Source organism: Arvicanthis niloticus, chromosome 10, assembly GCF_011762505.2.
Source record: "Arvicanthis niloticus isolate mArvNil1 chromosome 10, mArvNil1.pat.X, whole genome shotgun sequence".
NCBI classification, from domain to species: domain Eukaryota; kingdom Metazoa; phylum Chordata; class Mammalia; order Rodentia; family Muridae; genus Arvicanthis; species Arvicanthis niloticus.
Genome location: NC_047667.1, coordinates 62,263,419 through 62,334,709, shown reverse-complemented (window position 1 = coordinate 62,334,709; position 71,291 = coordinate 62,263,419). Strand labels below are relative to the sequence as shown.

At 43.9% G+C, this 71,291-nt stretch overlaps 2 protein-coding genes and 1 long non-coding RNA gene across 6 annotated transcripts in view; 1 reads left to right on the top strand and 2 right to left on the bottom strand.

The window, feature by feature from the left end:
- The window catches only part of LOC143443818 (uncharacterized), a 10,884-nt gene extending 5,537 nt beyond the window's left edge, over positions 1 to 5,347 (bottom strand). The window contains exon 1 of the long non-coding RNA XR_013113111.1: positions 5,193 to 5,347. This is a non-coding gene — a long non-coding RNA (uncharacterized LOC143443818). The remainder of the gene's footprint in view (positions 1 to 5,192) is intronic.
- A 9,008-nt stretch (positions 5,348 to 14,355) lies between these two features.
- Kctd3 (potassium channel tetramerization domain containing 3) lies at positions 14,356 to 53,501 on the top strand. 4 transcript variants are annotated; one of them, XM_034513066.1, is made up of 18 exons: positions 14,356 to 14,709; positions 20,007 to 20,060; positions 20,655 to 20,700; positions 21,758 to 21,831; positions 24,469 to 24,527; positions 24,768 to 24,848; positions 25,260 to 25,400; positions 25,992 to 26,082; positions 30,503 to 30,693; positions 35,552 to 35,667; positions 39,937 to 40,024; positions 40,107 to 40,223; positions 41,796 to 41,966; positions 44,361 to 44,516; positions 47,719 to 47,815; positions 50,258 to 50,442; positions 50,522 to 50,660; positions 51,870 to 53,501. In XM_034513066.1, exons 1-18 carry the CDS (start codon positions 14,627 to 14,629, stop codon positions 52,426 to 52,428), a joined length of 2,448 nt encoding a protein of 815 aa, XP_034368957.1. In that variant the 5' UTR covers positions 14,356 to 14,626; the 3' UTR covers positions 52,429 to 53,501. The 4 variants fall into 4 exon arrangements, with proteins under 4 accessions (XP_034368957.1, XP_076797707.1, XP_034368959.1 ...); XM_076941592.1 differs by having other exon boundaries at positions 14,485 to 14,709; positions 50,528 to 50,660; positions 51,870 to 52,579; XM_034513068.2 differs by lacking the exons at positions 30,503 to 30,693; positions 39,937 to 40,024 and having other exon boundaries at positions 14,485 to 14,709; positions 51,870 to 53,435.
- Positions 53,502 to 57,436: 3,935 nt separating this feature from the next.
- Positions 57,437 to 71,291, bottom strand: part of Ush2a (usherin) — a 681,657-nt gene continuing 667,802 nt past the window's right edge. The window contains exons 70-72 of the mRNA XM_034512972.2: positions 68,288 to 68,532; positions 61,655 to 61,876; positions 57,437 to 59,725 (exon numbers count right to left, since the gene is read on the bottom strand). Of these exons, the coding sequence (XP_034368863.1) occupies positions 59,636 to 59,725; positions 61,655 to 61,876; positions 68,288 to 68,532 (557 nt within the window). The 3' untranslated portion in view covers positions 57,437 to 59,635. The remainder of the gene's footprint in view (positions 59,726 to 61,654; positions 61,877 to 68,287; positions 68,533 to 71,291) is intronic.

The following is a 71,291-nucleotide window of genomic DNA, read 5'->3' as shown; positions in this document are numbered from 1 at the left end:
TTTTTCCAGTATGTTATGTTCTGAAAGTATTACAGATGGTGTTCTGAATCTCACTGAAGTCTACATAACAATTCCCCTTTGTGTATTATTTTATTTATTTGGGTTCTTTCATCTGTCTGTCTGTCTGTCAGTCTGTCTGTCTGTCTGTCTGTCTGCTTTGTGTTCTGTTGCTCTGAAAAGACACCATGACCATGGCGACTCTTCTAGAAGGAGGTGTTTAGTCCATTGTCATCATGTCAGGAGCACAGTAGCGTTCAGACAACATGGTGCTGGAGCAGTAGTTGAGAGTTCTACATCCAGATTCACAGGCATCAGGAAGAGAAGTAGCCACGAGGCTTGGAATAGGCTTTTGGAAACCTCAGAGCCCAAAACCAGTGACACGCATCCTCCAACAAGGCCACGCCTCCTAATCCTTTCAAATAGTACCACTCCCTGGTGACCAAGTCTTCAAATCTATAAGCCTGTTGGGGGTCATTGCTATATAGACTACCGCACCATCCATCTATCTATCTATCTATCTATCTATCTATCTATCTATCTATCTATCTTTCTACCAATCATCTATTTATACACATATAGGTATATATTGTTTTAAATCAATCTCTCTCTGTCTCTCTGTCTCTCTCTCTCTCTCTGTCTGTCTCTCTGTCTCTCTCTCTGTCTCTCTCTCTCTCTCTCTCTCTCTCTCTCTCTCTCTCTCTCTCTCTCTTTCTCTGTGCCTACCATCCACCTCCTCAGTTAGGGAGTTGGAAATCCTTTTAATCGTTCAAAAATCCAACTTCTCATACGGTTAGGTCTACAAGATCTACTTTTTCTTTCTGTTTTGTTTGGTCTTTATCACGTCTTGCTGTTTGCTGGGCTTGGGGTTGGCTTCTTGTTTTTCTGAAGCTTCTGGTTCTTATTTGAGATCACTGGTTTGTTTACATTCAAGCTCTCTGATATTTGAGCGAAATGGTTATAGTTGCAAACTTGGTTCTCGACTGCCTTGGCTGTTTCCCAGAGGTTCTTGTAGGCAGCAACCTTGTTCCCACTTGATTCTAGGAATGTTTAAATGGTCTCCTTAAGTTCTTCAATGACTTGCCCACTGTTAATTCAAAAGTACAATGTCAGTCTCCAAGTTCGTACGTATGAGTGCATATGTGTGTTGGGGGTTGGTATCCTTGCTAGTTTTATTCCATGTGGTTTAAAAAGTATATGCATGAGGCAACTTTGGCTCAGAGAGACAAAACTACATATTTCTTTCTCATATGTGGGCCCTAGTGTCTAAACTGGAAAGCGGAAAAGGAACCGGTGTGATGTAACAGTGAGAGGGAAGAGTCCTGGAATGGGTGGGGCACACACGTGGCACAGGTGCAGGAGATAGCCACCGGGGGTGGGAGGTGGGTGGAGGAATGGAAATGCCATCAAACCCTGCCCCTCTGTGGTAATTAAAAATCCGATTTAAAAAGTTAAAGCTGGATAATAAAACAATTTTTGAAAGAATGTTGCCATCTAGTGGTCAAGATGAGAAATTCACTTAGACACTATCATATTTTCTAAAAATGTGGCTTCCTATTCACTAAAAGTTATACTTGCTTCTTGCACTCAGTTTTCAGGCTTCAAAAATTTATTTTCATATTGTCCTAATTCCCAAAGAAGCAATTTCTCCAGGGAAAAACAAGATGTGTATCTGTTAAACATTTGGTATGTCTTATTTCAGTCGACACTAATACTCAAGACATGGCTGTCTTCCTAGGATGTATACTTGTGTGCACCTGAAAAGTCTGATGTTGTCACAGACCCTTGAAGACTGAGTAGCCAGCATGAACAACAGACAGTGCCTTACGGCTGGGTGTGTTCTTTCCAGGGGCCGCCTGTTTCCATGCTGCACGCTTTCCCTTGCTCTCCCTTTCAGGGGGCTTGGTTTGATTCTCCTCTTAGAGAATCATTTATATTTCAGCTCTTTACTTTAATGTTATATTCAAGGAACTCATAGGGCCACGTGTCCTTGTAGCTCGCCTCTCCGGTGCCACGCCTTAGTCTTCCTCTGTTGACATTGGGCTTCAGTCTCCACTCTTTGGGGATTGTTGCTTAACCCCACCACCCCCACCTTCACTTTTGCTCTTCTAACCAACACTGGGCATTTTCCCATGGATCATCTCCCAATAATGTGTTCTTGCTGGTTGTGCATGCAACCTTGTTGATGTCTTAAAATACCATCCTGTTCCCTGACCCTGTGCCTTGGTCACCCCATTCTCTATCAGGGCCTTCTATTCACCCAAGGTAGGGACCCATGAGAGAACAAGGAAATATTAAGTCCAGCTTGGTGAACCCGTGACTTTTTTTTCTTACAAACAGGAACATGTGTGAGAGGTTGCTTATAGAAGACAGAAGTTCAAGTTTGCTTACACTAGCTCAGACGATTCTAAAACAGGCGCATCACCAAAGAGTCCCATGGCTCATGGTCCCCCAGAAGCTGTATAAATAGATTCTTTCATCCGGTCAGTACCTCCATGCTAAGTGCCGAGAACACCTTATAATTCTGGTTTTTGCCATGGCTTTGCATGGCCTGGGTCCCAGAATCCTGACAAAAGGGATGCAATAGAATGAAGAAAACACAGTATGGAGAAGCTGGGATCAAGTGGTTTGGACTTTCTGATGAAGAAGCCACACCATCCGCTTTATTGCACGCAATGGAAAAGAAAGGTGGAGCTATCATATACAGCTAAACAAAGAGGCAGGGTTATTATATATGACTGAGAACAAGGAGGTAGGCTTAGGTAATCTGGATAGAAGCTGTCTCTGTAGGGGAGCAGGCTTCAGGCTGTAACATCTGGGGTGAGAAAGCTGTAGTGGAGATTTTCTGCACACACTGTCAACACTCACGCTCAAATCTGAGGAAGACTCTGCCACCCCATGGGTCTAAGGCACCTATCCCTTGACATGGCCATGCTCATGGGTCTGAGGTACCTGTCTCTTGACATGGCCATGCTTGTGGGTCTGAGGTACTGGTTCCTCGACATGGCCATGCTTATGGGTCTGAGGCACCTGTCCCTTGACGTGGCCATGCTCATGGGTCTGAGGTGCCTGCCCCTCGACATGGCAATACATTTGCTCACTGCTTCATCTACACCCTGTAGTTTTAAAATCACATTATACAATTGAAATATATTTTTCTGTAATTTGCAAATGATTAGTTTTTCTATATGCCCTCACCACAAAGTTGTAAATTCACAGGCTCAAGACTTTATCTTAACATCACAAAGTTGTAAATTCAGGGGCTCAAGACTTTACCTTAACCGTGACTTTGTCCAAAATGATATAGCTGGTCCATTCATGGTGCTTTATAAATAGGTGTACAAGAAAAAGATTAACAATCCAGGAGACAGATGCTGAGGGAAACACGTGCTTTCCCAGAAGGCTAAGGATCACAGGAATGCAGAATTTTTATGGCAGAGGTGTGTACCCCTCAAGTATTTAACAAAGGAAATGTGTGTAGTAAGTTCACAATGGTGAGCCAGGAAAGTCTGGGAGGGCACAGGGTTCAGAAGAAGACAGAGTCAGAGAGTAGATGCAGACAGGTAAAGATGACCAGACAAAAACAGGGACGGTGAACACAGGGTAGTTTTCAAAATGACTTAGATAGAATTTCGTATACTGAAGATTAGCGCTAGGCTTGAAGAAAGACTCAGACTCAGGGATCTGCAGAGAGAAGCCTCCAGGAAGTGCTGAGAGCTGAGGGATTATGGATTAGAACATGGCACACAGGAGATATATATATATTTCTTTTTGTTTGTTTTTTAATATTTTTATTCTGATGCATTTTATGAATTTTATGTGATGTATTTGCTTACCTCCCCTTCCCCAGCTCTTCCCATCATTCTCCCCCACTTTTCCCTCCCACCCCACACAACTTTGAGATTTCTTCTCCCCACAACACCCATCAAGGCCAGTTTCTGTTGCCCAGCTGGTCTCAGGGGTGAGAGGAGCCATGGGATGTGACTGGCCCACTAGGACTTAGTTCATTAGAGAAAACTGACTCTCCTGGTCCTAGAATAATCTTGTCAAGTAACTCTTTAGCTAATCATGGGGTTTTGCCCATCTTCTTCCCATTCCACGCTAGGATTTTGTCTGACTGGGGTTTGCAGAAGTCTTGCATGCTGTCACTATTGCTGTAAGTTCATATGTTCAACTCTCCTGTTGTATTTGGGAAACACTGTTTCTCTGATGCTATCCAACACCTCTCAGACCTACGATATTTCCATTCCCTCTTTCTCTGATGGGGGGAATGTGACAAATATGTCCCATTTGGGATTAAGCACTCCACAGTTCCTTATTGTCTGCACAATGACCACTTGGGAGTCTTCGTGTTAACTACCATCTCCTGTGAGCAGCTTCTCTGATGGATTGAGGGATGCTGTGATTTATGGGCATAACAATAAATCAGGAGTTGTTTTCAACAAGATATGCCCACTGGTCCAACAGTGGCACAAATGCCTTGGGAATAACCAACCACTCTCTGTTTGGATCAGGAAAGGCCTGTTTAGACAGAACCCATATCTGGCACTGTAAAAGGGGGCAGTAACCTGTAGCTAGATAGGCCTTAAGGGAAAAGCCAATATTGCTAGAAGGATCCACAGATCACAAAGGAGTCCTGACCTAGAGTGGCAATAGGGAAATAGAAGAAGAACTATAAGCGTCATAATACCGGAATAAACTATACAAAACACAACAACGTGGACATCTTGTGTTTTACAACAGGCAATAGTGCTGGAATCTTCCCCCTTGTGCCTTGAACTACTCCAAGTCTTCTAAGCACTTTTGGAATATTAATCGGGTAGCATGACCATGGTTGGATCTGGGGCTTAATAAAGGCAAACAAGAACAAAAGAACCAGAGTAAATTTCTCTCAATAGACTCCATCACTTTCACATATCAAAAGCCACCTAACAGCTCCGCAGACATGCACTGCCCTCAGCTGTTCCTTGTCATCTCTCTGTTCTGTTGTGGGAAATATTTAAAAAAGAACTGCAAGTTCCCACACTTCCCGGCACTGGTGGGCCACAGAGCATCGGCGGGGTGTTCTCATCTCAGCAGACTCTCTCCACCCAGCTCAATTCCACTGGTAGGTCGCTACCATGCCAACCCCATGCTTCAAGTCCTCCACGACCTCTGTGGTGCACATCAGGCAAACCCACACTTTACCACCGTACCTTTCTCTCTGGAACCCAGTCCAGTCGCTGCGAGAAGAAAAACACCACACAAACGTAGTTCAGAAACAGTGGTAACTCAGTCCGTGGGCGCAACAACTAGAATGTTAATCTTATAAACCATATTAAATCATATAAGCCGGGAAACACTTGCTACATCTTGCCCTATCGATATCCTGTCTGTAAAGGGCCCTATCTCTCCTCTGCCTCCCTTCCTGTATCCAACCCAAAAGTCCCTCCTACTCGCCCAGTGATTGGCTCCTTTATTCATTAGGGGGAATTGGTTCACAAGAAGTCACGTGAGTATGTGACTCACTTCTTGTCCACAGCCTTTCCCTGGAGAGCGGAAATTCATATTAAAATGCAGGCAGAACAGAGCCATCCGCAACACGGTTCCTAATGAATTCCCAACATCTTGTTATCATCTGTCTGTCCCCTGTCTGCCCAGTCCAACCTCTATCCCTTCCACCCTCTTTTTACTTATGTGGTCCAAATCCCATGTTCTAGAGAGCAGTGACTGACTCTCATAACTGCTTTTAGGAGGCACAGGGATCCTTATGCTCACATATACGCACTAGGGGAACCAGGAATGTTAAACATGCCGAGTTGTCTCTTCAAAGAGAGAGATGTGTAACACGTTTTCAGAAGACTTGTAGTACAGGTGGCTAATAGCCTGGTGACATTTGTGCTGTGTGGCAGAGACCACATCAGATCCTACCTCACGCTCTTACCATGAGTCTCTTTTTCTTAGCCAACCTATGGAACCCATCTTTGTGGAAGACGCCACAGGTAGTTTACAAAACGTTTCCATGTAGACATAGCTTACGTTTTAATGTTCACACAGGATTGAGTTGATTTTCACCGGGAAATGTTTCACCAAGCTGTGTTATGCTTCTATATTCCTAAAATAATCTACTTGGCATCCAGACTCTCGAAGTTGGAACCAGCAGCAGCTACTGTGTTGTGCTGAACTGAACTTTCTTCTTGCCTCTTGCAGATGAACATTCTGCTGGCCATGGCATTTCCAGAGATAGTCGTAACTGCCCCTTTCATATATAACCTAAGCTTCAGGATAGTTCTTAAACTACTATTGAAGTCACCTCCCCAAACTCAAAACTAAAGTTCTCTGTTGGAGCCTCCAATCTGTTTCCTTCTGCCTTCTTGCTTTGGCTCTCTTGTTTCTGTGCTTCTCTCAGCTTTGGATTCAGAATTTTTGAACATTTCTTTTTCCTGGTTAGTTCTTCTGAATGTCCTTCCATTTGCTCACTGCTTCACTATTGCACTACCCTCTGATTCCCGTGAGTGGCATGCACTGTGTGGGACATAGATGGGCAGGGTGAGTGGTTTTCTGACCAGTGCAGATGGACTTCTTTCACCTCAGGACACATAAGCTGATGGGAGGAAATGGTTTCCTTCATCAATTCCAGTCTCATAGAGTGATCTAGAGAAATTACAAGAAAAAAACGTAAATAGAAGAATGGAGGGTTCTACACTTTTTCTGCTCCTGGATGTCATGGTCACCTCAGAAGCTTATCTCAGTAGAAGAGAGGAAGCCTGCCTTTCTGTGCCCCCACCGAGAAAGAAAACAACTCGGCTGCAGTCATCACTGTCAACCATGTGGCATAGGAAAGACACAGTGGGAGAAAGACGGAGGTGACGTGGAGAGCCTGACCCTGTGCGACCTCCTTTTGGTCTAAATCAGGAAAGGCTGTTTCCCAGTTCTGCCCTGACCTTTCAAGGAAAAAACGTCTCCACTGCAGAACTCGGAACAATGTGGACACTGTGAGGGTGTTGTTTGTGTATCCAGTGGAACACAGAGAGACTTTGTTGGGTGTTCTGCCTCTTAGACTTCTGAATCAATACTCACTGTCTCGTTACTAGGACTGATTTGATCAATGTTAGGAGAACATTCTTCTCTTTGAACAGAAAATTTTCATATTGACACCTTGATTTTTTTTTTCCCCATATGAAAGTAAAACTTTAACTTTGACACTAACCTAGCATTTCCCTAGATTGCCCAGAGTGGGCCACATCACCTTCCATAGACCTGACACCCTGAAGATGATGCTTAATGAAGAAAGAAACTAAAGAACAGGAAGATGCCCAGGAGATACAGGAGACACCCCGGGAAACATAACCCAAATCACATTTTAGCTCTGCTTTCACAGAAGAGGTAAGGACCCTAAGATAGTAATGCTTCCATCCTAATGAGAAAAAGACAAAGAGTTATTTTATTTTTGACAAAGGTTTATTTTTAAAATTATGCGTATGTGTCTGAATCTGGGTATATGTGCTCATGGAAACCAGAAAAGGGCGTTGGATGCCCTGGGACTGGAGTTACAGGTGGCAGTGAGCTACGTGGTGTAAGTGCTGGCCACTTGACCAGGGTCCTCTGTAAGAACAGTGAGCAGTGAGCCATGTCTCCAGCCCCTAACGGTTTTACCCATGAGTCCACAAGAGCCAAGGCTATGGAGAAACCAGGAGAGCTGACTGCAGCTCCTTTGCAGGAAGACTGACCCATGCATGGTTTCACCTTTGGTAGCCCAAAGGGCAGACCCTCAAAAAGCAGCCACGAAGAAAGCAGTTGAGGTGAAAAGCCAAGGCTGAGCACGGGCAAAGAGGACAATTCATAGTTACAGGGAAATTTCAAAGGGTGAGAGTTCTCCCGGCCACAAGTCCTTTCCCATGAGCCTCTAAGGAATGGTTGTAATACATATGAGGTCAGCTTGACTGGCCTGTCAGCTTGCCTGGACCTGGAATCAACTGAAATGCAAGGCACTGTAAACGGATTTTAATAAGCTCTATTAGTTATTAATAAGACACACCAGATCCCCAATAATCGAGGCAGGGTCCTATAGATTTTTAATATCAGCTTTAGCACAACTACTGGGTGAAACACTCCTAATCTATTTTTCTATACACTAGACTATTAATTCCCCAGCTGCGTTCCTCACGTACTGGCTGTATGAGCCTCGCCCAGGTTATTTTTGCTACATCAGCCTGTCCTCGGGGACCACTTCTGGCCACGTGCTCTTGGGTCATCTCCTTTCATGGTGGTTTCCTTCCTCTGTCTCCTCTCTCCTCCTCCCACTCTCTCTTCTCATGACCCCAGCCTGATAACTGAAGCCCTGCCTACCTCTAGGTCCCCCAATAATTGGCTGTAGTCACCTTTATTTAACCAATAGTTTTAAATTTGGGAGCAAGGTTTACACAACAAAGACTGGTATATGTGGGAATTTGCTCCTCTGGGGGTAACCAGATCTTGGGGGCCTGTATTTAGCATTTGAATATACAGCAGCACCAGACCAACCCTCAGTAAGGCAGTGGACACTGCTGTAAAGAGCTTTCTGGATTAAATCATTTGAGGTAGGAAGGCCCATCCTGTTTGTCAGCCCAGGTAAAAAGATGTAGCAAACAGAGTCTTTGTTTGTTCTCCTGCCTGTTCCTCTGCACTGCTGTGGAGCTCAGAGATCCTGCTGCTGTTGCTGAGTTCCCTGCAGGGACACAACACAGACTGAGACTCCAGGAATCCTCTAGGCCTCCAAGTCAAGAGTCTGATGAGACATCCAGCTTTGTAGGTTAAGCAACTACCGGATACTGGACCTCTACAGTGTAAGGCAGCCACTGATGGACTATCTAGATCATACTGTGTAAGCTAAAATAAATCTTTTGCTAGTCTAAGCTGCTTTTGGTCGTTGTAAGGAGCAGGCCCTTACCAGGACCAACTCCATTTTGTAATAGGAGAACAAGTCTTGACATGTTTTAAAGCACTCTGATAACCAAACCAAATTCATGAGGTTGTTCTGAAACCTTATGAATCAAAATATGTAAAAAATAAGCTGTTTTAAATAAGTAAGATAACCACCTGCAATGAAGTCATAGCCTGGCGACAACCAGATGCGTCTGGCTATCTGCCGTGAATGTCAGCAGTAACCCCAAATTCAGCATAAAAGAGGAACCCAACCAGAACATGATATCACACTGATAGTCATGACTGCCTAAGTGATCCTTCCCCGACCTAAAGACCTACAGTATCGACCATGTCCCCTGCTTCGTCTGCAAGCACTCTGCAGCATCTACCATCAAAGCAGCAGCCAAGAGACCGATACCTCCAACTTCATGGTCAAACCCCCTGTGAGGTCAAATTATCAATTCAATCAGCTGGAAGCCACAACCCGGAACTCTCATAAGGACTATCATAAGGACTCTATCATAAGGAACTATCATAAGGACTCAGATGGTATAACTCAGATGGAATGAATGATGTACTTATTGCTATGCTTATTTCTTTGGTAATTAGGAATTTGTTATTTGTGTTTACTGTGCTGATATTGATAGAGGCAAGGCATAGGAAATGTGGCAATACCTCATTGTGGCAATAGCTTTGGCATTGGTAATAATATATTGTTTGCTGTGCATTATTAAAGAGCAATTGAATTTCAAACGCTGCATCTCTGGCGTACTCTCTCTTCCGTCTTGTGGAACTGACAGCCTCACAGTCAGTCCAGTATATGACCCCTGAGAGGAGAAGGATCTGTGGCTCCTCTCCCCGAGGGGATACTAAAGCCTTATCACAACCTGCTGGGTACAGATAAGATCCAGGGCTCTCGACAGCCGTGGTATTTTATCTCAGCACCAGAAAAATATAACTAATACGTGGGGCAAAATAGAAGACAGAGCATCCTCTTGACTAGTATTCTCTGGAAAGGAACCAGAACTTGCCCTTCTTGCTTCCAGTGCGCCCCCCCCCATGTGTGACAAAAGACTATAGATTCCAGAGGAGGCAATGGCTTTTGCCCTTCTGAGGGCAGAGACTGTAGGAGGGAGGCTTAGGAGGCTGTCCTGCCTGAAGATTTTCATGGTGCGTTTGTTTTTATCTACACATTCTGTTTTCCCTCTGCAATTCCAGGGTTATAAGTTGCTCCTGAAGGCAAGCCATAGGAAACAGCATTTCTCTTCCCCCAAAAGAGATCACAGAATCCTCCCTGCCGCCTGCTCCCTGACCTGCTTATCTAAGTAAGACTCTCCCTATTGCAGAAAGATCCCGCTCCACACCCTGGAGGAAAGAATGCTCTTTATAGAGACTAAGAGGAATCTGAAACACCCCTCCTGTTAGCCTCACATGGCACCTTTTAATTCAGTCTCATTCAAACATTGTGGGTCAAGCTTGACCAGTGCAAATGCAATAAAATCCTCCTAACAACCAATGGACCATGTTCAGAGAACTTCCCAATAGTCGAGCACATGGAGACTCTTGGGAGGCATTAGAAGTCCTCTTGGAGCGCATAAGGGTGCCACACCTCTTCCTGTGCCTGATGTACCATTTCCTTGGCACCCATGGCAGCCAGTGAGCGCATATTACCCTAAACTGGGAGCCACTTGTGTCAATCAGCTTTCTGTTGCTGTAACAAATACATGTGATGGCTGACTTGTAAAGAGAGAGGTTTATTTTCTCTTAGAGTCTGCAAGGTTTCATTTCCTGTCAGAAACTACTCATCTCATAGCCAGGAATTTTAAAAAAAAAAGTGGGGGGAGGGGTGTTAGGGTCCACCAATCCTCTTTGAGGATATCCTGCCAATGATTTTAAATACTTACCATTGCTGGGGGGGTGGGGTGGGGGGGTCTACCTTTTAAAATTTACACCACCTAACCACCTTGTGAAGCTTGAAACCAAGCCTTTAATCTATGGGGCTAAGAGAGACATTGAAGAGCAAACCCGTAGCTCCATAGTCAAAACAATCAAATCCAAGGAAGCAGCATTTGTGGGAACCCCACTCGTAGCTCGTTAGTCAGTATGTTAATTAGCTTTTGCACCATTGTAACCTAGATAGTTGACAGAAACAACTGAAGGGAGACAGGGCTTGTTTGGGCTCATACTTTAAGGGGATTTTAGTCCCTCATGGTGGAGAAAGCATGTTGAAACATTTCCATCCATAGTGACAGGAGTATAGGGTGGAGGCCCTTCACCTAGTGACCTACTTTTGCTATTTAGGCCAGAACTTCCCAGATAGCACCATCAGCTGGGGACAGAGCATCAGCAAAGGAGCTTGAGAGAGACTTGTCACATTCATGCAGAATGACGTCTGTGAGTTGATGTTTGTCCACCCTTTACCACTGAATGTGGAATGTGGTTCTGTCTGCAAGCCAGGAGTATTTTAGACCGCACCAACCACAGTGGCTTTTAGTTACCACTCAAGTGACTAAGCTGCTTGATAGAAGAAAGGTCGTCTTTATTGAAAAGGGATAGAATGTGTGTCATTTAAACTGGTGCACCAATCATTGCTGTAATCCCTGTCACAACTAAGTGCTAAAGGATGAGTTCTTATTTCACTGGGAAGAAAATACCATGCAGATTAAAACCACTACGATTCTGCCCTCAAAGTATGTTTGGGGCGAGTTTTTATTGTAAGTTTTCTGCTAAGTAAATTTTCACTTTTAGAAATATCAAACGGAAAAGAAAAGGGAATAGCTGGAGAGATGATTCAGCATTCAAGAATGCTCATTGATCCTGCTTGAGGACCCAGGTTCAATTCCAGGGGCCACACGATGACTCACAACCAACTGTAACTCGAGTTCCAGTGAATATGGTGCCCTCTCCTGGCTTCTGTAGTTCAGTGCACTAGCACTGCACACATAGTGCACACACACACACACACACACACACACACGTAGGCAATTCACCCATACACATAAGATACTGCCCACATATAGTGCACATGTATATGTAGGCAATACATCTATACATATAAGATAATGCACACATATATGGACATATACGCACATGTAGGCAATGTGCTAACTTGTGCTGATTTGACTAAGGCCTGGCTGTTCCTGCTAGGTTGTGCCACCGATGCTGCTATCATGACACTTCTAAACTGGATGGCTGATGTATCTGTGAAGTGTTTGTGAGCAGATGGAGCTGCTGCTGCTGACCTGTGAACTGAACTGCTGATTTCCAGACAATGCAAATGGAATTTGCTCCAAAGAACCATTTCTAAGCAGGTCCACTTCCCCCGTTTCCTAATAACCTTTCTTTCCCACTATCTCTGGTGAGTGGTGGGCTAGAAGGGAGGTTAAAGCACTTAAGAACAATCATTAAAAATGGGCTTTGAAAAATTAAAGCTTATAGACTATTTATTTTCAGTAGGAGATTAAACCACAATATGTCAATGCTCTCGTCTGCCCCTTCCTTTCTGACTATTTCTGGTTCTGAATAATAAAAGCTATTTTTCATATGTACATTCCTTCCCGTATTTCTTTTTCCACTGAAGGCTCTGTCCAGGCTGGCTTTATGTCAGCTTGACACTAGCTACAATCATCTGCAAGGAGGAACTTTTAGCTGAAAAAAAAAAAAAAAAGTCTCCATAAGGTCAAGCTCTAGGTAGGCCTACAGAGCATTTTTTAAATTAGTGATTGATGGGGTGAGGGACAGCCCATTGTGTGTAGTACCATCCCCAAGCTGGTGGTCCTGAGCTCTGTGAGAAAGCAGGATGAGCCAGCCAGGAAGCAGAACTCTTCTGTGGCCTTTGCATCAGCTCCTGCCTCCAGGTTCCTGTCCTGATTTAATTCAGCAGTGAATTGTGCCATGGAAGTATAATCCAAACAAACCCTTTCCTCCCCAACTTGCTTTTGGTCATTGTGTTTCATCACAGCAATAGTTACCCTGACTAAGACAGGCAGCTTTCCTTCCCACGTGCCTTCTACCATGGGAAGGTTGATAAGCTACTTATATTTTAATATATAATATATAATACATAATAATATATAATACAATTAATATATAATATATAATAAATATATAATATATGATATATAATTAATATATTCTATATTATATATATATTATTATTATATATATCTGCCTACTAGCTTATCCTGCCCTTCCACATCTAGTCTAGAGGACTGTTGCTCTTCGGCATCACAGCATTCATTTTGCTCTTTATGAATTTCACACAAGGACACAGTGAAACATGGTCAGCTTTTCTCTAGCCAGCTTTGTGTAATTTTGAACAAGTTTTGGGGTGATTATAACCCTCAACCTTCTATATTTTAAAGAGTGTGGTAGAGTGTTCTGCATGGGTGAAGTTCTGGGTTCAATCCCCAGTACCAGTAAAATAGTAAAAATATAAGCCACTCACATGATAAGCTCACAATGTACCAGAGTTTAGTTATTTTTCAATCTTTTTACCAGTAGCTAGGGGAAATAATCTGTCTCTCTCTGTCTTTCTTACCCCTCCTTTCCTCCCTCACCCTCTCTCTCCCTCTCTTTCCTCCTGCCTACCTTCTTTCCCTCTCTCTTCTCTTTTTGAGGCAGGGTCTTTGTATCTCAGGCTGACCTCAAATTCTCTGTAGTTGAGGAGGACTCCAGTCCCTTCCTGATTCTCTTTCCTTGGTTCACTCGACCCCCAAATGCTGGGATTACAGGATAACACATCTGGTGCAGCTATCCTTTTAAAAATCAAATCTGGAGAAAGTATATCATTTCAGTGGCATATCTGGCAGCAAAATTAAGCAATGTTTAATGAGAGTAAAATGTTTTTTATCCTCTTATAGTCCATCGGTTTTAAATTTTATGAGAAAACAATTAGACATTTAATGCTTACAATTTAGCTTGATGAATTAAATACCTTTGAAATATAGTGTGCTGTCTTCGTTAGCTGACCTACAATCGAATTGCCATAGTACTCTTTAAAAAAGTATGGTTTAGAGGTTGGACATTTAGGTCAGTGATGCCTGGCAAGCACAAGGCCTCATATTCTATCCCCTGGAGGACACACACACACACACACACACACACACGGACACGAAATCGCTAAGGTTTGGTGCTCCAATGCATAATGCTCAGAGAAAAAAAAAGACAATCAGTAAACAAGATAAAAGTGTGTGTATGTACTAACTAGAAACACGTTGCTGGATATTGCACACCCTAGCAGTGTTTTTTGCTTTCTCCTGAGCTGAATAGTGGTGGCATGGAAACTATGCAGTTTGCAGGTTAATTGAAGACTTTGTAAGGTCTTCAATTTTTCTTTTTCTTTTTTTTCCCTGAATCTGTGTGCTGTTGAGGAGGCAAGAGGCAAATCTTTCCTAGGGAATCAGTGGCGGAAATCCTCCGTCAAGCCACGCCCATCACAGGAGCTCCTCCCTCTCGCCAGCCCCGCCCACTCCTACTCCGTAAGCGTGAAGCGACAGCGCTGTTGCTTTTTGTCCCTCGCAGCGACCCGTCTTCCAGACGGTTGTGGCGGCCGCCATGGAAGCGAGTGGACCCTGAGCAGGGGCCGGGCTGGGCCGGCGGCCTGCAGCCACGAGAGGCGGAGGCCGTGAGCACGTAGCTGGGAAGGCAGGCGCGAACCGGGAGGCTGCGGGAGGCTCGGCGTTCCGAGTGTGCTCCGGCCGCCGAGCTGCCGCTCCTGGCTCCGGCCCCGGCCCCGGCCGCAGACATGGCGGGCGGGCACTGCGGCAGCTTCGCCGCGGCGGCGGCAAGCAGTGGGGAGATCGTGCAGCTGAATGTGGGGGGGACCAGGTGAGCCCTTGACCGCGCGGGGTCAGTGGGTGGGACGCCGGCTGCTGCAGGAGTGACATGTGCAAGCCCAGGTGGGATAGGTGCTGCGGCCGGGGCGGTGTCTGCACGGCCAGGTGGGGTAGCCAGTTCAGGGCAGGGTGCCATCTGCACGGCCAGGTGGGGTACCCACTTGAGGGCAAGGTGGCGTCTGCAAGGCCAGGTGGGGTACCCGAAACAGGCAGGTACAATTTTGCATGAATCAAGCAGCCCTGTACATTCTTCAGAGTCTGGTCCCAGGTCGAGTGCCAGACTTTATTCCCCCGGGTGCCTATGGTGTCAGGCCTCAGGAGCACAGTTGGCATGGTGGGCCTACTTGACCAAGTGACTTGGAGCCTCTCGAGGCACGAGGCGTGCTGACACCTAGCTGTCAGCGTTCCAGCTGGTTGTAGTCTCCGATGCTTCAGGCTTAAGCTGTTGCATAGGAGCAGGAGCGGGCCTCCCTTTTCTGCAGATTTACCAAGTTGTGAGCTTAGCTTTTGCGAGGGACACTAGTGCGTCTTTGAAAACCTGCCTCCGTAGGGACTGTGTGATCTAAGTGTCGGTGCAGGGAACGGGGTAGATCAACATCGTCGTTCATCTCCAGAGTGTCTCTTGGTTTTTCTCCTATCCGGACAGGAAGGGTCCGTTCCACATGCAGAGGAGTGTGTCTGAATACTGACTTGAGAGCACCTTAGGTATCCGCAAGGAGAAAACCGGATGAATTGCCATCTTTAGTCTCTCTTAGGCCTTCCACTCCCATTCTGTGCCTTTTATTAAGTTTGTTGGCAAAACAAACAAACAAACAAACAAACCAAACAAAAAGCCAAAACCCGTTATTGTAGCTTTGCCATGACTTACACATTAGTCTTCTCACCAAAGGGTATTGCCTGTACTAGTTGAGGGGAGCTTGGGTTTAAGGCATAGTAAGAATACAGGGAGAGGGGTGCTCTGAAACATAGGCTGTTTTGTTGTCCTGGGAAGGCTAGTTTTCAATGTCAAAGATTTTAAACATGTAACACTTTTGCTAGTTAAGAAATACAAATTAACAGCAGTGAAGCCATGAGCTCTCTGGGCGCTGGAGAACTTGGAATGGCCTTCTGCTCTGTCACCTTTTACCTCCAAAGCAAAGTTTTAACAGCTGGAGAAGTTGGACCTCTAGTGCATTCCATACATAGCAAGTCATATGCAAATGACCTCTGCTGCATTCTATACATACTGGGTCTTGTGCAGATGACCTCATCTGATGTAAATGTGTGTTTTCCCTGCCCACTTAGAATTACGTGAAACTATTGCAAGTAACTTGGTATGCGAAAGAGAAATAGTCCACAAAACGAGTGTACCGTGTATGTTACTACAGAGAAGGATTGTGATCATGTTAGATCTTCATCCTGGTTTCTAACATCTGTGGATGGCTCACATATTTCCAGGCATTCAAAAGAATATAGCTTTATGACAAAAAACTAAATTACGTTGTCACTTTAAAAAAAAGATTGTTCTGTCTTAATTGTGTGTGTGAATGCAGGTGCATGTGGAGGCCAAAGGCTGGATCCCTTAGAGCTGGGGTTACAGGTGTGGTAAGTTTTGTTGAGTGCCACTGGCATGGATGCTGGGGACTGAACTCTGGTCCTCAGCAAGATCAGCAAATGGTCTTAATTACTGAGCCATTTCTTCAGCCATTGCATTGTTGTTTATTGAGTATTGGAGGTGGATGTGACCAGCAAGATGGCTAGGCTGAAAAGGGCACTTAACAAACAGCAGGGCTGGCCACCCGAGGCTCCTGCCTGGGACCCGAGTACAGACGAGCAGACTGACTCCACGTGCGCACTGCAGTGTGCATTCCTACACGATGCATCAGGAATGACAAAGAAAGTATGTGTCTTAAAGACTGAGCTGTCAAGGATTTCACTTTACCTGTGGAACTTGGCTCTTACGGGGTTCTGAATGTTTCAAAGTGCTAGTCAGCAGTTAATACCAAGTATGACAATACATTCATTACTGGTTTGAACATTTTAAAAGACAACCTGTGGCACGGCTTGCAGCTCCGGAGCCACTGAGTAAGGAGCAGAAAGTGCTTGCTCAGAACCAGAAGAAAGTCCCAGAACCTGCTGCTCGAGGTGGGACAGTGAGCAGCATGTGTAGCTTGGGTTTCTTCTGCACATAGCAGGCCTTCCCTCTAAGTTGGCAACCTTGGGCAAGTTACTTTATTGGTCAATTTCCTGAAATGAGAAGTTGCTATGGTACTAGTCTCATGCATTGATGGAAGACCTGGAGGAAATGATCATGAACCCGAGGCTTAGTGGCATTATCATAGTGTTCATAACTATAATCATAGTAGTTTTTCATAACAAATCATGTTACTTCATAGTTTCATATTTAGCTTCATATTTGCAGGTTAATTTTGTAGTAAGCCACTAGAGTGGGTATACTACATAATCAGATATGCTAACTTTTTTAGTCCTCTTGTTGATGTGTTTACCACCATCTATCAGTCTGGCACACGAGATAGGAGATTAAAAATAAAAAATATGTTAATCATATGTATGTTTTCCAGTCTCTTTGCCTAGAAGTTGCAGATTGTTTTGCGGGTGGACTTGATGACGATTGGCTGTGTATTGAAGGTTTCCTTCCTACTGTTTGTGACCGCCTGACCCACACCTCCTGAGTGCTGTGACTACAGCTCTCTGTGTTCTGTGCTCGTGTGATGTTATGGTTGTAAGCAGGCCTGCATGCTTTAATATGGTTTCCTGGAATGAACATGTAGTGTCAGAAGTTATTGTCTGTGTTTGCTTTGTTGTGGTGACAAAATGCCTGACAAAGCCATTGAAAGTTAAGGTAAAGAGTTCTTTGGGCCCATGGTTGGAGGGTGCAGTCCAGTCCACCCTGTGCAGAAGCTTGGCCGCTGGCCCCTCGGCCACTGCTCTCAAGCAGAGACATGGGTGTGATGTTCAGCTCCTTTGCTTTCCCATCAGTCCTTTAGTCCAGATAGTAACCAGCATTGTTCCATGGGATTGGCCTCAGTTCCTGCCTGCAGGTTCCTGCCATCCTGAAACCAAGCCAATGGAAAGCCTTGACTGCTTCGTTTGTACTGATTTTTGTGGACGTGACATATGTGAGGGTCATCTATGAAAAGAGATCTGAGCTGGGAAAATGTCTCATTTTCTTGATGGGTGATTGCTGTGGGAAGGCTCAGCCCATTGTGTGTGGTACGTCTCTTGGGCAGGTGGTAGTGGGCTGTATAAGGTAGCTAGGTGATCAAGCCATGGGGATCATTTCTTCATTGCTAAGTGAAACAAGTGGACCCAGTATGCGGTGGGTGGTACCATCCCGAGGTAGGCAGGCATGGGCTATATCAAAAAGGTAGCTGAGCAAGCTAAGGAAAGGGGAGCCAGTCAGCAGCATTGCTACATGGTCTCTGCCTCAGTTCCTGTCTCCAGTCTTCTGTCTCTACATCTGTCTTGGCCTCCTTCAGTGATGGACTGAGCCTGTAAGCCTAACAAGCCCTTTCTCCCTAGGCTGATTTTGTCAGTGTTTATCATAGCAACAGAAAACAAACTGGGGCAAAGCTAGATCTTCCCTCTTGGTTTAATTGTTGGGACTCCTTCATACACACTCCAAAGTGGTTCATGGGATCCTAGACAATCAAAGTGAACTACCCCACCATTAGTACTTGACGTTATCTAATGCCTTCTGCAAATGAGCCTTGCTGTGGGTGCCTCCATTTATCATTGACTGGTTTTCTTTTAATTAAGTTTTCTGTGACTAGTGGTAACCTATGAACTATGAACTTTGAACCTATAGAACTATTTTAGAGTTTACTAAGAAATCCTTTAGGAAAAAATGCCATGTTTTCTTGAGTACATTTTTGTTGAATTCCTTCCTTTTTAAGCCTTAATATATATATGTATATATAAATATATACATATATATACATACACACATATGTATGTGTATATATACATATATACATATATGTGTGTGTATATATGTGTGTGTATATATATATATATATATATATATATATGTATATATGTATATATATATCTGTGTGTGTATGTATTTGAGACAAAGACTCACTGGCCTGGAATTTGCTCCAAGCTCCAAGTATATGGAACTCACTCCCCTGCCTCAGCTTCCGGGATTACAGAAATATACTATTCAGTGGGATTACAGAAATATATTCAGTGGGATTACAGAATATTCAGTGGGATTAAATATTCAGTGGGATTACAGAAATATACTACCTAATTTGGTTTTCGCTCCTTTCTTAGATTAATGAGCATAGGAATGACAACACTTAGATTATTTATAAACTATGAAATTAGTTATGAGTTAGCATCCTTGTATCTCTAATGGAACATATCTTTATCTTTGTATATAGATATAATCTATAAGAAGTAAATTATTTGGAGAGTTGGTTCAGTGGTTAAGAGCACTTGTTGCTCTGGCAAAAGACCTGGGTTTGTGCTAGTGCTAGGCTGTGGGATTACAGGTCACTCTCCAAACACTGCTACCCACCTTAAAAAACAAAACATAATTGGTTTCGTGTGTGTTTGTGTGTGTGTGTATAATATATATAAGTAAAACACTCTTCAAAAGTAAGTTTGAAATGTACAGTTTAAGGAGTTATCATTTCTCAGGAGATGAAATGTCTTAAGCCCCTGCTGTCTCAGTGCTTAGGTGTGGATTTGACCTCTGCAGTTCTCAACTTGGCCTGCCATCCACTGACATTTGCTGCCCTTGGCAGGTGTGAAGGAAATGAAGGACAGTTTGGGTGGTAGACCTGGATGGGCAGGGAACAGACAGTACCCGTTTTCCTCATGCATTGGAAATAGCCCAGGACTAGGGTACAGAGAGTGTATGTGAGTTTCTAGTCCCTCGAAGGGAGGCCGTGCCGGGCAGAATGTCTGGCAGAGCCATTGTGGATTTGGTAACCTAGTTGTGTCAGAAGAGATGGTTGTAACTTGGAATATTGGACATGAAGAAGGTGATGGAGCCAGGAAAGACTCAAGAGGCAGAACATAAAGTTGAGAGGGCAGCGACAAGCTGCTCTTAGTGAAGCCCAGAGGTGAGATTTGCTGTGATGGAATAAAGGGTTGGGTTTTACAAAGTGTTGCATTTGATTTTGCTGAGCGAGTTCTGAAAACTCTGGCTGCAAACTAGTAAAATTAAACAGTAGTAAACATGCCAGACATAATCGGTATGGGTAGTCATCCTCACCTGTGACCACTGCTGTCTCAAGGTGTGTTCTCATTTATAATGCAAGATGATTTTAATTGCAGATTCAGTACCTCAAGACAGACTCTTATGTGGATTCCAGATTCTTTTTTTTCCAGGTAATTTATGTAGTTCTTTGTGTTATTGCATATGTGATTACTTGAATATGTAAAATTTCCTTATTAGTTAAATTAAGATTTTTAAAAAATATTTTGAATTTTAAATGTTAACTTTTAAAGTAGAAATGTTATTGTTTTTGTACCACTGAGAAGGGTTTTGCTGTGTGGTCCAGTGTGGCCTGAACTCTTCTTCCTCCTCCTGACTCAGCCTTCTAAGGAGTAATAGGCAAACACCCCACACCTGATTAAAGCTGAGATCCTTATAAAGTTGGGGACAGAAATTTGCTTGTGTTGGCTTTGACATTTGGTAAGGGATCTATGGTGAGACTTTTGTAACTAACTTGAGCTTACTTTAGACATTTGGTAAGGGATCTATGGTGAGACTTTTATAACTAACTTGAGCTTACTTTAGACATTTGGTAAGGGATTTATGGTCAGACTTTTGTAACTAACTTGAGCTTACTTTAGACATTTGGTAAGGGATCTATGGTGAGACTTTTATAACTAACTTGAGCTTACTTTAGACATTTGGTAAGGGATCTATGGTGAGACTTTTGTAACTAACTTGAGCTTACTTACTTTAATGACTCCTAGTTTGCTAAGTGGAAGAATTTCAACACTTCGAGACGAAACTGGTGCTGTGAGTATAGTGTCGTTATGTTTTTAAATTCAGTCAACAAACACTTATGATCCTTAGTGGATAGTGACAGGAGGGCTAACATTTTAGTAAGCGCCAGGTCAGTGTGGCATTTTTAAAAAGTGTCACAAACTGTGTTTCTAAACTGGAAAGAGACCCCTAGCAGGAACTACTGTATATAGCAATCTGAGATGTTTGTGATTAGAGAGAGTATAGGGTGTAGCTTATATTGCTTTAGCCAATCATTAAAACTGTACACTCAGTGAGTGTGACTAAGAACATATTTCAGTATTTGAGTAGAGAGAGTCCTGAAGGTTCTTATGAACCTGTGAGAGTCCAGTGGAAACGAAGGCTGAAAGGTGTAGACCGAGAGGTTGCTTTCTGCACTTACAACATTGTCATAGACACAACTGTGTTCAGATAACTAATGTTCAAGGAGAGTGACAACTCACAGAAGCAGTCTGAAGTTAGTTTATTTGATGAGATTTGTAGGTAAACTAAGGCAGCAAAACAGATATGTCTGCATGAAATTATCTTAAAGTTTAAATCAAAAAGCCAGTTCATCCTTTTTCCATGTAAGCATCTTTGTCCTGTGTAGTCTGTGGTCCTCTGCTGTAAACCTCCCAAGTCCTTGAAGCAGAGAGAGTGAGATTGTCAGTTAAGCCCATGGCTGTCCTGCCCAGGTGACAGCTCTGGTAACACTATGTCTGCACTGGACTGCACAGTGCTGCCTTCATTTATCATGGGAGTTATGGTGGCTGCCACAGTAGAAACTGCCATAGCAGCATGAGGAAAATTTGTGTTATTTTTAAAGTGTTGGTTGAGTCTGGAATGTTCTAGATGGCAGTGTTTCCCCAGGTGTTTTCTCTTCCCTCCTCCAGTGTTATTACTGATCAGAAATGAAAACACTTTCAGGACCATTGAGCACAGCTGTATCTTTTCAGTGTTAGAAACATTAAAACAAGGAAGTCTAGTAACCCAGTGGTTGTTCTGTTAGCGTTTCAGATATGGAAAGGGACATTGGTTTTGACTTGATAATAACACAGTTCTTCACTTGCAGATATTTATTGATAGGGACCCAGCAGCATTCGCCCCCATTTTAAATTTTCTTCGGACAAAAGAACTTGACTTAAGGTAAGTGATTCATCCTTTCTGAGGCCTAGCTGGCAGCCAGTGTTTGGGCCCGTTCAGGAAGCACTGGGATGTAGTGGGTATATTTGTGCTCATGGCACAGCGTGTTAACAGTTACTGAGATACACGCTGACAGTGTGCCACCATCACAACAGTCAGGGCAGGGTAGTACTTCTCCAACTCCTCAGATGATCCTGTTTCTTGTGTTGGGAAGCTTTACGTGCTTGAGTTACTTGGTGTGTAGCTACAGTGCAGCTGGGCTATGCAGGGAGCTGACTCCCCAACTGTGGTTTGTTGCCTGTTTCTTTCTAGAATTCTCTTTTGCCCCCAGTTCACCCTGCCAGCCTCTAAGGGCCCCTGATGCAGTCCAAGTCTGATGGGGCTGCTGCTCTGCTGAGAATAGGTGATGGTGGACGAATGGCTGATAGTTCTGCGTTTGGTCTTGCTTGTCTGTCTCTTGCCCGTACTCAGTTTCTCTTATAATCCTGTCCCCTCTCTGTTGTGTGTTTTTGTTGTGTCTGCCTAAGGCAGTGTCCACACTTCTTCCCTGTCAGTCCCTCAGCTCTGGCTCTATATACTAACAGTTTAGTAATCCTTAAACAGGCCTCAACTCTAGAAGGGCACCCACTCTTCATTATACACCCAGCTTGTGGTGGACGTGTGTAGTTCATGGATCATTGAACCATCACCTAAACCATACCTTTGAGTTTGCCTTCTTGAATTACAGTTTGTATTCCTATCAGGAAGCTTTAATTAGTATATATATATATATATATATATATATATATATATATATATATAAAATTTTCATTATATCTGTCAAACCTTCACTAAGGCTTTGAGGGTTTTTTTTTTTTTTTGTAGGTTCAACTTTGTAGGAACCTTGGGGTTACCTTTAGCTGCTTCTTCATTTAATTTAGACTTGTAGTCCCTGAAGCTGTGTCCTTTGCAGATGAAGTTGTATATTCATTTTTTGGGGGGTCTGTTATGTTCCCTGCTGCATTCCCAGTGCTGAAACAGGATGCATGCAAGTGGCATTCTTGAGTCTTGAGGCAGTGTGCTGTGCTTGGGTGAGAGGAGGGGCTCAGCTTCCCCAGTGAGGGATTTTCATGCACCTCATTCCTTGCAAAAGTCTGCTTGTGACTGACCCCACACTTACATCCCCCTAGAGCCTACTCTCTCTTAGTCTCCTGCCTTTGCATCAGCCAGTGCCTTTGTCATTTAAGAGGCCCAGCAAATGTAAGCTTTGAGTGGTTACTTTTCAAAAGAAGAAATTTGTTTTTTAAAACAAAATTTTAACCTTGTTTTTTGCATAACATTTTGTATTGCTGGTACCACAAATCACAAATTTGTTTGCCAGCCTGTCCAGGCAACAGTCTGCAGCTTCTTGAGCTCCTGAGACCATGTTTGTTCTGAGCTTTTCCTTGTCTTGGACTTTGCCTCTGTCTCTGTCACTCTCTCTCTCATGTGGGTGTGTGTGTCTGTATGTATATATACATGTACCAAGGTTGGTGTCAGCATCTTGGATCTCTCTGCCTTTTACAGTGAGGCAGGGACTCTCAGTTGAACCTAGATCTAACCATCACTTAGTCTAGCTAGCCAGCTTGCTCTGGGCTCCTCTGTGTCTGTGGGCTATCATACCTATCTGGCGTTTTTGTGACATAGATGGATCTGAATCCCTTTCCCCTTGGGTCCTCATCTTTCAGCTGCTGTTGCTTTACTCCAACCCTTCCTAGGCCATACATTCTTCTGTTAAACTAGTTAACTCACAATTACATATGCTGAGGCCTGGCCATGTTCTCAAAGGAAATAAGATGTGGGTGCAGCTGAGCCTCAAGTGAGTCCTTGGTGCTGTGGGCCCTGGAGCTCACGCTCTCTTACCTGTTAATCACATGTTACCGGCTCTACTACTTACTGTGGCAGTGACATCGGCATCTCGACACTAAGTTCTTGCTGGCCATTTAAATCCAAGTTTCAGTTTATTTAACCAACAAACACACTACACGGTGTGTAAATGAGCACTGTCCTAGGCACTGTAGAAGAAATACACATCCAGTCAGGAGGTGAAGCCTGCAGGGCGCATACAGAACAATGGGGAGGTTAACTTACTAATAGAGAGACTTGTGGTTAGAAAGTCCCATAAGAGAACAGTTTCTGCTGTTCTTTTCTTGTTGAATTTTTCTTTATAATTTATTTGTATTATTCTTCAAACCCCTCTTACTCATACAAGTCACCAAAATATGTATGGTTTTTAAGTAGGTAACAATGTTTTGTTTTAAATATTTTTGTTCTATGTGTAGAGTGTTATGTCACCCATGTATCTGTGTACCACGTGCATGCATGTACTTGCATGTGTCCTTGGAGGTCAGAAAAGGAAGTTGGATCCCCTGGGACTGGAGTTTCCATTGGATATGAGCTGCCCTTTGGGTGCTGGGAACTGCATCTTGCCTCTGGAAGAGAGCACACACTCTTAACCACTTCCAGGTGATTAATGGTGTTGGAAAGAGAATATGAGAAAAAACAAAATTTAGGCTCGGTGGCCTCATCCCCTTGAGGGGTCTGCTGCTTCCTCCGTGGTCTCCATGGTAGCCCAGGTCTCTGGTGTTAGAAAGCTCACAGCCTTTGTTCGCTTCTTTACAGGGGAGTCAGCATTAATGTTCTCAGACACGAGGCAGAATTCTACGGGATCACTCCTCTAGGTATGTGTTGATCTTCTGGGACTGATCCTGTGCTGGGCTAAGCTTGCCCAGAGGCAGAGTGTTTTCTCTCAGGTCCTCTGGAGAGTAGTTCAGTCCTGAGCATTTCACAGTGAGACAGTGTCTCAGCTGTGAGCTGTTTAAACATTCTCCTTTCTTTTCTCACCGCCCTTAACTAGAGAAAGTAGGTGTGGAGCAGCTGTGTTTGCATGTCCCCTGACACGCTTGCATTGACTATTGCAGTGCGGAGGCTGCTGCTGTGTGAGGAGCTGGAGAGGTCATCCTGCGGCAGTGTCCTGTTCCATGGCTACTTGCCCCCACCAGGTACCGCAGCTCACGTTTGGTCAGTCTTTAAAAAATCCTCTTTGTCACTGAACATAAGCATAAAAATTAGAAAAACAGTTTTGGTTATTTGAGTTTTGATAAATCTGGACCTCATCAGACTGTGCCGTTGCATGAGAGTGAAGCCACATGGTATGTAGAGCAGGGGTTGGCACCTTCTTCAGTAAGGGCAGAGGGGACCTCTGTGGCATCACTCAGTGTACAGCACTGGCCCTTAGCTGAAGGACCCGAGCCCCCAAGCTCTGCAGGCTTAGGTCACTATCCCCTCAGATACTTACCAGAGTTGTATCTGTGCAGCACTGTGCCTCTGAGAGAGGTGTTGTTTTTTTTAAAGACCCTGTCAGAAAGTATGAGGACAAGGGTAACAGATAAAATTTGTATTCTCCTTTGTAGGCATTCCCAGTCGTAAAGTAGCTAACACTGCTAGGTCCTCTGTGGATGCCAGGAATGGACTAAATTCTATGGAAGGCGAAGCCAGGGGAAGTGGCACGCAGCCTGTGCTTGCTGGAAATGGAGAAGACACTATTAGGCTGGGTGAGTAACTGAACACAGAGAAGGAGAGTGCATGGTCAGCTCGCAGGGAAACACCCATGAGTTTTAAATATTGCTTTTTCTTCTCTCCCCTCCTCCCCCCATCTCTCTCTCTCTCCCTGCCTTTCTCTCTCGCCGTCTTACAGTTTTGTATGTTGAGCCTATGGCAGAGGTGCTGAGTGCTGCTGTTCTGAGCTGTGCCCCAGCCCTTTGTATTTGTTTTAAATCCAGATTCATTATTTACATATTGGAAAATCTCATTTAACACACAGGTTTTTTTGATGTGTAATAGTATGATTCTCTGTTTTTGTTTTCTTTCTGTTGTCAAATGTTTCTCAGAACAGTTAACAGACTTTCTGTTGAGAGCTGGCTAGTGAGTTCCCAGTTTAGGCTCCTGGGGCCTTGTGGTATTGGTTGGAACTACTTAACTTTGTCTCAGTCTGGTGAAGGCATGATCCATAGTCTAATAAGCTGTGAGCATGCTCTGCTCAGACCACCTTAACCCAAACATGAAGGCAGAAGCATGAAATGGCCACTGAGCCAGAACTTTCCAACTCAGTGTAAGATATAAATGCTTCTCTTTAAAACTGACAGGAGTTCCAGTGGATCCAAGAAAGGTGCTAATAGTTGCTGGCCACCACAACTGGATTGTAGCTGCCTATGCTCATTTCGCCGTGTGTTACAGGTACTGTGTGTGTTTCATCATTTGGTTAATTATATTTTATATTTAGGTTGAATATCTGTTCCTTTTAGCCTTCATTTTCCCCTGCATGTGTCATCTACTGCACATGGTTATAATTTAGTTTGTGCTTTTACTTGGTACCCACTCTATACTGCTGGCAGCCTTAGTGTTTTATGTTCCCACATGGTAGAAGTGTGATGCAGCTGAACTACATCACTCTTTCACAGCTGGCTCATGCAGCTCTGTGTGCCTTAGGCAGGATTGTTACTGTGAGTCTGTAATTTCTTTGTCATGATGAGTCCATCTGTTGTCCTGTGCAGCAGAGGTGGGGGAGCTCTGTCCTGTTCGGATTGCCACGGTGTTGGGAGTGATGTAGTGAGGCAGGATCTGCACGGCTGGGTCTGCAGTGCATGGCCCAGTGCATCGTGCTTTATGGTATTGGATTAGAGCGAAAGGCAGTAGGAGGAGCGCAGAGTCCAGAGTGAGTTTGTTTGTGTTGAACACGGTAAAGTTAGACTCTTCAGATCCTGCTGGCTGTGGGCCTCAGGCAGTGCTTTTGCTCCCATGGCAAAGAAGCAGGGCTGGCCAGAATTTACTTCCCTCAGCATGGCCCCATTTAATTTCCTTACTGGAAAATCAAAGAAGTCAGAATTTTCTGTCGATTGTTTTGTGCCTTGGTTAAGAAACAAAAAATAGCTGAAGTTGGGTATAGATTTAAAAATGCCTCAGGAGTTTACTGTCCCCATGTAAGTACTAAAAGTGTATGGTGCAGGTTTGCCTCTGGAGGGTGCTGTCTGTCACTTGCCACTTGCTTGGGCTGAGCTTTGGTTATAGTGGTGAACAGATCAGACTTGGTTCTGAGTGCTGTGTAGGTTTTTAACTTAATTACTAGACACTAATAGGCATGAGTTTTCAGGTGATTATTTTGTAGATGTTCTTATACATTATAAGATGTTTAGTATGAGAATTTTATAGAGTTGTAGACTTACCACCATCCGAGTATAAACTGAAAGGCTCTTAGAGGCCAGTCTCCCGGTTGTTTAGCACGGGTGCACAGTTGATTACTGACAAGGATTCCAGGAACTTGCAGTGACCGTTCAGTGATGTGGCAGCTCTGCCTCTGCCGCAGTGCTGCAGATTGTCACTTGCCAGAGTGTTGAAGAAATTCTCCAGGAAGAGGGATGGGGAAGGAAGAGTGACTGCCCATGGCATTGCGTAGGCTGACACAGTTAGCCCATGACTGTAGCTGGTAACTCAGGTGTGGACATGAAAAGGGCAAGCATGCTGGCTCTCTTTATAAACTCAGATTGTGAAGCAGACTATATCGGGTGATATTTAAAAAATGGCGCTCAGTCCGACTTGTTCTTGGGCAGCCACCATGTTCCCGCTGTTCCCGCTCAGGCTCAGACCACTGCTCACATGGCTGCTGGTTCTGCCAATCGGCTCTATGAAGATCTTTGCCCCAAAGCATGGATCTTGGGCCAGTTCTGTCACCCTCATGGTTCTCCACTAAGCCCCAGACATTACCTGCCAAACTTGCAGTTCTTGGTAGAAAGAAGACTCTTAATGCTTAAAGATTATCCAATAGATTTATATATTTGGAAATGCTCAATTAACAAGATGCCCACACAATTAGAATTGTTACCCACTATAAATTGCTTTTGATATAAATTGTTACCCAGGACTGCTTTCAACCCGTCTGTTTTTCTCCATGGTTGTTAGCTCTCTTCCTTCCCTCCCCCACGTCCTCTTTCCTTCTCCCAGCTCCACCTCCTCTTCTACTGCCCAATCACTGAGCTCCACTGGGAATACAGTGTAGCCGGAAATCATCCTGCAACAGCAGACTGATGAGCAAACAAGCCGTTTGAGAACAAATTTCATAGTACCTTTTGAAGATCATAGCCTTTTCTACAAAATATTTTTCTTTATAGTTTTATATCACTTCAAAGGCTTATTAACACAAGAGAGTGGTGGGGTTGCTACATGTGCTTTCCCATAAGCCACTGCCTTGTGTATGGTTTGTGTCCCATTATTTCCTGCATTTGACAGTGGTCACCAAGTGGATAGAGAACTTGTATAAGTTGCTGCTCTCTTGCATCTGGACTCCATTTTAGATTCTTAATCTTGGAGGAATTTCCTTTGTTGTAGGTGATATGAAATTTAAGAATGTTTTGCTTTTGTTCAAGTGAGTAACTAGTTATGTTTGCATCATTTATCATGTAAGTTGCCTTCCTGTAGAGTGTGAAGTTCCCTCTTCCCATGTGTGTATGTGTATACTTGGGCATGTCTGTGTGTCTCTGTGTGTTCAGCTATCTTGAACTCTTACATGTTTTTCACGCTAAAATACACTCATTTGAGGAAGAACTTGCTTCATATTAACTAAATCCTGAGGTTTCACTATGGAAAATACAGCAATCCCTACACAGCTGTGCTGACTCCAGAGTCCGCGGTGATGAGCTGGAGCAGAGTGTCAGTGCTCTCTGTCTCTTTATGTGCTTCAAGCTCCATGTTGGGGCCATGGAAATGACACAGCTGCAGACTTCTTTGCATGCCTTTCAATTTGAAAACACAAGTTCACCTGCTGTAGGCTTGAAACTAAAAAGTGTGCTGTCTGGAAAAGAGTGTCTGTGTCCTGCATCTTTGTGTACAGGATCAACATCCTTTCAAATTCAGACCACCAACGTGTCTGCTGAGTTTGACTGGGAGCCACCCTGTGTCTACACCCCACACAGCATGTGTCATTAGTCTTGAAGTGTGGACCATCCCTGCTTTGTGCTCAGTCTGAGAGAGAGCCTAAAAGTCCACATTTTATTCCTTAATATTAGTTGTCAGTTGTAGAGTTTATTGGCTGAGTAGTTTTAAGTTTATCTTAATACATCACTCCCATCTGGTGGCCGAAAAGGGTAATTACAGACCTTGGGTGCTTAAATTACAGACCTTTGCAATGTTTGAGAAAAATTGGTAAATTTGACCCTTTATTGCTCTGAAGCTTAAATAAAGACGAAGCTTAAATAAGGCTTAATTATGTACCTTGTGAGTTGTATTATTGAGCAGACATCTGGAAACAGTGGCCTGTGCCTGTGCATGTGTTAGTTAAGTAGCACAGGTCCTACCAGTGGCCAGCCATGTTAGCTTCCACCATATGACAGTGTAAAGGGCAGCTCTGCCCTTTCACCTGCTAGACAGAACTAAAATGGTACTTTTGCTGACTTGTTCATCATGATGCTAGAATCAGGCTATAACCCTGGGGGCTTGCTGTTCATTCACACAGAAGACCAGTCTAGAAGACCCGAGTTCATATAGGACAGAGAAATTTACTAAAAATGGGAACCAGGCATGGAGGTACAAGTCTATATTGTCAGCTCTTGAGAGAGTCTTAGGCAGGAAGATTGAGTTGGAGACCAGCCTGGGCTACACAGTAAGTTCTACTTCAGGCCTGTCTCAATACATAGAGACAGGGGGAGGGGAGGAGAACAAAAGGGGGCATATCCAGTGTCCTGCTTGGACCTGTATAAACCAGTCTTCAGAGACTGAGGTATTTTGTGTTTGATGTAATGTCATCTGAGGATCAGAGACTTCAGTTCTTGCCATGTCACATTAGTGACATCATATGGTTGCTACCAGGAAAGAATCCAAACTCTTCTCAAATGCTGACTGCTGTTGGCCATGATCATACAGAACACAGCCTTGGCTTTTTGTAGGAAAGCGTGAGAAACTCAGCATCTTATGTAGATAAAGTAATGTAAACTTACCTCTGTCTAGCTTATAGATGATTGAGAGTCAGATCATGGTAATTTTAATTGGCTTTGACAATTACTGGATGTAGGGGTAATTTACCTAACTTTCATGGAGGCTTCCTCCTCTCACCATGTCCTTTCTTGTCTGTTTCTGTGTCTGTCTGCCCCCACCCCCACCCCTGTCTCTTTCTCCTACAACCCCCAGCCAGGTAACAGGTAACTCAAAACCCAACCACCTCTAATCTCTTCAGTAATTGGCTACCATTTTTATTTACCCAATAGCTTTAAATTAAAGAACAGGGTTTGCACAACAAAAGCTTATAACTGTGAGGATTTGCCTGCAGGCAGCTAAACCCTGTGGTATAGAATGTAGCATTACAGTGCATAGCAACAGACCAAACCTCAGCAGTCTTAACATTTTCCCTTGAATTTTTAAAGTGTTTTATAAAATTTTAATTTTTTGGAGAAATACAGTCTTCTAGATCTTTTTTTGTGGACACATGTCCTATATATATAAATATAGGATAAGGAATAATGTCTTTGTAGATGATATATCAAAAATGATATTCAGTATATCGAGGTGGATAGAGGACATGGGTCTCTTTGTTGTTTGTTTGCCATGTTGATTTCTGTTCTTTTTCTCATCCAGCACTAATAAGTTTCCTCTGCATGTCTGTTCTTAACAGAATCAAAGAGTCTTCAGGATGGCAGCAAGTGTTTACGAGCCCATACCTGGACTGGACCATTGAACGGGTGGCTTTAAATGCAAAAGTGGTTGGAGGGCCTCACGGAGACAAGGACAAAATGGTGGCTGTCGCCTCAGAAAGCAGCATCATCCTGTGGAGTGTTCAGGATGGAGGAAGTGGAAGTGAAATTGGTAGGACTCTTACATTGTGCTTGGCTGTTGCCTGTGGAAGTTTGGCGTTTAGGAGAGACTGGTCATAAGTGTGACAACTGGCCGGAGTTGTTACAACTCTTGGGCCCAGTGTCAGAGCACACCTCTGTGAGAAGTGCTGTGTTAGAGGAAAGCACTGAGGTAGAGCCTGGTGCACCTCCATCCAGCGGCAGCTGGTTCCTTCCACTTGTATTCTCTGAAGGTGGGTAAATAGCTCATGCTGTCTGCCTTCTGTAACCAAATTTCTCAGACTTTTCTGGTCTCAGAACCAAAGCTCTCTTAAGTTAGTCCAGACCAAAAAGTATTTGTAGAGGTTGTTATCCATTGCCATTCATATTATTAGAAATTAAACTTGGAATTTTTAGTACTTACTGATATAAAGATAGAAATACTAAACTCATTGCATGTTGATTCAAATCACATTTAATGAAAAGAAGTGTTTTCCAAAAAGAAAAATTTTGAGACAAGTAATATTGGTTACAGTTTTGTAGTCTTTTTAAACTTTTATTTTTGTGTGTTCGAGTACATGTGACTGGCGTATGTATGCATGCATATCTGTGTGAGTGCACATGCCCATGTCCCTGTCTGTTGAGTCACAGAAAAATGTGGGGTGTCCTGCTCCTTCATTTTCTCCCTTATTCCCTTGAGTTTGCCTGAGTTTGCCTGGGCTGATGAACAAACACAGTGATCCCTCTGTCTCCGCTCCCCTACCACTAGAGTGAGGACATAGGCATGCAGAACATTTTTCTCTCTTCTCAAGTGTGTGCTGGGGACCTGAACTTGGGCCCTTGTGCACATGCAGCAACCACTGTACTGATGTCTTCTGTAATTCCTAAGTCTATTTCTATATTTAGTTTGCTGTGATACATTGTTTTTATTGATCTATGTAAAGACAAGGTGGCCTGAAATGATAAGCAGTTGTTACTACATTGTTGTAAATAATAATTTCAAAAAACTGTGGCTCTTTCTCTTGAACCCTGCACTTGAATCATGAAACTTTCCTAAGTCTGCTAAGTTGAGATCCCCAGTCTGATTTGTTCTTTGAGTGGTTTGTAGCACCTGTGCTGATCAGTTGGAAAATGTTGGCTTACTGAGTTAAGCAGATTTAGTAAACCATTCACTCCCCAGCTGAAATGTGTCCTGGCCTTGGAGTCAGCGTGGTCACACATCTGACAGTGTTAGGAGGTATTCACGCCCATCAGCGGACATCTTCAGAGTATTCATTTCACTTGAAACTGAATTTCTGTAGCTGGCAACAAATACCAACTGACACCCTCCTTGAAATAGGCTTGTTCTGTTTGTTTTGGGGAGCAGTATGTTAGATACCAAATCTGTTTTTCTCCACCTTCTCCCTCCCTTCCTTGTTTCCTCTCAGAGTGTCAGAGGTCTTCTAGTGGCTAGGCATGCCACTCTGAGGTGGAAGCACCTAATGTACTGTGGCTGTTGGGACTTCCCACCATTCCACAGCACCCCTTTCATTTGTACCTGGGTGACCTTAGTGAGATCCCTATGCTGCTTCCCCATCCCACCCAGCAGTGTGCATCCACCTCTGTGTGCTGATGGGAGTGCCCGGAGCAGGAAGACACAGTTGCCCACATCTCGAGTCCTCTGCTGCCTTTTGTACATTGCCTAAAAGTGCCTTCTTATATTTTGTCCAGTTTTGCTGTTACTGTTTTAAAGTATGGAATAGGTGAACATCATGTATCGTGTTTAACAGGATAACCTTCCCCCTTTGGTTAGAAAACAAATTTTAACATTAAAGGCATCCTGCTGTACTGGCTAGTTTTATGTCAACTTGACATAAGCTGGAGTCATTTGGGAAGTGAGAACCTCAATTGGGAAATGCCCCCACCAGGTTGGTCTATGGGCAAGCCCGTGGCACATTTTCTTGTTAATTGATATGAAGGATCTAGGTAATGCCACCCCTGGACAGGGGCTCTGGGATATTTAAGAAGCATCTGATCAAGCCATAAGGAACAAGCCAGAAAGTAATGTTTCCCCATGGCCTCTGTATCAGTTCTGTCTCCAGGTTCCTGCCTCAGCTTCTTAGGATGTTGGACTGCAAGCTGGAAGGTGAAATAGAGCCTTTCTTCTCCAAGTTGCTTTTGATTGTGGTGTTTATTTCAGCAATAGAGACCTGACTGAGCCTGTTGGGAGCTGACTTTAGTAGAAAGCGGCTAGATCAACTTTGCAGCCATCTGGAACCATATACCCTGATGAAAGACTTGGTTGTCAAAAGCCTATAACAGCTGAAGCACACTCTGATAAATATATTGTTTATCCCACATAGCTTGTTTTGCTGTTTAGTGACCTCAGCTGTATGGTGCACGTGGTAAAGTGTTTTCACCTGTGTTCTCCTGCTTGTGTATATAAATACCTCAGAATTCCCTTCAATAAGGGAGACTTGAGAAAATAGAAGAGACTGAATCACACCCTGTCTTGTCTCCATTCTTCGCGTCTCTTGCTCCAAGAGCCACACTCTCTCTTAACCAGAGCACTTAGCCAAAAGTGTTGAGAAAAGAGTTGAGGCAGAGTGTGGGCCTCAACATGAGCCAGCTGGTAAACAGACAGACAACAAGTTACTCATGACTCACTCTCTCCTTTCAAGTGCTATTGAGTGGAGATGATGCCTCTATTTGCAGAGGGCAGCGTGGTAGGGAGCCTCAGGAGGACCTGGCCCTGTAGTGATTTGTCCATGCCTGTAAAGGTAGCCATCTGTTGGCTGCTGTTCTTTGGCATTTTACCATCCAGACAAATGGTTGGGCTGATGGGTGCATGATAGGCTCTCCCAAGGCTGGACCCCTGCCCTCTGACTCAGACAAGGACTGCTTCAGCAGGGGAGCCGAGGTAGAACTCTGCACACTCATGCTATTGCCTTTTCTGCCAACAGTGGTTAGGATCCTTGAGGCTAAGCTGGAGTGACACATTCAATTCTGAAGACTACTCACGATGTTATTCTTGAATTCCCCAAACCTCACCCTTCTCAGGAGGAAAATCAGCTTGCTTTAATTTCTGCAGCAGAACTGAATGAAGTTGGCTTCAGTTGTTTTTAAAAGTTGCCCTGCCTCAAACCCATAGTACTGCTATGTAAATAATTGTGGATGATGTAGAATTAGTACCTTCTGCTTTGAAGTGCAGTTTATATGTGTCCTGTAGCTTATTTTGCTCTGTCTTGGCTGGCAGGTGATATACTCATGTGCCTGTCATGTAAATATGTATTTATTTGCAAACACTTGAATGTGTAACAGGACTACTGATGTTTTCTTCTGAGTTTCATGTTTGTCCATTTCTGTCATCTTTCTTACTGCTTTGTTTCTGATATTAAAAACAAGATGTGAGTGTGAGTGAGTGCAGGTGTGAGCATGTGTGTGGGCATCTGCGGTCAGGACAGGTCTGTGAGAATTGGTTTCTCTTTCCACTCTAGGCTCTGTGGCTCTAACTCAGGTTGTCAGGCCTGCACTGGCTGCATTTTCCTCTGCTCTCACTGGCCCCATGGCTTTCTTCAAGATTGCTGTGGAACTTTGAAGGTGCTGTGTGCTGTCTTCTGTTCTCATATAGTATGGACTTGAACAAGAAGGAGACACTCAATTCTGCTTTGAGGCCCAGGAGGAACAGTCATCTTTTCAGGCTTTTGTTTTTTAAAGCACACTTTGTTTTACCCCTGAGTTCTTTAAGGCCTCCTGAGTCTTTGTTTTGGTGACTAAATGTTAAAAAAAGATTGTTCACATTGATACACAGGCACTTCTTTAATAATGGTCCAAATAAAGCAAGATTTAGAGATTGGACTCAGATTTACAAGTGACTGGATTAAAAGACATTTCCAGAAAATGTTTCTCAAATAAATCATTTTAGATCATACCATTGTTGCGGTGAGAGTGATGAGTGGGCCATGGTGTGAGCTCTTCTTAGATGATGTCGGAAGAACAGGAAATGCCAGTGGTGATGGTCTCAGAGCCTGTCAGACATGGCTGGAGACAGGCCAGTGATAGGCTCTGTGTGCCATCTGAGAGGAGCCACAAGCCTAACTCTCACCTTAGTGGGAGTGTCCCTTAGACCACACGCCCCTTTCTTAGTTTTAGCTTCCCCTTTCTGATTCTCCAGCTTGGTGGCACCTGAAGTCCTTTGGAAAACCCAGCTCCCATGGCTTTCTTCCCTCAGCCCTTCCTTGGCTCCTTTACCCTTCTGATGACTGTCTGGCTGCACTCCCTTCTGTTTCTGTGCACTGTAGTAGAGAAGAGTGTGCTTTCCTCTACTAAACTGTGAATCTTGGTAAAATGAGTTGTCTTGTGTTCTTTCAGAAAGCTTCTTGCTTTATACCGTTTCTTTTTAATTCGATTGAAATGTAAATACTGGGAAATGGTTAAAGATTTAAATGCTTGTTTTGAATACAGTGTGATGTTTTGGTCTTCTGTTACTTTATTTCTGCATTTTTTTAGATACCTTTCAGATAGTTGAGTTGCCAAGTATGTGCCTTTAGTCAGTGGTTTCCCCAAGATCTAGTCCATGAGCAGGCTACCTCTAAATTCCTAGCAGGTTTTACTGGGTCTGGCATAGTCCCGGAGTCTTTTCTCTTCCTGCCTGTCAGGTGGTGGTTATGGTGAACTAGGGCTGAGAGCCACATCGTGAGACAACACTAGATAGCTATGTGAGATTGCCCAGCTGACTCTGCTCTCAGGTTTCATAATGGAAATGTAAGAATGTACAGGTGCTGCCTCAGTTCTGGCCCCATTGATCACAGCACACGGGCAGTAGGCTGTAGTAACCTGGGGATGTTTAATCTAGGCTGTGAGCAGTTATAAGATGTGCTGGACTGACATCTGTGTTTGCTTTTCCGGTTAAGGTGTGTTCAGCCTCGGTGTTCCTGTAGACGCTCTCTTCTTCATTGGGAACCAGCTGGTGGCCACGAGTCACACAGGGAAAGTGGGTGTGTGGAATGCTGTCACGCAGCACTGGCAGGTTAGTCTCAGTCAATGCTCCTTCCACAAGGAAAACAGTGTCCCTTCCTATCGAGTTCCTGCCAGCCGTGAGTACATAGACATCTAACTGTTTTAAAGGGAGTTTGTTTTACTTATACAATGATAGTTTTAAACTGAGTCTTGGCATTTTTTTTCCATCTCTCTGAGATTTTTAAGAGCCATGCTGTGTGCATAGGAATTGAAGCAAACTTTATTTACTGAGTGGAAGGAAGCACAGATGAGTCTGGACATAGATAGGCTGTGTAGAGACAGTAAGTAGTCAGCTAAACGCCTTCCAGGGCCTAAGGAGAATGAGACAGGACTGAAGAAAATGGGGGAACGTTAGGGCTCTCAAAGTAATAATTTGAAGATAGCGTTTTTGCTTTGTTTGTCTCCTACGCTAACCACACTTACGGACTGTGCTTTTTCCCATAGTGTAGGAGAAGCTTGAGCTTGTAGGTGAAGAGGGGCTCTGCAGGCTGGAAGGATGGAGGTGGCATGTTCTCCAGGAATGAGGAAGGTGGGAAATGGGGAGCACAGAGGAGAGGGGGATGGGCAGATGTATGTGGACATGAGCGTGTGCTACCGAGGATCACAGGCACTGTGAATCATGAACTTTTCATGGCCTGGTGATCCACTAGTACTGAGAACTGGGACAGGAATGCAGGGGAAGAAAGTGTGGTGTTGGCCTGATGGAGGGCGAGCTTCATGCAGGTGAGCACAGTGTGTCAATGTTGAGAAAATACAATGCTGGCAAGGTTATTGAAAGCAAGATAACACGAGAGTTCTGGGAAGGCAGGGAAGATGCAGAGATGTGGGGCTGGAAGGGACTTGAGCAGGTTGACAAGGTAAAAGGAAGAAGGTGGAAGCCGTGAAGGCTGAGCCCTAGCTAGTGCTAGAGCAGTTCTCACACTGGGGCCTGTTCATCCCTGTTCATCCACTGGAAAGTGCAGCCAGAGATTGAGCCAGCTGGATGAAGAATGTTCCAAAACAGCATTAACAGCTTCATCGTTCCTGAACAATATGGATCCCAGCTAATCTCATGATGTTCACATTAGATAGTGCTGGGTAGTCTAAAGATGATGATGTCACAGAGGCGACCTGCAAACACTACGTCTTGTTCTATTTGTGCATACAAGATTTTGGTATGGTGAAGTCTTGGAATGAATCCAGCATGTATACTGATGAATGGGAACCCTAGGGACATCTGTGTGGGCATATAGGTGTCAGGACTAGAAAGCCAGATGACAAGATGCTCGCTCGGCAGAGGTGAAGGGTTGATTTAAGTGACAGGCCATGGGGGAATGTGACACGATTGACACATGTGAGGAACAGTCCTGGGACCTTCGGACTGAGGAGCAGGATTACTGGGTAACACTGGATGAACCTCAGGTATGAGAATGTAGTGGAGAAAGTGTGTGAATTTCAGTGAAGATGAAGAACTTTGATCTGCATAAAAGGTATTGTGATAAATGGGGCAAAGGCATTGCAGTGGTGGTCAGTGGAGAGGCGCCAACCCAGCCGAGACAGAGCACTGTCAGGATTGTGCTGGTGCCCCTGCAGGGAGGATTGAGTTAGGGGAATTCTGCTCTGTGCCAGTTGTATTGGAGTGGAGCATGCCGTCCACACAGGGATGTGCCGTACTGTGATCCTAGAAGGAAAGGAGCAGATCCTTTATTCTCCCATCAGCCTTCGACTGTTGTTAGAACTAAGCATAAAGGTTTGAATAGCTTTGACATCCAGAGACTCATTCCAGTGACCAGTTGTGGGTCTTAGCCTTGGGTGTTTTGTCTGTGTATCGCCTGACTCTTGATGCCTGGATGGACGGATGTGGCTGAAGACCACGTCTGACATGTGGATTTGTTGCACATTCCAGAAAGACCTGAGAAAGTTGTGCATTTACATAGCAAACTGGCCTTGTAACCCAGCTGGATTTCTCCCTAGTGCATTGCAGACCTGGTCTACTGTGATGCCTCAGCCTTGTCTGTAGAGCTCAACAGACAGCTCTGACTGGAGGCTGGCTTCCAGGCTGCTGCAACACTGGTTGACTAGCTTCTGATCTGGCCTGTAGCAACATTCTAGCCACAAATAGCAGAGGAAGCGCACAGGGCAGCCCCCAAGTTCTTTACTTTAGATGTGTAGTCAGAATGTGTTTGAATATTAGAGTCAGATGAATCAAGTAAGCATTGCATCTGCATTTAACCTTAAAAACACTGAAAAATTTAGATTTTTCTACTAGCTTCTCAACTCTGCCTTAGTTAAAATGTTGATGAAATGTTCTAAAAAACCAATCTAGTGGAGATTAAAAAATAGGGCTTTCTCATTTTTTTTTAGTCACCCCTTCTCATACAGCGTAGCACACACATACCATGTCACAGAGCGGTGTTAGTCAGAAAGCATTCTTCAGTGTTGTCAAGTAGGTAGCTCAGCCTAAGTAACATGGCAGAAAGAGCACCGTGTAAGCATCATTGTTTCCCAAATCCATGAATTAGATTTAAACAACGATTGATTACAAGTTTTATTCTCCTATCAGAATATGGAGAATTCTGTGGACATTAGTCCTGAAAGCCACATGTACGTACTTTGCCTCTCAAAGGATCAGAGAATGTTTCATACATCACTGTGAGGGCGTGGAGACCTTACAGTTACGTGGCTCAGTGACAACCTGTCCTGGGCCTCTAACAGTGGAGGTTGAGTTTGAGCAGGAGCTACTGACCCTGCCCAAGGACCCAGAGTAAACACTGTGGCCTTAGAGTAGGCTGGACTGAGCAGGGGAAGATTACTTGATTTATCTTACCACAAAACCCATCTTCCTGCAGAGCAGATGACAGCATTTTCTTGAGGTGAGCCTCAGAAGCTCCAGTCTTACAGGAAAACACGGCTCCAGAGGACTCGGAGTCCATTCTGCTTCCTGCTGTGGAGACCCTTACGTAGGAGTGGAAGTTGTCTTGTAGTACTGGAGCTGGCCAGGTCCGGCCAGCTGGGGCCAGAGCAGGGTGAGTGGCAGGCAAGGTGCCTTCACTCTGACAGTTTGACTTCCAGCTCAGAAGCATGGGCAGTAGCATGCCACATGAGATGCTGCCTGTTCTCAGAGAGCCCTGACCAGGGTCCTGCAGAGATGCCCTAGTGCTTCTCATGACTGTGAAGCTGTGGTGTACACACAGCAGAGCAGTCTGTGTGTGAGCAGCTTAGAGAGAGCTTTAATCCCAGGTGCCTGTGATGTAGCTAGAGTGGACCCAGGCTCTGCCTTGCCCTTCTTCTCTTCTTAGTGTTGAGTCCCAGAGCCCTCTTGCTCTCTGGTTCCTCCCCAACCTCTGCTGAAATGACAACCCCTTCTGTCCCCTGGGATCACACTCCATACCCTGCTTCTGGGCACGACACACCAGAATTGTCTCTTAGTTTTACTTTTCTGTGGGAGGCAGACAGCAAATGCTTTGTTAGGTAGGTTGTAGCACTTAAAGCAAACACACACATGAAGCAGATTACATATACATCTTATCCTTGCTTTCCTCAGGGAAAGAAGCCTGAGACGTGCTCACTCCTTGGAGCAGTGCTAATTGCTGAGGTGTCTATCTTGGCCTTTGTATAAGTAGCTTCAGAACACTGAATCATTAGGGATTTTTACAGCCTTGTTGGCATGATGGTAGAGAGTTGTCCACCCCTTTACCTGCTGCTGCCGCCACTTTGTCTGTCTGTCTGTCTGTCTGTCTCCCTCCCTCCCTCCCTCCCTCCCTTCCTTGTGGTGACTTAAGTCCTTTGGATTTACGTGGTTACCTGTTCGCAAACCAGACCGATTGCTTTGAAGGGATGCTATTTAATTCCAGTACCTGGAAACAAGACATGAGGGATCTTTGCTTCTGCTGTTTCCTAGAAGAATCTTTCCTAAGGACAGTAAGACAGGACACTGTCCACTTGAAGAAGTTGTAGCAGGCTGTCAGGCAGCTGCATGTGTCTGACATCACCTGTGCTGGCCACTAGCTCTACTTATTCACCGTGTGGCTTTGGCACTTTATATGGCATAGGGGAATGGGGGGGTGCCTGGCCTTCCAGTTCCAGAGCCTGTGGTGTAGTTACCACATGTAGCAACAAGAGGTGACACATCTGACTTCAGAGAGCACAGGCTGTGTCGTCAAAGCTGCATGGGCGTAAACACAGCTCGTTGTGTAAGCTTCCTGAAGTTGGGTATTGGGATACCTGAAAGAATGAAAGCCCTGAGGAAGCTGGAGCGGCAAGTAGAATTTCCTAACACATAAAAATCTCACTGTATCAGGTGCAGGACGTTGTCCCGATAACCAGCTATGACACTGCAGGCTCCTTCCTCCTCCTGGGATGCAACAATGGATCAATATATTACATAGGTGAGCATTGCGCATTCTTTATACACAAGGGCATGGAGACCTAACCCTCTGTGGTTCTGACTAGATGTGTTCTTGTCTGCAGACATGCAGAAGTTCCCACTGCGGATGAAGGATAATGACCTCCTTGTCACTGAGCTCTATCACGACCCTTCCAATGATGCCATCACTGCACTGAGTGTTTACCTCACCCCCAAAACAAGTCAGTACACGACATGGTCAGCCTTGGGCATTCTTGACACTGCATGCATTTATGAGTTTACTGATCTCGAAGATACCCTGTAATGAGGAGAGAATGCTGAGAAACACTCACATGTTCACATGTGCCTGGGGACAGACCATGTGCTTGGATGTGCTGCCTGTCCATGGCATCACTTGACTGGATTCATTAGATAAGAGAATCATCAGCACAAAAGAATTGTAGTCCGCACTGAAATGACTGAAGACTTGGGACACTCAGGCTAGCCCTGTCTGTCTCCCTGTCTGCCTTCCTTCCTTCTCTCTCTGTCTCTGACTCTCTCTTGCTCTCTCTTTCATTTGTTCTGTGCATTGTCCTTGGCTGCTTTCAGTGGTAGAGCTAAGAGGTTATGACACAGTGGAAGGCAGAATTTGGAATACTTAATGACTACTTGTTTCTTTAGAGAAAGCTTGCCGAGCTCTACTCTAGACTGAGTGTAATGAAGTATGGATTTCCCCCAATCTAATTTTTAATTAGAGGTGAAACTGGGAAAGTTTTAGAAGTCAAACTACCCAAAGGAAAAAAAAACCCTTCCTCACGTTGGCAAGACTTTGAGGGTATGAAGATGGGGTCTCTCCAATGGGCTGGGGTGTCCCAGTCTTCTGCTCGGCCCTTTGACTGGTGGCTTTCACGGGTGTTCAGGAAGTGAAGCCCACAGTTGTCTACCCGTGAGGCTTGCTAGCATTCAGTGTCTGCCTGTCTTTTGATTTGTGATGGGATGTGGTACCAGTCTAAGAAAAGCTACCAGGGCTGGAATGATGGCTTAGCTTCAGCACTGGTCGCTCTTCCAGAGGACTCAGGTTTTGTCCCTAGAGCCAACCACGTGGCAGATCCAGGAGCTGCAGTGCTCTCCTCTGGCTCCAAGGATACGAGGCATGTAGCTGGTGGACAGACATGCATGCAAGTAATGCAGGCATACACATAAAACAAAAACAAGCCTTTGAAAATAGGAAGGAAAAGAAAAGAAAAATGTGAAACCTCAGCTGAGGTAGGGCAGATTGGAAGAAGCAGAAGGGTCATCAGTGTGGTGTGAGCATTGTAAGAAGTGTGCCTGTCCCACTGCGTGGGGTTTGACACTCTTAGTGTAGGTGACACTTGGAAGGATGGCTCGGTACCATAGCAGAAGTAAGCGCTAAGGTCACCCCCAGCATACTTGAGCAGAATGCTGCTATGGAATGAGGTTCTGGTGGGCAGCACAGATTGAGACTGAGTTGGTACCATGTCTCAGGCACTCTGAAAGGTGATTCAGTTTTGTCAATAAGGAGCAAAGGTAGGTAGGCAGGAACATCCATAGAATTAGTGTAATCACCACAGCAAAACCTGACAGTGCGGTGCGGGAGGGCTGGGAGCGGTCCTTGTAGAGTGAAAGGTCAAGAAAGATGCGTAAAGGAAGGACAGACTGAGCAGCCTTGAGCTGTTTGCTGAGTCTTTTGGTCACAAGCTCTGGTTTCTACTGGGCCTCTGTCATTACGGAGGCTCGCAGTCAGGCGTTGTTTCAATCATTACATAACTCATTCCTTTAACCTGCGCTCGTAGGTGTCAGCGGAAACTGGATCGAGATCGCCTATGGTACGAGCTCTGGAGCTGTGCGAGTGATTGTACAGCATCCGGAGACGGTCGGCTCAGGGCCTCAGCTCTTCCAGACGTTCACCGTTCACCGGAGCCCTGTGACCAAGATCATGCTGTCAGAGAAGCATCTGGTGTCAGGTACAACATGACTCCTCGTCTCCTGTGACGGATGCTTCAGGCTGGGAGAGGAAGTGGAGTGGTTTATGCTGCATCCTAAAACTGAAGGAGTGTGGCTTTGACTTGTCTGGATGTACTGGACATAAACGTAGGAAATACTGTATCTTCTGTTAATTCTCTAGTAGTTTCTTCTTGTGGTATATTCCATTTCAAGATGCTTATCAGATCACTGCTGAGAAGATTTTTCTGTTTCAAAAGTTTCTGTTTGAACTTTAATATAAATTTATTTTGTTATCTTCAGTTTTAAGCTAAAGACTTAGATGTGTATTTTGCTAGTTGACTACTTTATGTTTAAAATTCATAACAATATAAAATTATGTGAGGAAAGTTACATTTTGTGGGTTTATAGTTCCCTATAATCACAAAACTTTTAAGAATTTGGATAATGAAGTAAATATGATTGATTGTACATGTGAATTTTGTCTCGTGCCAGCCTTCTTTCTTTGGATCACGAGACTCTTAAGCTGTTAGCTTTCCTAGTTTGTAAAAATGCCTCAGACTTCTTTGCTCTTGCTTGTTTTGTTTGCCGTATTTTGTTTCCACATACTTGTTTGGTTGCTTTACCCTTCTGTCCTCACACTCTCCTCAGTAAGGTCTCCCAGTCTGTGTAAAAGTAACCTTGTCAGCTAGAATCTCCTGTGTGTTCCTCACAGGCTTACCGTGTGGTTGTTATTGATTTGCCTGTCATCTACCTCCTCCTAGAAGCTGAGTTCCACAGCACTAGTTGTGTGTTCTCCGAACGATGCTGGAAAATGCTCTATGTTTAGGTCTGGATTTAAAGACCCGGTTTAAAGCACATGTCAGCAGTGATCTGTGTTCTCAGCCCTTCTGCCCCCTGGTGGCTATTGGCATAAATGCAGCCATGTGCTTTTTCTGTGGTATGCATCCTAGGATCTGAAATGGGCTGTGCAGGAGGACTATGAACAGGATTCCATCATCAACACTTGAGTCATCCAGGATCACTTCAGTCCTTTGTCTTCTCAGTCCTGCTAAGCTTAGTGAAGCCAGGGGATCCTTTCCCACAGTACCGGTTAAATGCCTCACCTGCATCTCCTGTACTCACTACTGGCCTGAGAACTGGGCATTTCATTATACTGTTAAAAAGTACACAAATTATTTCTTGGTATTCTCCAAGTTTCTTTCTAAAGTTTGCTTTAAAATACAAAACTGATATTGTATGCCATAGGAATTGTGATGTTTGTATAGAAGTTTTACATTCCTAGCATTCACAGACATTTCTAAAATCATCACAAATGGCAAGTTAATTCCACCCCCCACCCCCCATTAAAGCAAGCAGAAAAGTATACTTCTTACCTGGATGACGTAATATTTTAGGGTACACCTTTTTAATAAGCATGCTCATTTAGAACAGAATGGGGGGAGAGTTTGGGAAGCAATCACTGTATGGTCATTTAATAGCATTCCTACTCAGAAATTAGCAGCAACAAAAGCAAGGCAAAATTCTGTAAGACATAATTGTAGAAAAGCTTTTTAAGCTTGAGAGAGGGGTGTTTTATATTACTCAGACCCTAAATAGTCTGCCTAAACCAGGAGTAACTGTAAACTGGTGACCAACACTTTCCACACATCTTAGAGGATAATTATTTATTTCTCATTTGTAGTCACATTAGAGTCTTTATTAGAGCTGGGCATTGTTTCTATAAAAAAGGGAAAAATGATATACAGTAAATAAACATTCTGGTTAGGTTTCTAAAAATCTTTTAATTAAACATATTATTATTATTATTATTATTCACCACCTTTGTGGTGGCTTATGAGACAGAGTCTTTTTATGAAGTCCTGGCTATCCTGGAACTCGCCATCTAGACTAGTCTGGCCTAGAACTCAAGAGGTCCAATTGGCTCTGCCTTCCAAGTTCTGGGATTAAAGGTGTGTGCCATGACATCTGGCTAAGTGTTTTAAATGTGAATGTCTATGTCATGTCATGTTTGGCTACCCTCAGAGACCAGAGGGATCGGTCATCAGATTCCCTGGAGTTGGAATTATAGGCAGTTGTGAGTCCTCTGAGACTGGTACTGGGACCACACTGGAGTCTGGTGAAGAGAAACAAGCCTCCCCTGACCATGGAGGTCTCTCTACTTTGTAGGAGTCAGTTCTCACCTTTTACCATGTGAGTCCAGAGATGGAACTCAGGTCTTGAGGCTTGGCAACAAGTATCTTCACTTGGTTGCCTTCCCAGACCCACTTCTCTCACTTTGGCTTACTATATGTAAATCGAGTACAGTTTTGAGATAAATCTGCGACCTGCCTTTTCAAATGTACTATGATCTGTTTGATGTAAAAGAAGAGACATTCAGAGTGGGGAGGTGACATACTGTGCTCTTTTTTTCCTAGTGTGTGCCGACAATAACCATGTCCGCACTTGGACAGTGACACGATTCAGAGGGATGATCTCCACGCAGCCAGGTTCCACTCCTTTAGCGTCGTTCAAGATCCTGTCCTTGGAGGAGACTGAGAGCCATGGCAGCTATTCCTCTGGAAATGACATTGGTAGGCGTCTTCAAAAATGGAAATCTACGGCCAAGAATGATGTGGGAATTTTGTATTTTAAATTTGAAAGTCTTTTGAACAAGTGTGTGTGTGTGTGTGTGTGTGTGTATGTACACTCATGCAAATGCTGTGCATGCATGCACTCTTGCCTGAGCACATATGTTGGAGGTCAAAGAATAACTTACTGGGCATCAGTTCTCTGCTGCTGTGAGGATGCTGGGGATCAAATTCAGATCACCAGGCTTGGTGACAAGTGCTTTGAGCTGCTGAGGCCCCTTAGCAGCCCCATTGTACTCTGCTACAGTTGATCTTCAGAAGATGTTACAGGTTTGCATGTAGGCTTTCAAAGCAGTGATAGGAACATAAAAAGTGACTTCATATCGGCTCTCACCCCTTTTATTGCTAGGTATGGGATCTATACTCTCAAGCCTTCTTCTAAGGCACCAGAGTCTAAGCATGTCCTCAAAGGGTCCTTCCGGTGTCGATAATACAGATCCTCAAGGACTTTTACCCTCAGATTATAAGTCTTTAATGCATAAAATACAGTTTTGAAGTATCTGTGGGAGTGAGTAGACGGAAGGCCTGAGCCATTCCTGGAATGCACGTTGGCAGCTCTTTGGGATCCAGTGCCCTCTACTGCCTCAGTTGTAGAAAGTCTTCATCCCAATCTGAGGTTTCTGCCCCGTCTTTGATCATTTAGTTCCCGCATAAAAGACGTACACAACCTTTATATTTTCAATAAGCCTTAATCAGCAAAAGAGCTGGCCAGATGTCTACCCTTTATGTTATTAGAGTCTGCTTTCCTATTATAACCCCGAGTTATTACTTACTATGTTCATCTGGGCTCCTCTTAACTCCAGTCGGCTAGCCTTCAGGGCCATGTTTTCATGACTCGACTACCCCATGGCTACTCCTTCCTCCTTCACCTTCTCTCCCTCGTGATTCTCATCAGACCCCAAGCCCAGGAACCCGAAACTTGCCTGTCTCTTCTGCCCGGCTATGGCTGTCAGCATCTCTATTTACCAGTCAGATATAATTTGGGGGCAAGGTCACATAGCTCACTTGGGTTTCTGTTCAAACTCTCGTCTATGGGTGACCAGTTCTTGGGGCCCACACTTACAAAAAAACCAAACCTCAACAATTCCACTTTTTAATTCCCATAAAAGGCTCATTTTCTCAAAGATATAAATTAAATACAATTAAAATAATTATGAAAATTGTAAGACATGACATTTTTGTAAGAAATTTGTAATATCCAGTTTATTATATAGATGATTTATACCTAAATCATCCTTTAACTTGTATTACTATCCAAAAACCATCTTTTTAGACCTAGAAAGCATCTTAAATCCTAAATAACTTAAGTTTCATTGTAAGATTATAATTATCTAGTGTTCAACCCCATCAGACATCTGAGGGAAAAAAATTTTGAGTATGATGGAAGCATGTGGATGTAGCTTCCAAAAAAATCATAGAAATGTTAGAGACATCTTACCGCCTGGACAGTCCCCAATATTCCTTATAACGTTGGAGCATCTATCTTCAGCCTTCTGGCCCAGAACAGCTGATAGACCTTAACTGAAGCAAGAATTATGAAGGACTGGCTTACTCTGTCTTGGCAGAGCTTAACAGATGATTATCCTGTATCCATTTGTCCTTTTAGACAGCATTTGTCTGCGGATAAAGTTGGCATTCCTTGCCCAGCGGCTAGTTTGCCACAATTGAAGGCATTGATGCTTATGGTCTTCCTTGAAGTGGGATGGGGGTACTGTTAGGAGCAGAACTGTCGCACAGTCAAAAGACCTTTTAATGATGAAATGATTCTACATACCATATTCTGTGGATCTCTGATGATTTTGAAGACCATCCACCCATAGCATATCTGAACAAGCAAACATTGTCTGTCTCCAGACAATATATTGTCTGTATAACTCAGGGAGTATATTTTTGTGATAATCCAGACTAGTATCTAACATGACTGAGTTTGTCAACTTTCATTACTTAATTGTCATAAAGGACTGAGACTAAACCTTGGATTTTAAGTGAGTTGCATAAATACAATGCCTATCTAAGAGTAGCAAAATTAATCTTAAATTCTAGATCAATATACAAAGATTTATACTAACAAAAACACTAAATCTGTATTAATATACAAAATTTTGTATCAGTGTAACAAAATATAACCTCAAGTCTGCATCAAAATATAAAGATCTCTACCAATGTAATAGTATAGCTGTAATATGCTTTTAATAGTAGATTTAATAATCATCCTTATTTATCTAATTTTTAGTATTACTATATCCCCCTTTTTCTTTTCAATCTCCTTTCGTTTACCTAAGAAAGAAGGAAAGAGAAGAGGAAAGGAAGAATGGAAATCCTTGAGTCTAAGCTCTCTATCTAGTTATCCTCCTGTCCAAAACTTTACTTGTAAATTATCCCTTAAAACAACAGCATATCTATAGTTTATAAAATAACCAAAACCATCCACCACAACTTAAGAAATTGGGACAACAGTCTTCTTATAATTGCTTCCTGCTGAATTGGGGTGAAGAGTTCCTGTTTGGGTCCCAAAACAAAATTGGAAAAATGGTTAAGCCAAAGCTGGTTGGCATTATTTGTTATCCAGTCTTTATGTGTTGAGAAAGTTCAGAATGTAACTGAAGCCCTGATTGGACCCATCTGAAAGGCAGGATCAACCCAGGTCATTGGGGATTAGCAGTCTTTTCTAAAGCTGTTTTTGAAACAAGTCTCTGGAAACAGCATCAGTTGAAGCAGAGTCAGGCAGGAGCTGGAACAGCAGGTCATTTCAGCATCCCCAAGGGAGAATCTTGTCAGGGCTGCCCTCTTGCTGTCTTACTTTATAATATATAAGCCTTAAAACCAATTGTGAGCACTGTGACACACACACACACACACACACACACACTCACACACAGACACACATAGACACACTCATAGACACACCTGAACATAAACACACATACACAAAGAAAGAAATATTTAAAAAAGAAATATTATGTATTTCTATTGTGAAATTGAATGTGGGTTGGCCTACTTTTGCCTTGAGCTTGTGTATGACATTGACGTAGGGCTTGTGCCACGTCATGCATGAGAACTGTTTGAGGTGAGGAATGTTAGTATTAATGTGCTTGTATAAAATGAAACCATTCCTCATTCTTGTCCTCTTCCTCTTCTGACACAGGGCCTTTTGGAGAACGAGATGATCAACAAGTGTTTATTCAGAAAGTTGTTCCCATCACCAACAAGCTGTTTGTCAGGTTGTCATCGACCGGAAAAAGGTGACACTTGAGAAGGACATGTGTATTCAGAAATTGCCTTTGTCTTCCAGAATGCAGGTGCCTTCTGTTAGAGGTGGAAGGCACTGGACACATCAACACAGACATCGTCATGCTGGTTACCTATAGAAAGGGGGACTCGACAGTGCACTGCCAGTTAGAGAAAACAAACTCAAGGAGCCTTGGGATTTGAACATTTCCCATCACACGCAAGTGTATATTCATTAAGTGTGTCTCTCAGATGGGCCATTACAGATTGACTAACCATCTCTATGTACAACAAAAGGAAGGAAGCCAGTCATCTTTGGCTGATGGTAACATAACCTGCCTAACTCGGCCATAGCTCCCAATTTGCAGCTTTCTCGGTTCACATTTGTCCTCATTCTCCCAGGGGATGGCCTAACTCTCTGTGCCCTGTGTCTGCAGAGCAGGGGTCCACACTGGTTCTGAGTGCTGTTATGTTAGGACCTTCTTTTCTTCTTTTGTCTTCAAGCCCTCCCCCCCCCCACCCCCAATGGCGATCTCAGTGGATTTCATGGCAGACAGTTGCACTAAATTCTGATAGCGTCCTTGTCCTGTAGTGACTATGTAAATTAACCTTGAGTGACCTCATCGGTTGTCTGACAGACTAGGGTTTCACTGTCTGGAACATGCGTCATATGGTGAAGTGAAGATAACAGAGGCCCTGTCAACCCTGACCACAGTGGACGTGTGTAAAACTGAGCCTTATGCGGTTTTGTTTAACTTTGAAAATGATTGGGTCTAGTTTTGCTGGGGTTTTGTTTTTGTTTTTTCTACATGCCAGGCAAATGAGCAAGTAAAATTCCTAGCAGTGGGCATTAAGCAGACAGATATTTTTTAAAATGTTGCTAGTGTTTTTGATGTTTTTAAAAGTTACCCATTTAACTTTATTTGGCATGTCTCTAGTTACATGGTGTTTTAATGAATAAACTGAGCAATGATAGGTTTTATTTCCATCAGAGATAACATATGGTCATTAGTAATTCATGAATGAATTCTAGAAACTGGTGAATGTGTCCACAGGTTTTGTTTGTATATTTTTTTAAGAAAAGGAATTTGTACAGTGATTAGTGTGTACTGAGTGCAGAAGCTGCCAGTGTTTATTAAGCTGGACTCTGCCTCTGACACGCCATGGCTCGTAAGTGTTCCTCGTTAACGTCCCCTTTTGTGTTACTCAGAGATCGAGAGGGAAACTGCATTAACAAAAAGAACAAGTGGAAGTTGCTTTATAGGATTGAGTTTATTTATTTTATTTAAAAATAAACCAGAAATAGGATTTTTCTAAAAAAAATTAAGTGACTTTACACATATAAATAAATGTTAATTCTTATCTGAATAATAATGAAAAAGATTATTGTCCTGACAAACAAAAACAATTGTTGACTCAGTCTGAGTGCTGGAGAGATGGTTGCTGCTTTTGCAGAAAGCGGGGTTCAATTTCCAGTAGCTCACAACCACCTTAACTCTAATCCAATGCTCTGTTCTAGCTTCTTGAGGCTCTAGGCATACATACTGGCATTCACACATACATATAAAATACATCTTTTCTTAAAGGTATACCACCGGGCGGTGGTGGCGCACGCCTTTAATCCCAGCACTTGGGAGGCAGAGGCAGGCGGATTTCTGAGTTCAAGGCCAACCTGGTCTACAGAGTGAGTTCCAGGACAGCCCGGGCTACACAGAGAAACCCTGTCTCAAAAAATCAAAACCAACCAAACAAACAAACAAACAAAACCAAAAAGCTTATACTAACTGAAATAAAGGAGAAATGACTTAGGCCTCACACATGGTGAAATAGTTTACTCCAGATAAGATGAGCCCAACATGTGAGGGCTGTGTGGCTAACAGGACTACTTCATTGGCCTGGTCCACTGGGCTGCTTCCTCTCTGTCCCCCTCCCCTCCCTCCGCTTTCCCTGTCCTCTTTTCTCTCTCCCCTCTTGCCCCTCTCCCCTCCCTTGCGTTTAGCTGCTTGTCCTCACTCTGCTCACACCTCTCACCCTGCCTGAGCGGCTTTACTTCTCAGGGATCTGGAGCCTTCGTGGGTTTACATTGTAAAATAGTGTACAGGAACTGTAGAGATTTTTTTTTTTAACATTGGTGTATTTTATTTTCATCTTCCTTCCCTCCCTTTTTCTTTTCCCTCTCTGGCTTCTCACATCTTCGTTTTGAAGATTTGCTTATTCCTAAGATGACTTTTGTGATTAAATCATATCTGTATTTCAGGTAAGAACAAACGAAAGTGTGAGAAGTTTTTCTCATTCAGAGAGACAAGACTTGATTTTTCTGTCAACTTTCTTTGACCATTTTAAGACTACTTTAGATACATATTCCTTGTGTGACTTTGAAGGTGGAAATGAATGAAGTGTTCAATTGTATGGTGTATGTAATTGCCGCCTTTGATCTGCACCACCCCTTCCTTCAGAATATGTGAGATCCAGGCTGTAGACTGCACTACAATCTCTTCGTTCACTGTGAGAGAGTGTGAGGGCTCCAGCAGGATGGGCTCCCGGCCACGGCGCTACCTGTTCACTGGCCACACCAACGGCAGCATCCAGATGTGGGACCTGACCACAGCCATGGATATGGTCAACAAGACTGAGGACAAGGGTAGGTGACTGCACAGCGGAGCGAAGGGTCGGCATGGCTGACCTTTGACCTGCCGTCTGAATGAGTGTCTCTCTCTAAGATTCAGGTGGCCCCACTGAGGAGGAGCTGCTCAAGCTGCTGGACCAGTGTGACCTGAGCACGTCCCGCTGTGCCACTCCCAACATCAGCCCTGCCACGTCGGTGCTGCAGCACAGCCGCCTTCGAGAGTCCAGCTCCAGGTGGGTCCTGAAGGGACTGACGTCACTGAGGAAACGTGTCCTACACGCTGTACACATGCAGTGTGATAGCTACTGTTTTCAAAACACAGTTTGCATCATATGTGTTGATATTGGATTGCTCAGATACAGATTTGTATCTGTGTGCGTAGCACATCGTTTCATAGGAAAATAGTTTAAACTGTTACTGAATTTGTTCTTTGACAGTTCATACATATGTAATGTGCAAGGAAAAATGCTGTGGTCTTTTGTGTGTCTGGCATGTGCTGTGGCTGACGTTGAGACTTCACGCGTGTCAAGCAAGCTTTTTACCACTGAGTCTGACCTTTGCCCTCCCCGCCCCTGCTTGCCTTCTAACTTACTTTTGGAAATTTATTAGTTATTTTTTTATTGTGCTAAAACCCAATAACCATGATAACGTATAGAAGTTGATTTGAGCATAAGCTTCCAGAGGCTAAGAATCCTTCACAGTGGGCGGCGGCAGCAGGCAGACGTGGCAGCTGGAGCAGGATGCTCAGGGCTCACATCCAAACCACAAGCTCAAAGCCAAGAATGAACTAGAAATGGTTCAAGGCCTTAAATTCCCAAGGCCTGCCCCCAGGGACATACTTCCTCCAGCAAACCACACCTCCTAAACCTTCACATACAGCTTCACCAACGGGGACCAAGAGACTGGGGACACTGTCATTCTAGGTGCTGCAGGGAAGGACTGGCAGCCACAGTGCCCTTAGGTGGTCATGACTCCCCTGTGTTTGGAAGACGCCTGGATACTTTGTGGAGGTTTTGTTCTCATTGTTCGGGTGCAGTGCTAACCAAAAGTGGTTAAATTCTCTTATTTAATTTCATATACAGTGAAACACTCTGCCTTTTCCAACCATATTGACAAAAATGTCAAATTCTGAGAATCCAAGGACCAAATATTGGATGGAGTACATTGAATCCTTAATGTTTTTAAAGACTTATTTTCCTTTTCTCCTAATATTCAAAATTTTTGCTTGATTATGAATATATATATATATGTTATTACTTTAGTTGGTAATTGTGTGTGATATGATCACTTGACAAATACATTTGTACACAGAAAGTGTAGATAGTAACATGTCTTATATGGTTTAATGACGTTTTAGTTGTCAGATTAACTGCTGAGATATGCTCCTGAGACCTTGGAGTGAAACTATAACTGTTGTTTTTTTTTTAAAATCTGTCTTCTAGCCTTCAGCTCCAGCACCACGAAACCATTCATGAAGCAGCAACCTATGGTGCCACGCGGCCTTACCGAGAGAGCCCTCTGTTAGCCAGAGCAAGGAGGACTGAGAGTTTCCACAGCTACAGGGACTTCCAGACTCTTAATTTCAACAGAAACGTAGAGAGAGCTGTCCCTGAAAATGGTCACATGGGCCCAGCCCAGGCTGAGGTGAAGGGGGCAGCAGGGGAGTGTGCTGTGTCTGAGAGGAAGTCCCCTGGCACAGAGGTAAGATGTGTGAGAGAGTCAGATGTGGGGTTGGAAGTGCATAGAACAGCAGAAGGTTTGTCAGACCCCAAGAAAAGGTCAGCAGAGGATGAAAGTGAGCATAAGGTGGAATTCCGGAAGAAAGGATTTGAAGCAGGTGGGTTCCTGGGAAGAAAGAAAGTTCCCTATCTGGCATCCTCACCAAGTACCTCTGATGGAGGGACCGACTCCCCTGGTACAGCATCCCCGTCTCCAACCAAGACCACTCCATCACCTCGGCACAAAAAGAGTGATTCCTCTGGCCAAGAGTACAGCTTGTGACCTCATCCAAGCGCATGAGAGTTCTTCTAAATCTACACGAAAAAACAAAATGTCCTGGGTTTCAGTACATTGGCTTTTACATCAAACACTCTACAGGGCAGTTTGACCTGTTTAGTGTTTTCTGGGCCGAGTCTCCTGAAGAGAAGCAGAGCATACTCCCCTGAGGGTTGACGCAGGGACGCAGTCCTCACAGCTCAGAAGTAGCTCTAGTCCTACAGGCACGTGTAACAGCAGTTTGTAAGCAGGAATCATTGTCTTGTTGCCCTCCCTGCTGGTGTTTTGTCCCAGCAAACAGTAGTACCCTCAGAGCATGTGAGGCAGCGGGCCATGTTCTTATGCACTTGCTCGAGGCCTGTCTTGCAGTGGTACCTTAAAGTTAATCTCATAATCTTGGAACTTGGGTTCCCAACCCTTGTGATTGCGGAGTGTTTACTAGATACATAATGAGGTGCTATGTTGTGAAAAAGTCTCACGTAACTCAGAACACTATCATTGGTTCCCAGGCTCCACTGTGCACTACGTCTTTAGGGTTGTTTATTTCATTGTGCGTCATTTTCTGATTCTTGTTGTTGGGAGTCAATATAGCATGCGTCACCGGTGTTTGGTACCTGAAGTCCTTCCAGTGGGAACAACGTCTGTGTTTGGATGGGTAAAATAATCATGGCAGAGGGGAGATCTGGGTGCTCACAAGGGAAGCCCTCAATTGCTGCTCCAGCCACATTAGAGGCCACTGTGCTTTCGCAGTGTCTCAAAGGGATTGTAATTCTGGATTTGGAGTTAAATGCTTCAGTCAGTATGTAAAAATGTTGTTTTGGCTTTATTTTGAACTCTGGGAGCAAAAGAAAAATTTTTGTACATTTTCTTCATTTAATCAGAATGGTTTACCTATTTCTGCAAATGGAGAAAATGTAAATTTAAACGCACGAGTATTTACTAAGTGAATGATGTATATTTCCCATTCTCAGAAGTATGATGAAGTTGGAATAAATTCTTTAAAGTTTCCTATATTGCCAGTGTTTTCACACAAACTCCCTTGTATTTATTTGTCAATTAAATCAAGTGAGAAAGGTTAAGGCAGTGTGTCTTTGGTTATTTAAGGAACCTTATCCTGTGTAAGCTCCACCCACATGTGCTTGTTAAAAAGAAACAACGTACTTACCATGTCAGAAGACCACTAGAGATCAGAGGAAAACTTGGTTGGGACTAAAATTTTATAAAAAGGTAATGTGAACCTTAATCTCAACCTGGTAGATAGAGGCTAGCCTGGGCTATATCGTGAGCTGATGTCTCAAAGACACATGGAAGAGTAACTTCCTAAAGCACAGACTGTAGCATTCTGCAGGTCTAGCCTTGTGTCTTCTGTCTACAGCAGAGTTGGATCTCCTCTTTTTTTGCTGTGCCTACATTGCCAAGGTTTTGACTCAAAGAACAATGATGAAGCAGATCTGTGTACTCATGACTGCTGCAGAAGGGGAGATGACATTTCATGGGAATGGTCTGAGCACTTGGTTGTCAGTGTTCTGTTATACTGAGTTGGGGAAGCATCGCCTCATCTCAGTGCAGTCAGAGCAGACAGTAAAACTTAGCCAGGGCTCAGCCAGCTTTTGGACTGATGTCTTCTGGTTGCAGAACCTGTAATTTCCTTCTTGGCTTTCTCATCATGATTGCCTTCCTGGCATCTAGTTGTCCCAGCCCCATTCCAACCTTGCCTTATTTGGGTAACTCATTTGGGAAGGGTATTGCAGTGGATTTTAGCGTGCGTTGGACCAGACCAGACTCATCATGTTCCGGTTCCTTAAGTAGCTGCTGTCACTTTTATGTATGACTCAAGATTGCTGGAATATTGTGTAAGCATATTAAACTTAGTTCACATTTAAGTACCCACCCCATCTTTACATGCATGCTAACAGCATCATTTTCCCTGTCTCATGCCTTTTTCAGCAGTTGCAATGTTTTTCCAGATGTCAGAGTAGCATAGCACACTCTACCAGACTTGTAAACATCTAGGTTCTTTATGTAGTTCATGTTGAGGAGGAGTTAGAGGAACATAGCCAGTCACAAAGACAAGAGTCTTTCTGAGATAGTGGCTTCTTGTTTCTGGAAGACACTGGCAGGACAAATGGCAGGAGGTATATAGCACAGATGAGCGAAGAGAAGACCACATGTCCTGTCAGCAGACTCCCCAGACTGAGGGCCCTCTCAACCTCAAGGGATAAAGCTGTTCCCTTTGCTTTCTTGGCAGCTGGCTCTTCTGTCTTTGCCAGATGTTGAATTCTTTGTCCAGCCCTAGGGAAGAGCTCAGTGATCTCCTAGACAAGAACCATCACCCTGTTACATTTCCTGGGTGCTCATCCAGGCTTTGGGATAACTATGCAAATATACCTGACTGAAAATCAGGAAGACTCAGAAGGTCCCCTTCCCTGCAGTGGGATTCTCCACACCTTTATTTCAAGGTCAGAATCCCTGTTAGCGCTCACCTCCACCCTGTAAGGGGAATAGAGTAGAGTAGCAGGTTGGTCGAGTGTGCGCTTTCATCTGAGACTGGGTGGGGAGCTGCTGCCATGCCTTAGCCAAGAAGCATGACATGCTGGACCTCAAGAGACCATCACTAACCATATTCATGATGCAGGATGTCAGGAGAACGTGGAGTCCTCTCTGGGTATGCATGGAGAAAGTCACTCTCAGATCATCCTCAGATTTTAAGCTGACTACAGCCACCTGGATGTGGGCTAGCTGGACAATAAATAAAATAAAATAAAATAAAATAAATAAATAAATAAATAAACTTGTTCAACTTCTTATTTCTTGAGCCATTCCAGTACTTAGTTTTGAGTTTTCTGACATAGCTGAGAAAGTGGCGCCACACTTGCTTTGAGTTTGAGGTAGAGATTGCCTGAAATTTAAGTTGAGGTTACTAGGAGGGGAAGGCCTATCTCCGTGTAAGGAAGCTTCATTACACACTGGCACCCTAGATAGGCTTTAACTGTTTGTCCTAGACACTGTGGCTACTTACTGCAAGCTTGTCCTAGCTCTTCCTTGGAGCTCTTAAGCTCTATCCTCTGTGGGAGAGGGCTGGGGTGTCAGGAACAAGGTCTCCCATAACTGTACCATCCAGCCAGTAACAGCCCCAACTTTAAGATGCTCCCTGCACACATGCACCTTTTCCAGACCATCTTCCCTTCTGTCCTTAAAAGAGACAGTGGGCTCTTGAGGTTCCCCTGAATGAAACACCACCAGCTGTGGGGCTGCAGGTGGGACATGCCAGTAACAGGATTGCATACACTTGTAGAAGGCCCTGAGTTTGCTTCCATCGGCAGTCAGTCTGTGGAAGAAGTGGAGAGGGCTGTCTGAGCAGCATAGCTCTGTGAATTTACTGGTTCCTGAAGGAGGCTTTGGAGCCTTCCCAGTCAGGTGCCCCTGGACTAAGATGGTGAAAGCTGAGAAGTTCTTGTGAGTTTGCCGTGGTGCAGGGCCAGGTGCAGGACAAGCAGCCGCCAGCAACAGGCAGAGACAGATCATCCTGCTTGGATGGGGTGGAAGGCTGGAGATGAAGGCTCCATTGCTCTTCCTGCCTGTTCTTTCTGCCCTGCACCTCTGGTAGCTGAAGCCTCTGTTCCTCCTTCCCCCATCTGGTTCCACCTCCAGCTCTGCTCTTGGGTAAACTACTGGTCATTGGAAATACCTTAATTTTGGGCTTCAGGATCATGTGGCACAGGAGCAGAGCAATGCACATGGTATGCAGTCTCTGAACACACATGGCTTAAGTGACATGGAGAGTAGCTCTTACGGTAAGCCAAGAGTTCTGAGGGATGGCGGCGGCAGCAGGTATATGATGACCTGGGCCGAAGTCCATGCAGGGACAGACAAGAGGACAAGATGGCTCTGAGAAAGACTGCAAGAAGAATTGGGAGCTGCAGGGGACTGAGCCACAGGTAGGTACTGAGATCCAGTCTCTGCCCAGTAACTCTCATCTGTGCACAGACTGGGAGATCTGGGCATAGAAAAGACCACTCTGACCCAAGACTCCTCTGTCTTTCTTCGTCTGTCTCAGTGTAGATAGGACAAACAGATTCCAAGTTTCCCACTATCAGCACTGAGCTGCTTTCTATAAACTGGGCACAACTGGACTCAAAAGCCTCTGAGACTCTTCTTTTCCGGGTGTGTCCCAGTTTACCCTGGGATGTTTCCCTCACACGAGATGACAGGAGGAGCCACAGCCACCTTTATTCAAGGAGCCCACTCATTAGAAGAACCAAAGGAAAAACAGGATATTGAGTTTCTCATCATGTCTGCCTCCATTTGCAAAGACCCAGACTTGATGTGGGTACAGGCTTAAAAGCAGTTGGCTCCCCAAGGCTAACTAGAAGGATCTCAGGTTAGACCATTGGGGAAGGCAGATACTTCTATCAGCTTAATCCCTGATTATGGGTACTCCAGCACTTACTGGGATTGTATAAAATTTAAAGGTTCCAAAAAGGGAAGAAACATGTTTTCTCTGTCTGTCTAGCCCTGTCCCCATGGCATGACCCGGTAGTTGATGACACTCATCTAGACCAGCCTTTACTAGTTATAAGGACAGGTATTTTGGGTCAAGGCAGTTGTCAGTGGACTCAACAGCAGGTCTGATTACTGTAAACCACTGTTTTCAGTTTTATAGAAGAGCAAAAAATGCCTTTGTGTGCATCAAATTGTCCTGTGCTGTTTGAGTTCCCTGAGGAGCTGGCTCTGGAGTTTCAGATGCAAGTGTTTTTTATCTCCGAGTGCTCTCCACAGCTCCATTTCTTGAGTCAGGCTGGCTCTCTGGCTGCTCCTCCCTGCCACAGAATCAAAAGAGTAGAGGCATCATGACTTGACTTATCTCGTGATGAAAATAAAGCCGCCAATGAAGAGCAGACCTCAGAGGAAACTCAGCGCCAGTTTTCGTTATGTGCTGCTCAGACTCAACCGAGAGCACCACTGTGGCAGACCGCTCTGTGCCCCGGGAGAAGACTGTTTTCTGTGAGGCTTACCTGGGAACCCAAGCCCCACAGTGTAGCGGTATGTGCGCAGGTGGTATTAAGTTACTATGGATGTAGTTTGGATTCAACTTTGTTTTATTACGGTGCTATTACACAACACTATCTTTGAAGCCAGACGACTGCCACGACATCAGCCACACTGACTTGGAAAGACCACAGGTATGTTTGTTCAGACTGTCAGGCCGTTACTGCTATTAAGTCTCATAAGAAAGTCGGATGTTTTTTTCCAGAATGGGAAAGAAAGCTGGAACACATAAGCAAGTTACAGGGGCAAGTTGTGTGGGTATGTAAAAGGTCAAAGTTCAATACATTTTAACAAACTGCTTCAATCAGTTATTGATCTACTCTGTAGCAATTACAAGGACTGGTTAAAGAACAAAACATGTCTAAACAAAGTTTAAGTGTTTGCTTCCCCCCACCCCCGCCCCCAAGCTTCATCTAAAAACTACTCAATAGTTAGAAGGCCAGTTATATCTATCACTCTGGTACTTTCAAGTGTCTGGGAGCCATACTTGGGAGACTGATGTGCTCAGAGGGGTTAACAGGGAGAATATTTCCCCCTTTCCCCCAAGGTTGACTGGGTCCCAGCATCACCTACTCTCTTGTTCAGGGAGGGTGTCCAGTCATCTCTAACCAGTGTTCAGTCTACAAAAAAAGTGTCAACAGAGAGATTTCCTTCATACCTCCAAGTGAAGCCATGGTCAAACAAGGGTTTTGTCTTAGCCATACATAAAGATAAAAGAAAGGCCAGAAGAGCCATAGGTGCCTGTCAAGCCCCAGTGACCCCAGTGAGGACCAGGTCCACAGCTTGCCTTGACAATTACAAAGAAGTGATTAATGTTGGCCATCTTCATGGCTCTAAACACACAGCAGGGAACTATTGTCGAAAGATAAAATTATGGAATGTTTTCTTCACACTCCACGGGGGTCATACTCCCTAGACATTAGGCTTAAGTCTTTAAGAGGTGTTGTTGAGACAGCTGTTTCTCACTAATGATTTTGTTCCTGATCAGAAAAAATGCTGCCCACGTGTAGGGCCTTATTCAAAGCTGTAGCCATGAGAGGCAGGCCCACTGTTGCTATAGCCTAAAGATTATGTGAGATAAAACGTAGTAGGCTGGTCGGTTCTCTTCCCAATTCAAAAGGTATAGATCTTTTGGCAAGACAGGAAAGTGCATGCTATGATTTGGACAGGCACTGTGGATGCTGCACTACTTTAGATGTGTTTGTAGCAGAACTGTTTAATCCAGGTCTGTACTTTGATGTTTAAGAGTGGCAGGTATCTGGGAGCTGCTCTGTCACAGATTTGGGTGACAGTCCAGCACTACCAAAGTCCAGTCTTAGACAGCTGGATCATGGCAATAAATAGTGGGTCTCCGGCCAAATAAGCAAGTTGGTCCCCCTACAGCGTTTTCCACCAGCCTTTTGGCATCATCTGGAAGATATTGTCACATAGACTCGGAATAATTTCCTAGAACCTTAAGACTGAAGGAAAGGAGTTTTTTTTTTTTCTTAAGTTGTTTTCCAGGAATAGCAGATTTATATTTTTTTATATTTTATGAAAAGTACTGATCGGTCGATTTCACAGGTTTTCGTTTTAAAACAAGACCTCGGTTCAAGCAAAAGTGTACAGTAGTAACAGTCCAGCGGCTTCAGTGAGCAGGCAAGCTGCTTAGTCCTTAGGAACAGCTATGAGAGCTGTGTACAGCTGAAAGGCGCCTGCTCTGTTGGAAGCCACAGCTCTAGAATCGTAACCTGTGCGCATATGGAACTGTGATGGCTAATGCAGCTGTTACTTGTAAGGCTTCTTCCTCTCTGGTAGAAAAGCAGGTTGGAAAGAGCAAGTCTAGCCTCTTAGCAGACCTGCTTGGATTTAAACAGGTAACAAGTGTGCATCGTCTTGAAATGGGTTAGAATATTCCTTTAACAAACAGAGTCACAGGCAGAGCCCAGCAAGTTGCATGCTGTGCTTTCCACAAAATCAGCAAGGCAATGTGAGCATTTAAATGTGGATATAATTTCCTTATCTGAGACAAGCAGAAAGATAATAGTTTTTTTTTAGGTCTCTATTAGGAAGAATTAAACAATTTGTTTCAGTGTTTTTCAACTTTTATCACATGTGGTGATAACTGGGGAAAAAGAGGGTACAGAATATGCACCCCAGGGTTCCATGTTGTAACTTCAGTTCTTCATAGGTGGGTGTCGGTAAAGGCGGTGTGCTCCTTGGTCACAGAGCTGAAACCCTTGATGGCATTCATTAGCTCCTCTTCATCCACATACTGAAAAGCAAGCCAGTCACCGTGTAAGATACTAAGCTGTCGTTAGTGTTCGCTCCTCATTCATAGTCTATCACTGCGATATAGAACACGGTCAACACTAGGACGTGCCGTAAGGCAGACCTTCCTCTAAATTCCCTCACTGAAGGGATCAAGTGCTAACCCAGCTCAGCTAATATCTTAGCCTCTGAGAGGCTCAGTGTATCTGTAGAATGGGGGAAACGTGAATCTATATATAGGTGGTTTTCATCTAAAAAGACTTAGTTAAGAAAGAATAAAAGACAGTGCGAGCTATTACACCCCGTTGCTTCCTATGCTGTACTGAATTTATCAACAGGGTTAGTGTTATGTCATAATGAGCCAATAACTTGCCAGGTGTTGGCACTGACCCCTTCTGTACACTGCCCTCCACTTAGAACTGTACACCAGGCAAACACACATGGCCACGGTCTGCAGCTGTTACAAGCAAAGCCAATGATCTCAACTCACAAAAAGGTGACTAAATGTGTTCTTGGGGAGGTCCCAGGCACCTCTGACCCTAGGCTTTTTCTACAGTGATGCTAACAGCCCTTCCCGAACTGCATGAAGATTATGGGAAATGTGTTCCATGTGAGTCTTCATGTGTTATACCAAACACATTTCTGTTTTGGATGAAAAAGATAATTTAGCAATTGTTTGTTTTAGCCTAATTAACCCTGCCATTTAAGAACTAGATCTGGAATGAGATTATGTAATTGAGTGAGCTGTAATAAGATCAAGCAGGACTTTTCAAAAAGGCTTTTTGGTGTGTTGGGGGACAAGGTCTCATGTATCCCAAGTGGCTTCAAACTTGCATGTAGTTAAGGGTGACCCTGAACTTTTGATTCTTCTGTTCCCACCTCCTGGTGCTGGCATCATAGGTGTGCACTACGGTGTGCCACTTTAGTGTGGTTGTAAGGACTGGACAGAGCTTCATGCATTCTAGGTGGGCATACTACCAACTGACCTGCTACCCCATCCCCCCAGAAGATAATTTTTAACTTTATTATATATATATTTAATCTTCAGAACAAGCACAAAAGACTCAGGTGAAGGCAGGAAAGGGTTTCTGGAGCCAAGCAATTGATCCCTTTACCCTAACCATATGCCATCAGTCAAAAAGGAAATCATGGAAGTTGCCCACTTTACAGTGAAGGGAAAGTGCAGAAAGCATGGGAAGGGTGAGTTGGAGCTCCTGTCCATGCAGCTGGCTAGCAGCAGTGGGACACTGGAGAGCTAAGCTCTCTGCCCTCAGTTGTCTTCTCTTACCAGCCAAATGGAAACGTACTCAGTCCAGCAGATGTCTAGGATGAAAAGTGGCACAGTTGGTAAAAATCCTGCCAGGCCTATCTTCTCAGACACTGGAGAGCTTGAAGCTGATAAGAGATGACAGCTGATCCCTCCAAGCTAGAGTCTGGAACCACTGGACTAAATTCATGGAAGATGAAACTCATGAATAGTGACAAAGGGCTGGTGACATATCTCAGGTGGTGAAGTGTGTGTCTAGCACCCAGAGCCTGGGTTCAGTCCCCAGTGCTGCATTCTGGTTTGTTTTTAAAGCAGGGACATGGTAGTACACGCCTGAAATTCTAGCATTTAGGAGGTTGAAACAGGAGAAACTTGTCATTGAGACACACAACCTTGTCTCAATGGATGAATGAATAGCAATAACGTATGTATCATGGTTTTCTGGAGGTTTAAAGTAAACCAAGTGTGTTTTATGCCTTCTTTAGGTCTGTTTCTGTTTTTTTTTTTTTTTTTTTCCTGTATTTGCTGAGTACTTTATCATACAGTATGTCAACAGCAGTTCCTACCCTGCTAACCACACAGCAACACTGTTAAGTTAGTTTAAAACATAATTGGGTGCGCAATGCAGCAATGCAGCGTGTGTGTACAAGAGGCAGACACACTCACCAGTCCACTGCTGTGGCCCATAATAGTTTCCCACAGGGAGTCCTCCGTCACCACCTTCTTGTCTGGAATGTCCATGAGCTGGCTGACGCTTCGATGGAGAGAGCCCTGGGAGTAGGCGTGGCTCAGTTGGCTTTGACTTGGGATCCGTAGTACAGACACACTTTGGCTGCTCCGAATACTCAAAGGTGTCCCAGACCTAGGGAGTCTGGTGTCAGCTAATCCCTGCAAAGGAAACTGCTGTTGGAGATGGGCAGGTGGTTGGGAACTGGAATCCACACAGGTGATAGAATGGGATGACTTCCTCAAGCCTCCTACAACAAAACTTCAACTCTACAACTGAATACCTGGAATATTGTGTCCTTGTTTCCCTGAGACAATGCGCTGCTGATGCTGGTGTTACTGACAATGCTATATTCTCCAGGGCATTTGTGCTCTGCCTTGGTAGCTGTTTCTTCCTATGGGGCCAGGCCTACCAATCAGTGAAACCAGGGGGGTGGGTCTGGATTAAGGTGCTCTGTACCTGCACATTGACATGGAGCCTGCCCCTTGAGCTTCTCTTCCACCTCATTAAAAGTGAACTATATTGTTTCATGGCTGTCCACTATGAACAATACATATTTCATTTTCAGAGTTCTGGGTATGTGCGGGAAGTGATCTCTCCCTTTTATTCACATATTTACCTTCTTATAGGAATCTCATGTCTGTAACTCATGAGCTCAGTCACTATCACCAGCAAGGCACGATGTCTCCATAATTATAATCTAAGATGTGCTCGTACAGTAAATTATAGCTGACTGACACATCCAGAGTTTCTAATTTAATGGTCTGAACAGTCAATCCAACATGCAAAAGACCAGATGACATCCGTGCAGCACACAGAAGTACCTCAAAATGCATGGTGTAACTTTTTAGGGTGACATTGCTGGACATGTCAGATATATCAGCCACAGAATCAAACTGAGAAGAAAAAACAAAGGGGTGCATCAGTCTTTGCTTAACATTGTTTCAGGAGTTCAGAACCAAGATGGCCGAGGAACACCCTTCACTCAGCTCTATGACAGAAGAGAGTTTGAGCTGAGAGGATGAACTCCAGAAATCAGAAGTGATAGAAACCCTAAAGAGCAAGAACAGTCAGCAGAAGGTGACCTACAGAATAGAGGGAAGCAATGTACACCTTTGTCAGTGGAGTTCTGTCTGGGATGGACCCAGATGCTGTCCATTGTCAATGGGGTCCTGTCCAGAATAGAACCAGATGTTACAAGCAAGTGCCAGTGATGTGGACCATAGCATCAAACAGGCAACCTGAGTGAGACAGCCGCTGGACTCACAAGTGAAAACTGTAGTTTGGGGAGATGATTGTTGTACAAGCAACTCCCAGCTAGGGCTGTGGCTTAGTGACAGAACACTTCCCTAGCAAGTGCAAGGCCCTGCATTCAGTCTTAGCACAAATTAAAACAGAGAAGTGATTCCCATGACCCAAGGAAGGCACTCACTTTGAGCCTCTCCCAGACCATACCCAGGCCATAACAGCCCCCCTCTTGATGACATCTTGGCATAGGGAATAGAAGCCAAATAATGGGTCTCACCCAAAGGGGTAGTACATACTTAGGCCAGTATGTATCTTACTTTTCTGGGCAGAAGATTGTTCTCATAGGATCCTGAAACTTAAAGTCCAGTAGCTGCTGTGGTCGCAAGCTCACAAATTGGGGAGGATCTTTCTACACCACAGGTGGACTGTAGTCACTGCTGAAAATTCCTGGTTTTATTCATGTCTCCACAGCTGACGAAAAGTACCAGGAAAACCCAGTAGGTCCAGAAACACAAGTGGCCCAGGCCCCCACTAACACTTACCTTCCACTGCATGTGATCTAGGGAGCCCCTCTTTGGGACTTGCAGCCATTGTAGGAACATGCCAATTTCCCCTGTGCTTTGGGAGCCAAGCCATTTGGCTTCAGAACATAGTAACCAGTGGCTTTAACCTTGCTAACACTGCATGAGAGGATCTATAGGAGCTCTCCCTCCTGGCTGGTAATTTTAAGACTGGTGCTATAGGTAAAAAAGGATGATCATTCAAGCTTGGCCCTGGGGTTCAGGGAAAGAGTCTGTGTACATCGAATCCAGAATGGTAATTATCAGCATCACAGGTATTACCCCACAATAGCTTATCTTTTAGGGGCACCCCCATCCAGGTTCTGAAGCAGTAGGACTATTTGAGAACAGAGCCACAAGCCTCAGAACCATCCATCCTTGACTTGTGAGACAAAGATGAAAGTTGTTTGCATGTCCTCCCTAGGAGTGGGTATGACAGAGCACAAATCTAAGTGAAAACTGTGTACTAGATAACTGAGGGAGAGAAGGGACATCGCAGCCCATGGACTGGGACCATACCCGTTGGTGCCATGTGTGCTTGTTCCCTGTCTTCTGCATTGTCCTTGCCCACGGGACCTAGGGAAGGTCCACAATTGATTGGCCCATAGATGCTATCACTGTCTTTGAACATCTGTGGTACCTGAAAAAAGACCCATCCTAATGTGGGCTCAAGAACTATCATGGCTGTGCCACAAACCTCGTCATAGCCTGTGTTTGCCCCAAGGAATGTGTCCCTCTGCATACCCACGCCACCTAGACAGGCAACTGCTCACCACCCTAGTGCTACTGGAGCTGACTCTGTTGGGCCTAAAGATGCATACCCTTCTGAGCCTGTGTCTACCTCAAAACAAATCAGTACCACCATGAATGCTGCAGTCTAGATTGTTAAAGACTTCAAACACACCTGATAATGAACCAAAGATGAGGAGATGATGTTTACAGGCTCCATTAAAACCAAATGTAACAACAACAACAACCCTTCTCATATAAAAATGACTGTATAAAAATGGAAAAAAAAATGTTATAGTAGAACACATCTAAATTTGAAGGAAATCTGCAACATTCCTGAAACAGTAAACATGATCCTAAGGAAACAGACATGAGTACAGATGACTAGTACAAAGAATGATGGGATAATGTAGGTGAGTGAGGGATTCACTAAGAGAGAAGTCAGTAAAAGAATCGGGAATCTTTCAGGGGTGAAATGAAAAAAAAATAATTGAAGAAAAATTTCCACAATACCATACAACAAACTAAAGAAGGAATTCAGAACTTGGGAGACAGCTTACCGATACTAGCACATTAAGATGAAAGTGGACCAATGATATTTACAAGGCTTATAGTGATCTAATATTTGCATCTTAAGAATTATAGAAACTGACAAAACTCATAAAATAATGGCTGAAAATTCCCCCAAAACTGGCAGGTGGGAAGGAGATCTGTATGTAACTTCTGGTTAGAACAGGGCTGTTGTACAAATCAACTCACAACAGCTATGGTTATATGCACAAGACTAAGCCAGTCACAATTCCACCATGTGTCACTCCTATCGGAAGAGCTATTGGCAGTTGTTGGCTGCTGAGGGAGGGAAACATGGTCTTCTTTGGGAGATATTTTATAGGTTTCTCATGCTCCAGGGGGTGGCCACGAACATATGGGCAGCATTAGTTGTACTGGGGGATTGGTATTAATAACAAATTATTGAAAAGAAAAGCATTGAGTTTGGAAGAAGATGGGTAATGGTGGGGGAATTAGAGGGACATATGGTGGATAATATGATCAATATACATTGCATAAATACATGAACAGAATAAAACATTTAAAAAAACTAAACTCTTAAGAGATAGGGATATCAACAAAAGAACCCAAACTATCTTCATCCAAAAGAGATCTCAACCATGGTATATTTTAGTAAATATTGTGTATATGACAAAGAATTCTCAAAACATTAAGAGGCTCTTCAGATTTGTAGCAGAGTTTTCACAGAAAATTTATAACTAGAAGAAAGTGGTATTTCATATTTAAAATAAGGAATAAGAAACATGTTAAAATAATATTCCCCAAGTTTACTTTCTTATATTTCCTATCTTATCTAAAGAAGAACTTAGTAATTTTCCAACAGTAAGAAACACAGGAGCATCCTAATTAGAAATGAGGGATTGTAACTGCTGTCATGAAAACACAAATGTATAAGACTCCTTGGAATAGCACCCCAAAGATAAAGATTTAAAAATTAGATGCTGCCAAATCACAAAAATAAATACAAGGAAAGCAAAATACAGTTTTTAGAATGACAGAAGATATTATAACATTCTTGCCTATAAATGGATTAAATTCACCAATCAAGAGATAATAGATTGGTAGAATTAATTTAAAGCCAGATATAGTGGTGCATAACTGTAATGTAAGTAGATGGGAACCAGAGGCAGGAAGATTATGAATTGCAAGCCATTCTGACCTCCCCATTACATAAAGCAAGAGAATAAACAACAAAAATCCTAAAACACAACTATATGCTGCCTACAAGAAACTCACTTCATTGCTTCACTATAAAAATACACCACGTATACTAAAAATAGAAGTTTGGGGACATTTATATCACACAAATGGGAATAGAAAATGATCTGAGCTTGGTAGTTCAGGTCTGTAATCCCTGTAAGTTGGGAGGCTGAGCCGTTCCAAATTTACTCCCTCCACCACCATAGTTGTCTCAGTATATAAGGTCTCTTCTACTGCTCCAGTGCATTCCTATCTGCTGCTATGCTCCCTGCCATATTGATCATTGATTCACCCTCAGAAACTGTTAAGCATGCCCCCAATTAAATACTTTCTTTTCTATGTTACTTTAGTCATAGTGTTTCTTTCCAGCAATATCAAATAGTGCCCAACATGGGCTTCCCAATAAACATAAATTTAACTCTAAAGGGAAAGACAAACTAATTATGTAGGAGCTGGCATTTTAACATCCAGGTTTCCTCATTGGGTGCATCTTGCAAACACAAACCATCGAAGAGACAGCTGTGCAGAACCATACTCCAAAGCAAACATTCCTAACAGTTATTGAACATCTCATCTCGTGGCAGCACATAGATTCCTTTCATAAGGATCTTGAGGACAGAGCAATCAAGCCACGAATCAAGGCTCAATCAATTAAAATAAAATTGAAATAGCACAATTCTACTCTGGACTGTGACATTTTAAAAGCACAATCTTAGAACAAGGAGAAAGGAACGTGAACAAATACATATATATTGAGTAACATTTTCCTAATAACCAGGAAGTAATAATAGTCCCCCAGAAATTCACAGTCATAAAATCTACTATGAACAACTATAAAAAGCTGGAAAAACTAGAAGAAATCAGTAAATTTTGAGCATATACACTACGCCCCAAAGTGAATCAAGATGAACAGACAATCTGACTAATAATCAGCAAATGATGTTGAAACAATTGAGATTCTTGCATCTCGGGGCTGGGAAGATGACCCAGCTGTTGAGAGTGTTCATGGCTCCTGAAGAGGACCCAAGTATTGTTCTTAGCACTCTTAGAACATCTCAAAACTACCTGTGACTCCAACTCCAGGGGAATCTGATGCTGTCCGGCCTCTGCAGGCACCTGCACTCACATGCACATACTCATACACAGACACATAAACATAATTAAAAATAGGATAAAATCTTTAAAACATTAAATCTTCCCTCTAAAAATGTTCAGGATCTGATGGCTTTATTGGAAGCATTTTAAAGGAGATCTGTTTCTATACTTTGAAAAACCATTCCAAAAATCCAAAATAACCAGAATTCTTTTAAACTATTTTTGAAGCTAACATTACCTTGATACTAAACCAGACAAACAGAAATCAGAAACCAGCACAATAAAGCATACAGTACTACCACATATGTACACACACACACACACACACACACACACACACACACACAAATAGCTATGGACTCTTATCCAATGTACACAGGAGCAAACATTCTCATTATATATTAGTAATTGAAGTTCAAGTTGATGCTTATATTCCAGAGACTTAAATCAGCCTGCATGCAAATGCAGACAAGCCAAGACACTGGTTTTTAACTGCTTTACAAGTCATCAGAAATGGCCTCCTGAAATAGTATTTTCCTTCACACACACACACACACACACACACACACACACACACACACACACACACACACACACACACACACACACACAAAATATATAATGAGAATGTTTACTCCTGTGTCCATTGGGTATGAGTCTATAGCTATTTGTGTGTGTGTGTGTGTGTGTGTGTGTGTGTGTGTGTGTGTGTGTGTGTGATGACAAATGGAATTGGTCCTAGGCATGCAAGGATGATTCAACATATACAAATCAAGAAATGTGATACATTGTATCAACAGAAGAACAGAAACCATAGGGGCCATCATTTTACCTCCATAGAATAAAGGACATTTACAATAAAAGCAGTCACATACTATACTAGGGCAAAAGGAAAAGACCTTTTTCTCTTTTGAAAGAAGACAATGATGCCCACCCATCCTTACTGCTGTTAACATAGTACTGGAGTCTTTGCAAGAGCAGTTAGGCAAGAGAGAGGTTTAAAAGACATCTAAATTGGAGAGGAGGAAGTTAAATTACCTACGTTTGCTGGTATGACTTTATGCATAAATACTTCACCAAACAGCTGTCACTTATTGTCAGTAAGCAATAAGTGAATTCATAAGAATGAAAGCAAGCCACACCAGGAAAAGTCTATCTTTCCATACTTACCACATGGCTTTCCCCAGGTGGGTAGACGCTCAGTGGGGCCATTCGTTTCTGAAGAGGTACCAAGGGAGGTCTCTCTCTGATACATGGCTCCTTGTGGAGTTTTCTTTGTAGAATCAAGGACAGAAAAATGGCCAGCAAGATCAGGCCCAGCACGGCCATTACCATGATGAACCACAGTTCACTGTAGAACTCTGTGCTTTTGACCCCTGCTCCCTTCTTTTCTCCAGGAGTCGTCAGCACCAGGCCTGCAGGACACACAGGAAGAAATAGATTCTTTCAGAAGGCAACTTTGTGGCTTTGGGTGCTATGATTTGACTGAGAAGCACAACCTCCTGTGCTTCAATCTAACTGCGTGTGAGCCAGAGTGTTGGCTTGGGGTGCTGCAGGGGGACAGTCAGCAGCCCGCAGTACTGCAGACCACCGTGGCCTTAGAAAGAGTGGCTGGTAGACAGGAGGCAACAATCTTTAAGAGGGGTCTCCTCACCCTTGGCGGTATGTCCTGAGCAATGGGCTCTCCCAAATCACCAAGACATATACTGAGGATATCTAAGGCTCCCCCACCTCAGACAACAGCTCTACTCCTCAGAGGGTTTGTGCAAACTGAATTTTGAGATATCAGATCTTTTCGCTTGTGAATGTCAACCTCATGCTCCTACTATAGTTTTGCCATGGCTTGTCGCTTAGCCTCTGTTAATCAGCCAATGTTCTAAAAATCATCTCACATATATTGGGGGAGCCTCCTATGGAGGGAAGTATCTGTTATGGCTCTTTCCTAGATTTGTGTGATAACTTTGATAGCTACCTTCTGAGCATAGGGCAGTCAAAGTTCACATGAACACTCAGCAAAGTTCAGTGAGTGTCCCAGTTTGGATCTGTGTGGAATGCTTGGTCCCTAGGACAGCAGTGTTTGGGGATGGGTCAATGACAGTGACTATATCATTAAGGTTCCCACCTCACCAATGGGCGAATTCACTGGCAAGGTGCCTTAATGAGCTGTTGAGAGGTGAGGCCTGGCTGGAGGAAGTAAGTCAAGTCACTGAGAACATGACATGAGGACATGATATGAAGGGTGCACTTGGGCCAGACCCAGCTGTCTCTATTTTGTGGTTGTCATGAAGTATGAGGTAACATCTATGCTCTGTCATGTGATTCCCACCACAGTGTTCAGCCTTAGACTCAGGGACAATAGGGACAACTGTCCACAGACTGAAATCTCTGGAACCCCGAGCCTACACAAACCTCACCTTAAGTTGTTTTTCTCAGATCTTTTGTGACAATGAAGGAAAGCGGGATAACATGGTGGGCTCTGAGGCTTTCTAGATATGTTGGGTAGAATTGCCGTGTATGTGGGGATAGGAGAGCAGCACACTGGGGAAGGGACTGTGGGCTCCCTACAGAACAGCACATGGCAGTAGAATCATGCCATTGGTTGGCTAACTGATGGAGAGGGCCTTACATCAGTTGTTGGTCCTTTCATTGAAAATAGCTTAGAGATTCATGACTATGATGCAGCCACCACCTGGGCTGGCCTGAAGCTGAGAACCAAAGCCCTTCCTACTGAAGGCCAATGCCAGAGGCAGAGGAGAAGCTAACAGCACTGAAAACCTCATGCTCTCTGGATACCTCCCTGCTCTGAGCAGATCAGAACCAGAGGGCAGGGAAGATGTGGCAGGGTGTCACATGCATATCCTCAGGGACAATGTTAGAAAATGACTTAAACTAAGTTCAGACCCTGAGAGGAGGGTACACCTTTCTGAACCCAGGGGTGACATGGTTTGAAAAGTCACCAATACCCTGGGCCTCTTCTTCCTCACTTCTGAAACAAAGGGTTGCAGGCAAATCTCCAGCAGGCTGGAAGCCCCTTCACAGTGAGAAGCCATGTGGTGTTTGAAAACTGAACCTTGGCTGCACAGGAGAAAAGAGTAAAGTTCTTCTCTGTGTGTGTGTGTGACAAAGCGCTAGGACCCCAGGGACATCCGATTGGCTCCATGTGCTCTTTGCTCAGGAGTACATAGGGAATGAAGGGCAGGGTGCCTGGAGGAAGCCTCCAAAGGAGAAAGCTCAGCAGTAGGAGACACTGTCTGCTTCTTTCCCCGCTTGGAGGCTGCCTTCAGGCAACTGAACAGGAACTCTTTAGAAATTATATCATGAAAATTAAAACTGACTAGAGATATATGCTGGGCAGCACATCTCAGAACCGGCGGTCCACTGAATTTCCCCTCTCTGTTCTGCTAAGACCCTCTTCCAGACACAAGGGCTACCTTCAGCACAGCTTTACCACAGTGGGAAGCTCCATTTGTCTCAAGAGCTGTCTGAAAGTTGCTGTCCTGTGATAAAGGCTGAAAACGGGACTCTGTCCAGCCTTCCATTTTCCTTTCAGACTGTAATTTTATTTGGGGGCCCTGCTTTGTCAATCAAGTGATAGGAGATGGCTACAAAGACACCCCGACTTTGTAACTCGAGTCAAATGAATCTGACCTGAACTGACGTGGAATATGAATCAGTCAGCATGAGGTGCTGGGGCCCGGTGTCTGAATCATGTGACAGGACCTATTTAAAAACCCACAGCCCTCAGGCCCCTCCCATCTGCATATGTGTCAGGGACCTGAGGATCTGTATAGTTAGCAAGCACATAGAGGTGATTCTTATGAACAGGTAAATCAGATAAACACATTGAAGAAAATGTCCTGGCCAGGAGTGGGTAGGAAGACAACGTTTGAGGGAGCATCCACACAAGTTTGCAGAGCATTCCTGGACTACCCAACTGCGAAAACAGGAGTTATTGAAATTTATCCAATGAAGTCCTTTCTGTCTCATAGCTCTGGATATAATGAAATTAGCTATATGGGAAAGGTCATGTTAACTCAGATCTATAGTATACCCAAATATGCACAGTATGGGAAAAGAATATCTGTTGATTGAAACAAGACAGGAGGAGGGTTGGGGAGAAACAGACAGAGGTCAGAGGACAACCTTAGGTGTCAGCCCTTGTTTTCAACCTTGT

Excerpts from the sequence above, each read along its gene's own strand:
- Kctd3 (XM_034513066.1), top strand. The coding sequence starts at position 14,627 with ATGGCGGGCGGGCACTGCGGCAGCTTCGCCGCGGCGGCGGCAAGCAGT. Across the intron at positions 21,832-24,468 it reads ACAAAAGAACTTGACTTAAG|GGGAGTCAGCATTAATGTTC; the intron begins GTAAGTGATTCA and ends GCTTCTTTACAG. Across the intron at positions 25,401-25,991 it reads AGAAGACACTATTAGGCTGG|GAGTTCCAGTGGATCCAAGA; the intron begins GTGAGTAACTGA and ends TAAAACTGACAG.